Source organism: Anser cygnoides, chromosome 2 (genome assembly GCF_040182565.1).
Source record: "Anser cygnoides isolate HZ-2024a breed goose chromosome 2, Taihu_goose_T2T_genome, whole genome shotgun sequence".
NCBI lineage: Eukaryota > Metazoa > Chordata > Aves > Anseriformes > Anatidae > Anser > Anser cygnoides.
The window spans coordinates 103440306-103512394 of NC_089874.1; the positions used below are offsets into that span (position 1 = coordinate 103440306).

Below are 72089 nucleotides of genomic sequence, written 5' to 3' on the forward strand. Positions count from 1 at the left end.
AGTCTTCAAATTTCTTCTATTTGAAGAGTACTCACCTCCCCATTTGTCTGTTCTCCTCACACTTTAGGGATCACCCTATCATTTTGATAGATATGATTCTTCAAGAACAGAACTAACGTCTTTTTAAAAATTCCCAGTTTCAAAACCCTGAAGAAACACTGGACTACTTGGCCACCAGTATCTAGCCCTATGCACCTGTTTGAAAGGATTTACAGGATCTTAAAAGAATGCCTATGACCTTAATGTCTCGGTCTTTTCCTCTGGTCTTATAGTTCAGTATAGTTACTTTCCTTAATTATAACAGTTTATGAATGTAACAGAACTCATAGTCTGTTCCTACTTTCAGAGGACCTGCTGTTAAGCACAGACTCTGATGCTGTGCACCTTTCCTTTTTTTTTCTCTGAGAGGAAGGGTGGACCATGCCTGGCATGGGTGCTCCACCTTCTTCATAGACCAGGTTCCCTGCAAACCAGGAAAAAAACTGTCCAGAATAAATAAATAAATAAATAAAGTTAAACAAAGTAAAAAGTAAAGTAAAATTAAACTAAAGTAAAATCTGGGAAGAAAAATGAAATTTCTTGTTTAAAATCATAGAATGTTGATGGAATGTTGATGGTATTTGGCTGTACATATTAAGAATACTAATATGTATGTACATATTAATATGCTGTACATGTTAATAATATTAAGAAATATTATTACCAAACTAAACATTTTCTCAAGCCCTTCTGGTTTCTTCCAGTTACACAGACTATCAAAGACATACTGTCATATACCATTTTCTTGATGAAAGAGTGGAATATACCAATTGCCTGAAGAAACTTTCAGTTAGCTAACTCTTTATTAGTTGAAAAGTGCCACTGTTTCACAACAGATAGATGTTTCCTAAAGACTCTCAGCAAGTACCGTCTCCTGAGTATTTATTGACACCATTGTTTCACTTTTGTAGAAATATATATATACTTCAAAGGTGAAAATAGGCGAAATATCTGTTATTATTTCATTAAAGAAACAACCTAGTGTAAGCAGAAGTTTTTTATTTATGTGAATGTTTTCCTAGGGAAAAATCTTTTGTATTATATCCCTACTGGGCCAAGCTTGGAGTGATCTCACATCTAAAATATGTTCATTAGCATAGTTAGCTCTGTGATATGGGTGGTATGGGTTAATTAGGTAGTGTGTACATGTGGTATGAGTCAGTATAAGCTTTTTATTTTTATTTTTTGGGGGGGTGCTGTATGAAGCAAAGAAGTAGGAATTTTTGGTACAAGCAGAAGCAACTGCATATTTCTCATACTAACTAAACAAGGCAGTAGTAGTAGTAAATAGACATACTGTGAATATGGAAAAACTAAAGGGAGCTGTAAAGTAAGAAGAGGAGTAATAAAAGTTTATTCTTACAGGTGATTCACTAAATACATGAATCTGCAATGAACCTGCAATCTTTCCAGCAGGATGTCGTTACAACAAGACACTACTTAGACTGACATGACACAGTCCCATGACCGTGGTCTTGACTGCCAACCCTGCCAGTGTGACAGCCAATACAAGCAGTGTCACTTGCACTTCACACATTCTTGCAAACTGTCATCTATAGATATATATATATTTATGTATTAAAAATAATAATAATAAAAAAAACATTTTCGCTGCATAACATAGAATTTGATGACACGGGACATTTTACAGCTTACCTGCAGACGCTCCTCTCAGTCTACTGACTAAAATAAAGCAGTTCATATATGCAGTAAGCACTTAAGCTCTTGAAAAATGTTGTGGGAGATGTTTCTTTTGCAGGGGAAAAAAAAAAAAAAAAAAAGGACAGTGATTTGCAGCTTTTTGCCATGACTTTGCCTTTACAGCTCAGAGTTGTTGTCAGCTGACAAACCGATTTGTGACCTAACAATTGTAAAGAAAAGAATAATTCTAAAATTAATGCCAACTGAGGATAATTTAACACTTTATAGGACTTCTGAGTTTGTTAGAAACAATGAAGGAAATTGCAAAATTACCTCTTCTAGTTAGAGTTCATAGAGTGATATGATAACATTGGTGCAGTAAACAGAAATAATGTTAAGATAAATAAAAGCCCATATTTGCAAGGGGACAAAAATATAAAAGACATGTTATAAACCCACATTTCCTTAGATGTGGAGATACCAGTCATTCAAATGATTTTCTTGGATGCCCTGCAAGATATGCAAATTGAAAACAACATCAAATGGAAAAGCAACATCAAGGTAGCTGTTGAAGACAGATGGAAACAACATCTCCAACTTTCAACTAATAAAGTCTAAGCAGCTTATGTCTAAAAATAATGAGCAGATTGTTCGACTAGTGTTAATTATTGATAGAATATAAATTTTCCTTATATTGACTTTTAAGTTGATACTTCAAAGTATTTAAAGTACTTAAGCCAAAGTGCTTGAAGATGGAAAAAATGAAACGTAGATGAAGGTAGGTAATAAATTGTGTACACTTTAAAATATACGGGTCATATGAGTCTGCTTACTTTACTCGCTTTAACCTTTCCTTTTGCTTTCTAAAGGGGAGTGGCTGAGGGAACTGGGGTTGTTTAGTGTGGGGAAGAGGAGGCTCAGGGGAGACCTTATCGCTCTCTACAACTACCTGAAAGGAAGGTGTGGGGAGCTGGGGGTCATCCTCTTCTCATATATAGCTTGTGAAAGGACTAGAGGGAATGGCCTCAAGTTGCACCAGGGGAGGTTTAAGTTGGAAATTAGGAGACATTTCTTCTCGGAAAGAGTAGTCAAGCATTGGAATGGGTTGCCCAGGGAAGTAGTGGCATCACTGTCCCTGGGAGTGTTCAAGGAAAGGTTGGACTTGGTGCTTAAGGACATGATCTAGTGGGTGAAATCAGCAGGAGGGTGATGGTTGGACCAGATGCTCTTGGAGGTCTTTTCCAACCTTAATGATTCTACATATCACACCACCTGACAAAATTGATGGAACAATGTTTTACTATCAATTTCTCTGGCCTTTGAAGTGTTTCCATTCATGCTGCTACAGTTTCATGGTACTTCTGTCAAAGACACAGGAACCAGTTCATACAATTCTGATTTTTTTGAAAACATTTTCCTCAGCCAGGTGCCTGCCATCTCTAACACACAAGGTTGTTTATTTACTTACTTTATTCTCTTAAAATTAATTTAGCAACTTTTTCCCATGGGGGAGATTTGGGGAAAAAAAAAAAAAAAAAAGATCCTTTGGAAATATCAGCAACAGTTCAAGTTATGATTGTCATACAGTGAGACTAAGTGACTAAGTAATTGATGGATTTTTCTTGTGGGTGATGAGTGAAACCCTAGGTTTATCGTAACGTAGAAAAAATATTATATTAAAAATATATTGTATACATTTTTACACATTTCATTTCTGGAGGGAATCAACAACAAGCATGCCAAGCATGATTAAATGACAAGTTATATAACACAGAGTATTTTTGTATTTAAAAATACATATTTGTCAAATTTGCTTTGGAATCCATTGGATTTAGGGGCTTAGATATATTTTAGATTCTCGAACACCTTAAGAAACTGACTTCTTCTCTATGTCTTCTTTAAGATAAGCTTGTGTTTATGAATAAAGACTACTCTGATATTAAGACTGTTTTATTATGTCAGCAAAGTCACAAATAAAAAGTGTCCCATCCAATTTATACCAGGAGGCCTGACTGAGATCTGCCTACAGAAACTACCTGTAGCAAGAGAATTGCAGGGGAAAAAAAATCACAAAGTCACTGATTCTGAAGTAACATTTTGTAAGGTGTACAGCCTGGATTACATTGAAAGGACGATGAAAGAATCAAGGTTAACTGAGAGAAAGGTAGGCTTCCTAGCTCCTACTGATGTTACTGTTGCCTGGAAGATCTATTTCTGCCATTTCAGCCAGGGACTAGAAGCTGACAGAGCTGGAATAAGACAACTGTTTGCTAAGGGATGCTTACCAGAAATGAATAAAATCTTGACCACAGATTAATTTTTTTACAGGAACTAACATGCCTATAACCTGTTGTGGAGGAACTGTAGATATGATGGCTACCTAGAGTTTGTTGAAGACTAACACAATTAAAAATCCTCTGTAGTGGTTTTGACATTCCTGTTTAAGTTTAACAGAAATAATGAACAGATGGGCCACTCTCACCATGCAGGTGAGGGTATCTGTGGACCTGTACGAATAACATGGGTGCTCCACAGTCATTAACAGTGAAAGGCAAAGAAAAGTTAATGGGGGGGGGGGGGGGGGGGGGGGGGGGAGAGGGAGGAGGGGGCAGATGCAACCTTGCTCAGCAGGAGTAGAAAAGATGCTAATACAAGAAACAGTCTGAAACAGCAGATAGAGTAAGGAAAGGCTAGCTGACTGCTAGAGAGAGCTCTAAAGAGGTCCTCAGGTTCTCATGCCCTAAGGCAGCCAGCTTACACAGTGAGGGCTACTCCAGACAGTAGGATCCATGGGACTGTCTGGAGCAACTGTAGTAGAATCCAGTTCAGGTACTTAGCAAAACTTTCAGTGTTAACTGCCCATACATCTTGAAAACTGACATCTAAGAAGTTTTACTCCTTACGTTTCTATTTAATATTTGTTCAAACTGAACTACAACCACATTATCAATATCTGAATAATGGAAATGCATTGTAAATGAGGATTGTGAAGATGAGACAGCTGATAAGCTTTAAAAGAGATTTACAAGTGCATCACTACAATACACAGTAGATTGAAGCTTTAATATTATTTCTAAAATAAGATATTATTACTTATTATAACTAAAAACAATGATGATGTATCACTACATTACCAACATATACCTAATAATAGCAATATTGCTTCAGTCTAGTTTTTTACTGCTTAACCACAGGGGTGGATATCAATTTTAATGGATATTCTCTCATTTTTGCGAATGCAGGAGAATATTAATATTGCTCTCATTGGCAAGTATGTCCAATCTTCCTTGTTGCCTGCCTGAGTCTTTTCTGATTCCTGAAACAGAAACTCAGTCATTGCAGCATAGCCAATATATGTTTTCTTGTTCATTTTGGTCATCTAAGTCACAAATTTATCTTTTCAATTATATCAAGTCATTTTTCAGAATATGAAGGCTTTCCATATACAAAATAAAATTTAGTCTTTGAGTTCCTCATATACAATTCTTTCTAGTAGTCATTCTTTTTTCTTTTTTTCTCTTTTTTTTTTTAAGTATATCACCTTAGACATCAGTGTAATTCACGATTTAACATTGAGATGAAGCATTTGTCTAGAGCAAATGTTCAGAAGTAAAAGTAAAAAACATATCACTTAATCTATTCTTGAATGAAAAATACCACCAAATTTGACCACAGTGCTGCTTTACATTAAAATATTTACCTAATGTGCCTTATTTTCATAACGATAAGGGTGTGGATTTTTTTCCCTTCTTTTCTTGTGTTAAGAATACATTCTAATTTGCTGAGAATTACTACACTAAGGCAGACTCAACTTGAATCACAAAACAAAAAGCCTGGGGCCTGGTGGACACTGACAGTGATACAATAAAATTCTGTTCTGTTGCAGTATTTTGCTTGAAGTCAGAAAACAGCTTCAAGTTCAGCAATTTCAGACTTAAAAATAACAAGCAAACACAGAATGGTAAAGTGTTTAGTAATGATTCGCTTTTCCTTTCCTTAGGAGCTATAGCAAATAAAAGGGTGGCTCAAGTGAAAAATTATTACCCATAAAATGACAGACAAATTATGATTAAAAGCATAAATCCTTTATAGCTAAATGTCTGAAAGCTTTTTTCTGAAGTGTTTTTGTTTCTTTCATGCCCTGACATGGTAAATTACACATTCATTAATATAATCTACTCTACAGCCCGTCACATGCTCTGGGTTCCTCATACATTTTTCTTACTTTTCTACATGACTATAGATGGAAGCTGGACTTTGATTCATTTTTGCACTAATATGACAACTATTCAACATACTGGGTAGTAGAAACTCAAGTATTAGTGGAGTTTTGTCCTTTGTAACGAGTTATAGCAAGATAGATCAGACATTTTCTCAATGATTCATTTTGTTCTAGGTGATGTATTAGCACGTTTATTTGGGTGAGGATCATCCAGTGTCTTAAAGACACAGCTATGTGTACTTGTTTTGCACTGATACATCTTAGTCTCATTAAAATCTATATAATGAAGAATGTAAAACTCTATAAAAGGTTTTGTTTGTTTCTTCAAACCCCAATAAACACACTAAGAGGATTTTAGAAGTTCTGGGAATAAATTTTCATTAAAATCTGATTCATTCTGAATGAATGGTAAAGCAAGAGGAGACCTTTAGCAAAAGTTTTATTTTTCCTTCTTCTTTCTATCTTGCTCTGATGTGGCTAATTCTTTGAAAATAAGAAAAATCCCTGCAAAGGGTTAGGGAAACTAAGATCATTGACATCTATAACAAACGGATACATGCTGAAGAACACACTGAAAAAGTTTAAACAAAAGTTCCCCAGAAGTTATGCAGTACTGAGACATGAAAAGACATATAATGGGAAGATAAATACTAACACTACAGTTCTGACTGTTACTACTTTATGGTATCTTTCTCACTTCCATTTAAAAATAGCAGATTGTGTGAAGGGTGGTTCTTTTTAAATAAACAATTTTCTGAAATTTCTTCATAGAGTAATACTTCTCTGCTGATATTCATGACGGTGCTGGCAGATGTGTCTTTCTGATCTACTCACACAAATTTTGCCTTGAATTATGGAGACAACACATGGTATGGTGGTATGGTCTGAAATTCTTTTATTCATACTCATTATAGCTTGTGAAATTCTAGTGTTTGGTTTTTTTTGTTTGTTTGCTGATTCTTTTTTTTCCCAACTAATTTAAACATTACTTAATTCACCTGACTTATGCATTCTTGTTTTGACTTCTTGCCCCATTTTACACCTCAACTTTTTGGAATAACTTCATTACAAAGTAGACGAATAATACAGGTGCACAGGCTGGAATGAGTAGCCAAAATCACCAAGAACTAACCTACAGCGAGAACACTCAGCCTAAACCTTTCACTTCAAGGTGTCTGAACATGAGTCATAGCTCAAAGCTGTGCAGCTGTACCAGCCAACAAGCCTAACTGAGAAAGAATCTAGTTGGATAGGATAGGTGATATTATAAAGGAAAATTTCAGATATTATGAAGCAAAACTGAGAAAGAATATTAGTCCCATGGAAAATCATAATGAGATTTCTATCCCAGTGTCTTTGTTTGAGAAATCTGGACACTTTGGACTACATTTAGGCTCCTTCTGAACGAGTGCCTAAATTTTGTGAATATAAGTACATTAAATCTTTTTCTATATATAGTATGTATGTATCCAGTAAAAAAAAAAAAAAAATCTCATTAAGTATTTTTCCATGTTATTAAAATGAAAAACAAAGGCTGACGTGACTAGAAACGTTAGTCTTATCTATATTTTCCTAAAGCTGCAGTTGTTAAAATGAATTTAAGGTTAATTCAGAAATACATAAAGTAACGCAGCTGAAGTAGCCATTTTTATCATTACTAAAAAGATTATTCTGAAGTGTTAGTTTTATCTCACATATTGTACCCAAATTCTGCCAAGTGAACAAATATATATATATATCTTTTAATTTATACTGGCTTTGTTTCACATAGTTTATAGTGTGTTGTTTTTACACAGTGTTCATGCAAATAAATTGTGAACTCCTGACTGCTCCTCAGGATGAAAAAACTCTTAAGGCACTCTTATGATTTTAAAAATTATTACTTAAAATAGACACTTTGTTCCTCAATATAGTGTGATTTTCTTACTTCAAAGTTCAGAAGAATTTTTCTGGCTAGCAAATAAATAATACAGAGTGCATGTTATTCATTGACAGCATTAATGACTAGTTTGTCACCTAAAGAGAGAAGAGAAACCCCAGCTCTATTTCCAAATTTTACCCAAATTTGCAAGGCTGCCATTAATAATTTGTTCTTATTTGTAAATTAAAGACATGATGTTGGAGTCACTGAAGACTACACAAACTGGTTATCTTGTATTCTTATGTGCATGAACAGGAACATGAAACCAACAAATCAAATTGACTGTATACTCTTAGGAAGCACAGACATGTTTATACCTATTAAATTGGAGCTATTTATATTGCTATATTGGAAAGAGAGACAGCAGAAGTCATTACCATCTCCAGAAGGCAGAGTAGATTGTGGACTTACCTTGGCCAGTCTCAGGAAGAACGAATAGTGTGTTAACACAAACCTCAGTTCTTCTTTCCTTCCCTACACTAGATGTAAATGTGATAATTTGCTCATAAACTGAACCGCGGTTTTCTGTAAAACCCGCCTAAGACAAAAAATTCTTTCTTGGTATGGACTTGCTGCTCTACACCATTTGTAACTCCAAAGTGGTCTGTTTGTGGAGCTGTACATCTTTAAATTAAAGGCACAAGTGAGTGAGGGATTTAAAAAAAAAAAAAAAAAGGACCACATTCTTCTAGGAGAAAAGTTAGAGGGCAGAGCTTGTAGTGTTTTAAATAAGTGATTATATGTAACAAAATTATATTTCATTTAACAGCAAGAATGCTCAGGTCCTTTCTTCCTGCATCTTCACCACTAGGCAGTGGAAGCCCAGGTTTGTCTGAATCTGTTAATTCAGATATGTCATTGGACTGCAGTGGGAGCAAATCATTGTGTTATAGACACTATGAAAAATAAATGCAGCAAGAAAAGCAGCAAGCCAGCAGCTTCTATGTTACTTTATCAGCTGATCAGCAGGAGGTACTCATACCTTCAGCAGCTGTCACTTCCCCTGGTCCTCTACTCACATCCCTCATCATTAGTCATCCTCTGCAGAGGACACAAGGTCAGGCCACGTAACTGCATCACCTTCACAATACCAGCATGGCTGAGCTTTCCCAGCCAAGTGAATTGCTGAGAAAGAGAGAAAGATAGATGAGGTTGCTTTCAAACCAAGCTTCCCATTCCACAATACTCTGAACAGCTGCTAAGCCACCTGGTCTGCAACAGGACTGTAGCTTATTTAATTGTAATCCACCAGAACTCAAACACTGTATGGCACTGCTATTTCTCACTGCAGGAAAAAAATGTCTTTTTTTCACACTGTTAAAATTTGGATAAAACCTGTTTTTACTAAATTATGAAGCTTCACTAAAGAAAGCTACAAGAAATAATACACTGCTGACTTATCAGCAGTTATTAGGACAAACATTCAACATACAAGTACATGACAAAGTTTGAACAGAAGATAGGGACCAAGAGGATTCTGCTGTGAAGAATTTGTAATGGGTTCACAAAACAGCCATGGGTAGTGACTCATCTTTACTATGTTTATTCATTTATCAGAGAGATAGCAAAGACTAAGGAAACTGAAGAGAAAACAAAGAATCATACACAGTCATGGAAGGACTGCTGGTATCAGACAAAGAAAAACAAAAACTAAAATAAGAGCTTATGATCAGCTGAAAGAGATGATTTGGTAAGCAAAGTTGTCTCCTAATGATTCTCCTCCCAAGATCGAGAGGGGGAAAAAAAAAAATGTTTTGCAACAAGAATCGGGATTTCAGCAAATACCTAGTAGACTTGGAGGAACAATTTGAAGGTTTTCAACTGATGCATCCGTCTCCAACTGCATCAGGAGTGGGAAGGCTGTGATAGGCTCAATGATATAAAAGTAGCACTCAAGGTCAATAAGACAGTAGCAGCAACACTGAATGCTTTGTTTAAACTCACATTCACTAAGGGCAACCCTCAGGAGATTCTAGCCACCAAAAGTTGTTTTCTGGAAGATTTATCATAGGGTCTGCACCATACTAAAGGGTCACTAGAAAGTTTACAGGATAACATGATGTATTCAGACAAGAAGAATGATGAAAAGTGATGATGTAGGCAAACTATTAACTGTAGCATACAAATCTCTCTCTCTCATTTTTTTTTATTATTATTTTAAAAATCAGACAGATGTGTGGCAACATATTTATAAAAAGGATTTGGGGAAGATCCACAAAACTAAGAACCTGAAAGTTTACACACTGCATTGGCATTCTGTAGAAAGTATAGGAAAAAAAATAGATTGATGGACATGTGAATAAATGTGCTCTACTGGGGAACAGTTGGTATGTTTGTTCTTATGAAAATTATTTCTCACAAAACTAATGGAGTGTTTTTTTTTTTAAATCCATTTTTTAAAAATTAAAAATTCCATTTTTTTTTTATTTTTTTTAAAGCGGAATTAAGTCCCTGGAGAAGAGAAACATAATTAATATAGTTTACTTAGATTTCCAAAAAGGTCCTTAAACTAGGTGGCACTGGAAACAGAAACTCACTGTAATTGGTTAAAAGATAGAAAACAGGCAACAGAAATCAATTGTCAGTTTTAACATTCAGAAATAGATCACAGGTACAGTTATAGACGATTTTTTCCGGTATCCTCTACTGTTCAGCATTTTCATAATGAATCTAAGAAAAGGGTGGGGGTGAGTAATACAGTAATAAAATTTGTTATTAAGTTATTTAGGATAACAAAGAAAAATCTAATAATAACAGCAAGTAAAATTTAATATAGATACATGATGCATGAGAGAAAAATTGCCTTAATCTGTATGAATAGTACTGATCTTCGATTTGTCTTCTAACACTGAAGACTAAGCAGATATATGAAAACAACAGGACAGGGCTCAAAGGTGGTCAAGAAAAAAGGAAATGTTAGGAAAGCAACAGGAAAAAAATATTAAAACATTACATGACCAAACATTTAGAATATTGTGTGAAGATGGCACCCTTATCTTGAAAAAATGCAACGCAGCTTAGAAAAGCCAGAGAAGGGCAACACAGATGACAAAACAGTTTGCATCACACATGCAAAGGATCCACAGACGGTGTGGACAAACTTCTTTTAACTAAATGGACTAAAACTTCTCAATCTGTAGAAGGGACATGAGACGATAGCATATAAAACCAGCAGACAAAAACATGGCTAATGTGAAAAGAGTAAGTAGGAAACAAATGTTCATAAATGTTCATAAATTTTAATATTTTAAAATATTTTAAAATATTTTTAATTATTATTATTATTTTTATTTAAAATGGACACAGCCGGCTCCAATGGCACCACCACCATTAAATTAAAATTTAATTTAAAATGAATGTTCATAATTTTTCCAACACTAGAACTAAACTAACACTAGAAACAAAACTGTCAGGACAAAACTAAATTTTTTATCTGGTGCATAACTAAACCATTGAAATTCTTGAAAGCATTTGTTTTAGAAAAAAAAAAGTACATATGGTGATCAGGAGCTTTCTGTGAAGCATCACTGAAGTTTGCTGTGTTCTTATGCTCCTCTCTAAGCATCTACTGGTACTCAGCAGTGGACTTATAACTGGGCAGGATGAACCTACACCATGGCCATGTATTCACGTACCATTGATGACTTCTCTTCCTGCAGAAGGAGGAAAACAACTTTGATTAATCTTGAAAGACAAAAATAAGTAGCACAGTAAATAGAAAAAAAAAAAAAAAAGATTACAATTGCATCTCCGCATTGAGCTACTAATTTTAAGATTTGTAACTAAATTGGTCATTAGCTTTCAGGTCAATAATGAAGCATATAACAATGCAAGGAAATGGAAAACTATAGTTTTAAAGAATGAGTAGTTAGTGTCTTGGTCATAAGATCACTGCTGATCTAACTGTGCTTTTCCAGAATGTCTTGCAAAAAAAGATCAAGCAGAAATCTTCATTACAAATAAAAGACTTCATAGCTTCCATTATCAACCTTTTTTTCACCTTTTTGTATGTTTCTGTCTCTCTCATTGTATACAAATAGTTACAATATGGAATTCTAATGACAGAAAAAATTACTGAAGGAATCATACTTTTAAATTTAATTTCTTATAGATACTAGATTGCAATGACTTCATTACATTGAAACACTTCATACCTATACAAGAATATTGTATATTTGAGTTATGGAGATACTCTAAAAGTAAATAAGAAAATAGCTAAAACATTACCATATTTAGGAAAACACATCAGAAAAGAACTAGTGGGATGTAGTATAATTAATGCAACTGGTTATTATTAGATTTTGGAAGTGTGTATTACTACTCATAGCTCGAATACATTCAGCTTTCTAGTTAATGAGCATAAAAAAACAACAAAATTCTAACATAGAGAGGAAATTATATTTTGAAATTGAAAAGGACAACAGAAATACTCTAAAAAGTATTAAAGTTGCATGATAATATATAAAATAGTGGCTATAATTTACTCAGTTTGTGTAGATATTGATAAGTAGAAAGCAAGCTCTTACATCTTAGAAAAGATTATGAAATCTTTAATTTCCTTTGATCAATTGCTGACTACTTCCCTACCTCATTTAATTGAATCTATTAATTATTTTGTGTTTTATAGTAAGCCAGGTCCCAGTGAATCAAGACAGACTTTGTACTGTAGTATTTCTCAAGAAAATGTGTCAAAACTGTGGAGAATGATCCTTTTGTTGTTGTTCCTGTATTACCCTGCAGAAACCTAAGCTTAGTAGTTAACGAAGTTTAACAAGTTAGCAAAGATTAACAAGTTTAACAAATTATTAAATTAACAAGCTTATTATTGGAACCCTTGAAAATATACTTTTATTTGTTTGTTTGTTTTTAAACACAAAAACAGTATTCACACAATAGTCCCTTTATTAATCAGAGGCCCTAAAACCTGACCCTGCCACTTAGGTGGTTTCTCGCTTTACCTCCTCGGTAGGCCAGAGGGAGAAAATACAATGGAAAATGCTCGTAGATCTTTATGAAGACATGGAGATCACTTAGCAGTTATCATCATGGGCAATACAAACTCTGCTTGGGAAAAATTGCCAGTTGGATAGAGTTGGATGGTGAGAACAATGACAAAAAAAAGATACCCTCACTGCCCACCTCCCCCTTCCTCACAGCCTTGACTCTTCACTTTACCAGCATCTCTATCTATCTCCTCTATTTTGTGCCCTCTCTCTCTCCTCACCCTGACCCCAAGCAGTGCACAGAGATGAGGAATGGGGGGTTGCAGTCAGTCCTTTGCTGTTCCTCCCTGCTTCTCCTTCCTCAAACTTTTCCCCTGCTCCAAGATGGGCTACAGTGCTTCAGGAAACATCCACCTGCTCCAGCACACAGCCCTCTCTGTGCACTGCAGGGGAACAACCTGCTTCAGCATGGTCCTCTCCATGGGCTGGCTGCAAGGGAATCTCTGCTCCACTGCCTGGAGCACCTCCTCCTCCTCCTCCTCCTCCTTCTCTCAATTTAGTGTCTGAAGGGCTGTTTCTCTCATTTTATATATATATATATATATATATATATATATATATATATATATATATATATATATATTATTTTTTGTCCCCTCATGCCTCTGTTTCACAGGTGCTGTGAACTGTTTTTTAAACTTTCTTAAATAGATAATCACACAGGCACCACCACAGAGTACGGCTGGGCCTAGCAGCCATGGTGGTGGTGCCATTGAAGCTGGCTGTGTCCTACATGGGACAGCCCAGGCCTTCCCTTGTGGAGTAGCTCTGCGGCCCTCTGCCACCAACACCCGCGCACCTGCACCCGATACAATGGCAATTTGCTATTGGTCCAAATAACTTGGAGTAAAAAAAAATAAAACAATCTTATAATTCCACAGAAAGGAATTTGCAGTCTAAAACCTGATTTAATTTATGCATTTATGCTATAGTCAGCAATAAATATAGAGAGGAAATCTGCTTTACTAGTTCAGTTTGAAACAGAAGTGATTCTTTATATACATGTATACATACCTGTACACACAAAGTTATATGTATAGTTAGAGATATACATGTACACATAAACTTTCTTGCCAGGGTTGGGATTTCTCTGTTTTCCTTACCATGAAATATTAAAGATGTATTTACCTGAGTATAGGAATTCTGATGAGAGAATGTTTTAGTTGAAACACGTGAACTGTTAATTCTGTGTGTATCAGTCTCATGTAATTATGAAGAAGATGCATCATGATAATTACTTTAAGATTTAAGAAAGGTTCCTCTTGAGTAACGATTACAATAAAGTTTTGTCAATACAATTTGCTTTTAACTTGCAGTTTGCACATGATAAAAAGCAGTATCTTCTGGTGCACAAGAATACTGACTAGCATACAAAGTACTATACCTTCTCTTTCCTTTTTTTATTCAAAAACTTACAGTGGTTAGTGAAACAGAAAACCAGTTATCTTTTCACAATTTATGAGACAGACATAGAAGTAGAGCTCTGAAAGTTGCTCCGCAAATTCACTAGCAACCTTGCTAATTTCATCAGCTTGGTTTTTTTTTTTTTTTTTGGGGGGTGGGGGGTGGACACACAGACCTCCTCAGAGCACAGAGCACACTGCAGAATGGGGGTTCTGTCCCTTTGTGGTATTTCAGAGTGACTGAACAGGCGTCTTCCCCCCATGGTACTGCTGAAGTAATTACAAAACCTACTATCTACTGTGGGAAGCTGAGGCAGTTCTGGAAACATGAAGCAGAATGAAACTTTGTGCTTCAGATTAAATCAGTACTCTGCTCTTTTTAATGCTAGGAAAGAGGAAAGATTTCGCATGCTCAGACTGTTATAAATATGTACTTCATGTTTTTCTAGGCACAGACCTACAGGCAATGCATGTCAGACCTCAAATTCTTATTTTATTTTTATTTTCTTCTCAAAGATGACCCCATATTTACCTGCTTGCTTTTAAGTATTGTACTTTACAGTAAAGATAGGTTTCTTTAAGTTTGCAAAGCAAGTGTTTCTGATTGTCAGATTTTGCTAGGTTTTGTACATTCATATTCAGTTTTGCAAGAAAGAGAAATTGCTTCATTGAATTTTCTGTTTTAATATTCAGCCTTTCCTTTCGCTTCCTTGCATTAGAAAAAAAAAAATGGTTTCCAAGAATAATCCAGTTCTTTCTTTGGCTAACTGTCAGAGAAACCTGAATATGAACTGCATTTCAGCACTCAAACAGAAAAATTAAATACATTCATGTAGCATTTTTGAAGATTCTTTGTTTTGTTTTGCACACACACACTGGAGTGTTTAGGATACACCAAATAGATTAACTGTTATGGCACCACTGAGCAATGACTAGAACACTCCACCTAACAATAAAGGGAGCATTTATCCATTTATTTTCAGTGGTTTTACAGAATCCACTCTGTCTAAGACTGAATGTTCTCATTTGCATCTTAAATGACAAAAAGAGAGTATTCTTCCTAACATTGCAGTTGAAAAAGTTGGTAGACTTTATAAGTACATTAGAGGATGGAATAAGAGTTTACATTACCTTGATATTTTGGAGAGGGAGACTTTTAGATGAATGAAACTCAGTAATAAAAAAGCTAGGCTACATCAAGTCATAGCTGAATAGGAAAATTTCAGTTAAAATCATTAACTGAACAAATCTGAGATTCTTTTCTACCTTGTGATTGAATCCACCTAAGTACGTAGTTAATTCTATATCTTGCAACACATGAGATTACTTCATAAAGTGATGTATGTTATAACTCATACTCCTCTATGAAGGTAAGGTGCAAAATATGGAAAAACAAACAAGTATACAGTGTTTGTTCACTATTCCTGAGTCTTTCTCCTTTGAGCTGATGGACAGAATAATTCTATGTCTGTGCAATGAATCCAGCAACCCCAGAGTCAGTGTCTGGGCCTTGGAGAGTCCAAATGCTTTACAATTATGAGAAACATCTTCTGTACAAATAGAAAATAGAGATTACTCAGTTAGAACAAGAAAAAGAAGGGTGTGAACGTTGAAATGAATCACAAGCTGAACACAAGTCACCTGTATATTGAATTTAGGATATGGCAAACCTCGTAGGAGCAAAGAACCATGCACAATGCACTGAGTTCTGCTATAAGAACAAAGGCCTAGAAAATGAGACCTATGAAAAAAAAATATTAAGTGTGGCTGCTCCATTTGAAGAAGAAATAATAATGTAAGACGTGTTAACAGTTGTCAGACATAGATGTTCATGAGTTTATGATTTCCTGTGTGCATAAGACATTACAGATTTTGTTTGTTTGATTGTTTGTTTTGTTTTTTTTTTTGGTTTTAATAGTGGAATAAAATACTTGATTTGATCCTGAATATCAGAAATTTCCCAAGGAAACATCACTTTAACAAATGTATAGTTCCAGACTTAGGCATTCCAAAATACTTCTAGCCTAAATTTTAATGGATCTTTTGCTAGGAAATACGGGAAAGATCAAGACAGTAATTATACTGCAAAATGTTAGATGCTACATTTTAGGGTATTCCAGTCATCAACTACTTCTGAGTTTTAGTTTTAAAATACAGGAGGAATATTGATTTTGTATTTCAACCTTAGAGCCACATAAACATTAAGGATAAATAATTAAAGTGTGGGGACAAATCCTTCTGGGAGATTAAGCAGTTCAGTTTTGAAAAAGGTCAGCTTCCAATAGATAATAAAGTTCTGATTACTTTTCTAAAAACTATATGTACAGTTTCACAAAAATAAATTCACTTCTTGAAAAAAAAAAAAAAACAAACACTTTGTGTCTCTGGAAAAATATTGTATTATATGAATCTCAAATCCCTCACCACCAACCTTTTTCCTTGTGGTTGCTTATATAAGTACTGAAAACTTGAAGTAAGGTTTTTTCTTGTAGGCTTCTGTATGTGCACAAAAAATGTCTGTATATTTGTAATGTTTTTATGTCCAAATTCCTAGCAATCAGAGTCTCTTTTAATGTCTGCTGAAATTATTTTGAGTTATTAAAAGCATAAACAATTAAGCACACAGTGTAATTAAATAAGAAGACAGCATCCAACAGCAAACATTGCAAAAATTGGCTTTTTCCAATGTAGAGACTAATGGCAGTTTCCACAGCTGGTTGTGAGGCAGAATCAACTTGAAGAAACACAAAAGACTGAGAGAAATATGTTAGCATCCATTTATATAGACTCATAAACTCTGTAATAACAGAAATAACACTCCTTTTATTTAGCCTCCTTCTCCTTTCTCCCAGTGTGAGCTACTAAAGATGATGTCTTGGCAAATCTTTCCAATCAAAGAGTGATAAGATTTTTAGTGCTGTGTTGTAGTTTGCGTGGAACACGTACAGGTGCTACCAAAGACCAGATAACCATGTAACTTCCAGAAGTGTGAAAAATTCCTTATGCCACATTTAGGAAATAGGTATCTTTTCTGCTTTGAAATGTTGTACCATGCAAATATGGCTTCCTCAAAGGGAAACAAAGTCTCAAGAGAGCAAAGAAAAAAGTGCCTATATCGATATGGTGTTTTGCTTTTTTTTTTTTTTTTTTTTCACATACACAAAGTAGCACACTGTTTTCCCCTTGAAGTCTGGAATTTGAAAAATTCAAACTACCCAAAAACTTAGTTAGTCCAACATCTGTAGATATTCATACAGCCTTTTCCTTCATTAAACATTGAAATATTTCATTTGTGAATTTTCAAAGACTGCAAAAAATCTTCATGTGCTTGATTAGAAAACATTCTCACAACAGGAGTACAAATGAGGATTCAAGAAGTACAGAAAATCAGATTACCTTCCTTTCACCAAAAGACTCTTTTCAGAAAAGGCTCCAGGGTAGCTATGATTTATCTTTACTCTTGTTTAATTTAAATGTTCATGTTTTACATTGCCATTAATTTGTAAATTAGAAGCTGAAGAAATTAGTACCCTTGTGATTTACATGTCCCTATTTTCTCATCACATGCATCAAGACTAAATAAATCCCTGCAGATTTCTCTGTAGTTATCATCACTATTAGCAAAACATTTTATCATATTCATGAAAGATACAGAATTCATTGAATTTCCTAGTTTGAGAATTTGCAGAAAAGTATGACGAGCATTTTTTGAGGAAAATATACTTTTTTAGATATGTACCACAGGTAAATTACCAGCATGAATATGACATATTCAGCGTATGACCTCAGCAAGCTAATTCTGTTATAATAATATCGTCATATTTGATGTCAGAGAGAAAAACAAAAGAGAAGGGGAAAAAATCCATATAATGGTAACTAGCTATATATTAAATAAATCATTCACATATTTTAAATACCAGAATAATAGATGGATTAAAATTATGTCCATAAACTATTGAGATATTGGAAAGGCTTTATTTGTACAGCAGGAAAAAGTCCAGTGCTTCCAACTTGAGTAAACTGCATCTGTTTAGCTCTGTTGACAATGAACGTTAATGAATGTGCACCAGTTCTAGCTTTGTCCTCCAAAATCCCTGATTGATAAATAATGTGATTGTCTCTGGTGCCAAGGGCTAACCATCCCACTGCCTGTTATGTGAAGAGTAGACAGCTTATGTTGGTGTTTAAGGAATAGGTTTTTTGCACCATTGGGACATGATGAGTTGGTAAATGTGTGCTTCATTCTCTTTTCTTAGTTAGTATTCCCTTTTACTTTCACAACACAAGAGCTACAAGCTTAGGAGGAGACAGAAGCACTAGGGAGACTATGTGAGAGGCTTAAAATAATATAAAAACTTAAAAATATAAAAATAATATAAAAATACTGGAAATTTCTGTAGCTCATCAAAAGTTAGCTGGGCAGGTTGTTTTTATTCTTGGTATGGTTTTGGTGGTGATGGTAGTGGTTTTTGTTTTGTTTCACTTGGGTTTTTTATTGTTGTTTTTCTGCTGGAAAGGTAGGATTCCTCTATTTCTTTATCACTCCATAAAATTCTTGGTAAAAGTCCTCCAAATCATGCTTAATACACTATCTTCTTTCCTTCCTCCTACAAAAGAAAAAATCCTATGTAGTTCATTTTCTCAAAAGCTGTTGTCTCCATTCTCTCTCTTATTATATTGTATGGAATAAATACTCAAAAAAATCAGATAGATTTTTTGTTAGAATTCAGTGAGGATTTTTCACAGTAATAATTTACTTTATTAATTGTAACTGCAGATGTTCATAATGTTATAAGCAATGCATTAGTTTAAAAATAAATCTTAAATTTCCTTTAACTGCATAGAAGATTGAGTAGAAGAAAGGTTCAAATATTCATAGCACTTTTGTTTTTGTTTTCTTTGTTTTTTGTTTTTTGGGTTTTTTTTTGTGTGTTTTTTTTGTTGTTGTTTAAAAAAGGGGGGGGGGCTCCTTTTGGGTTTTAAAATATTATATATTTTACCCCATAAAAACTTTCAGTCTTTTCAAGATATCCACACTGTGAGATATCACACAACTTTAGGTGTTTACCTCAAAAGTATCTATACCTGAACTAGTAGCCTAGACTTTCTTTTAAAATCAGTGGAAAGAAATAAACACTTCAAGAGTTAATCATACATAAAACTCAAGATGAGATGAATCATGTCTTACAAGCAACGCCTGTGATTTTAAGGAGAGGCTAAGTGACTAGCTCAGGTGCTAGTCACTGCAATTTGATGAAGTAAATCACACCCCACAATCTAGTACTCAGTGTGAACACCACAAAATAAATTCTTAAGAATACTGTATTGGCCTACTTGTTCATACAAGGTTGGAACTCTACAGATAGAATGCTGAGATTAATTTATATATGGTTATTTAAGTACTGGCATACTCCTTTGACAGCTAGTACTTACCCAAAGTATTTGAAAAAATTTCCTAGACATTTTCTCTACAGTGGCACATACAAATTTCCTCCCTCCAGTTCTAGAGCAGAATAGAAGTGATAAATACCTTCCCTTTCACATCAAAATCATTACACTCATTATATCTACATGTTTATAAGGGCAAATGAACATGCAATGAGAAACAAACTTACAAAATTAAGTCCGTGCTATTAACTCACATGATTCAAATATATACATTACACCAGGCAGTGCTTATAAGGATGATTACTTCATAATAAATCTGCCCTCTGTTTGCACTTTATGGCAATACCTGAGCTAGCTGTGGATAATGTTGGCTGGACACTAGGAGCTCCTTAGTACCCAACAACATTTGAGTTCTATCTGGGGTAAAAAAGCTGTCCAGAAGAGCAAATTTAGCATGTTAGCAGAATGACAGGCTGATGTAGCTACACCATTTTTGGACCTAAACTCATTCTTTCAGAAATAGTACTACACACATGTGCAGAAGCCTGCTAAACAACTAGGCTGTTGTGGGTTTTGTTGAAATCAAAAGGAATACTGTCATAAATTCCTGCAGGAAGACTTCTGGGATTCTCCTTAAGTATACAATCCACACACAAGTTAACAAAATATATAGCTTTGCATAGTATCTTACCCACAACAAATATATCATATTATGATTAATATTGAAAGCATATAGAAAGGGGAGCAAGATATACGTGTGTAGAAGACAGTCACTAGAGATTGTGTGTTATAGTGGTTATTTTTGAAAGTTAGAACCAGCAGCTCCTGTCAACAATACACATTTATCTAATTATTTAAAAGGTCTGAGTCCTGCATTACTGTAGACATTGCTGATACAAGATAAGCTTATGACAGGCATATTGCAGCCATTATGTAGGGTATTGTTGAAAATATGACAGGCCATAACTCTTATGGAACTCCCCTTGCATATTAATACAGAATTCAGCACAAAGTTTTGATGAAGTTAAATGCTTTGACAGAATAAATTTGGCCTTTGAGACAAAAACAAAACATGGTTTTCAAAGCTCCCTGCTCTGTCTGGTAGCATAAACATTAAATTACAGCACAACAATATTTGTTTCCTCTGACAGAGGATGCAACTTAGATGATGCACTGCAAAAGTGTAGGCTAGATAGCATGCTAGATATTTCTCTTCATTTAAAATATTAACTTTTTTTTTTTTTAGTTTGGTATTTTTAGATAGAACTTAATCAATTATGGGTAGATGGGTAGAAAAGCTCTCCAAATTTTTTTTGTAGATCAGTCAGGAAACAGTCGCTTTACTGAGCCACAATGTATATGATCACAATCAAATTGCATTTCCTAGTGATTAAATCAGCATCAGTCATAGAATGTGTCAGTATCAGTCACAGAATCCAGTAGGTGTCAGTCAGTATTCTACCTGTATGTAAATCTAATGCCATTCACAAAGAAACTGTGAATTCATACAGAACTCATCATCAAAATGAAGGAATGTTTTCTATTTTGATGGTGTTCACTAAAATGAACCATTAAACATTTACTCTGAATTTAAGATTTGAATGAGCAAAGAGCTCAAAAGTAGTATGTCACCCAGATCCAGATAAAAGTAAAAATTTCTGATTCATTTGACATAACAGAACTTCACACTGAAGCCTCCAAGTCTACAAAATGTAGCCTTTTTTTTTTTTTTTTTTTTAATGCAGAACCAACACCTTGGTTCTTCACAGTACCACAACATGGTACTTCAAGCAGAAAAGCAATAGGGTTCTGATTGCTGATTGATTAGCAACATCTGAAAAAAAAAATGTGTCAAAAAGAAGGTTTTCTTAAGTACATGCATCAGTACATGTCTCCAGACACTGGCTTGAAATTACTAAACATTTTTACCAGCAACAGAATTAAAGACCTACTAACTATAAGGTCTTTCAAGTGCTTCTCAAGTCAGCAGTGATGGACTGTCTCAGTTGTTATTCAGCTATCCTAAATTATGTCAAGCAGAGTTTGTTTTTAATAATAATAATAATAATAATAATAATAATAATAATAATAATCCTATTTTAACTCAGGATTATTTAGCAAAAAATACTTATTTTGACATTACTATATGTGCTTTGATTTGAAATAGTCTAAAGATCTATATTTTTTGTGCCAGACATTAGACACAAATACTAGCTAGCAGCCTGATTTATTTGGTAAGAACTGACTTTAAAAAATAATGCAATTTAATTCTAAATGTTACTTTTTTATTTATACCTAAGACTCTATCTATAGAAATTATTAGTAGGAATGTGAGCAAATGCTCTCTCTTCAATTAACGCAAAGTTGTGTGACTTAACAGAAACAGAGCAGAAGTTCAGACCAAAGATAGCAGTGTAGGGGGGGCACAGGAACCAGACACATTAAGCATCATAACGCCCCTTTCTTCCTGTATTTTTGGTGTTTTTTTTGTTGTGATTGTTGTTGGTGGTGGTTTTATTGGGTTCTGGTTTTATGTTTGGTTTTTTTTTTTTTGTTTTTTTTTTTTGTTTCTCACAAAATGTTTCAATTGTGAGAATGTGGCAAATCATTTTTTAGTATCTATCACAGTGTTGAGATGATTCCCTTAGCTTTTCTGCCTAATGGAAGCTGTGGGCCTCTACATATCCTACAAGATTTCTCCACCTTGTGAAGTGGTATGAAAACTGCCTGCATCATGAAAGTAAGTAAAGGAAGCATTAGGAAGAACTGACAAAATTTTGCAATATTCAGCTTGTCTGTACATCGCTTTCATGTTCACTGGGCTGGAAAATGCCCATGACCAATAAGATTTCTTCTGCTTTGGAAGGAACATCCAGGGAATGATTTGCTAGTCTTTGCTTTCTGGAGTTTTTGAATTTCTTTTTGTAGTTTAGGAAACAAATTTCTGTGATGAAGACTGCCAAACTACCCTTGGTCTGTAGACTCCAGTGATTTTTCTTCATCGCTTACATTAATCTGATCTAGGTGGCCCTGCTTGAGTATCTGTTTTGGACCAGATGACCTCCAGAGATCCCTTCCAACTTCAACCATTCTGTGATTCTGTGATTGTTTCCACTAAACTTTTTCATGTATCTCATATTTCTTTGATGTGAGTTTTAAACAGACAGATTTCAAAGAAGTTCCCATCCCAATCTTACCATTTACTTTGGTAAAATAAATTATTGACTAAACTCTAATATAACTAAAACATCTATACAAAGCAAAGAACTGAAAAAAGCACTACTCTAGTACACAAAGATGGAGCTGCTCTATTGTCAGTTCAGATCTCTCTTTCAAATCAAGTCCACACTGGAGAGTTATCTAAATTATCTATGTTGATGCCTTTAAAAATGCTCCTTTGTGTCTTCCACTTGTCTTTCCATTATTAACTTTCTTGGATATTTTGTTTTTGTAAAAGGAATTCATATCTGAAAAACAGTCTTCTCATCAAATACAGCTGTAGCAATTTGGCTTTCTTTTCTCCTCTTTTCTGGATTTTTTTCTTCTACTTTTCCATTTCTCTATCCCAAACCAATTCTCTGAGTGTATACTTTAATTAGTGCATCAATTATAGCTCACTATATGGTCCTGAAATAAAATCTGGAGACCATGACTACTTATTTTCAATAATGTTTCTCAGAAATACTCACTGCACATATTTTAAATCCATTTGTAGCTCACCTTTATCTTTTCATAGAGATCACTCAAATTATATTACTAATAGAGCTGACATATACATAATGATTTAGCATGTTCTGACTCCCTTTTTTTTTTTTTTTTTTTTTTGCTAAAGCTTTTTCTGCTCTGGGGTCCTGTCAACACAGAAGGTGTAAAATCTTTAGTATATAATTACATTACGCATTAGAAATGTGTACTGGGTTTACATGGCAAGGTTTTGATAGTGGGGGCCTACAGGGGTGGCTTCTTTCAGAAGAGTGCAGAAGCTGCCCCATGTCAGATCAGAGCCAGCTTCAGCCAGCTCCAAAGGGACCCACTGCTGGCCAGAGCCAAGGCAACAAGCAATGTTGTTTTAGCTTCTGTGAGAGCAGATTTAAGAAATGGGAAAAAAAATGCTGGGCAACAGCAGCTGGGAGAGTGAGGAGTGAGAACCACCACTTCAGACCCCAAGGTCAGTGCAGAAGGAGGGCAGGAGGTGCTCCAGGCACAGAGCAGTTCCCCAGCTGCCTGTGGAGAGGCCCCTGGTGGAGCAGGCTGTCCCCGGTAGAGCAGGTGGATGTGGCCTGAAGGAGGCTGCAGCCCATGGAGAGCTGCCTCAGGAGCAGGCCCTGGGACAGCGCTGCAGCCCATGGAGAGGAGCCCACGCAGGAGCAGGGGGTCTGGAGGGAGCTGCTGCCTGTGGGGGACCTGTGCTAGAGCAGTTTGCTCCTGATGGATGGACCCCGTGGTACAGACCCATGTTGGAGCAGTTCTGGAATGCTGATGCCTGTGAAGCCCATGTAGGATCAGTTTGGGAAGGACGGCATCCCATGGGAGGGACTCCATGTGGAACAGGGGCAGAGTGACCATGAAGGAAGCAGTGGAGATGAAGCGTTAAGAACTGACCGCAGCCCCCATTCCCTATTTCCCTGCACCACTCAGGGTGGGGGAGGACGTAGAAGAGGGTGCATGGGGGGAAGGTGTTTTTACTTTGTTTTTAGTTTCTCACTGCTCTAGCTTATTATTAATATTCCATTAATCACAGAATCACAGAATCGTCTAGGTTGGAAGGGACCTCCAAGATCATCTAGTCCAACCTCTGCCCTAACACTAACAAGTCCTCCACTAAACCATATCACTAAGGGCTACATCTAAACGTCTTTTAAAGACCTCCAGGGATGGCGACTCAACCACCTCCCTGGGCAGCCTATTCCAGTGCCTAACAACCCTTTCAGTAAAGAAGTTCTTCCTAATATCCAACCTAAACCTCCCCTGGCGCAACTTTAGCCCATTCCCCCTCGTCCTGTCACCAGGCACGTGGGAGAATAGACCAACCCCCACCTCTCTACAGCCTCCTTTAAGGTACCTATAGAGAGCGATGAGGTCTCCCCTGAGCCTCCTCTTCTCCAGGCTAAACAACCCCAGCTCCCTCAGCCGCTCCTCGTAAGACTTGTTAGTCTCCTTGTAAGACTTGTTCTCCAGACCCCTCAGCATAATCACCCTATGCTGACTCTATTTTGCCCATAACGATAATTGTTGAGTGATTTCCCAGTCCTTACCTCAACCTTTGATCCCTTTTCATTGTATTTTCTCCTCCTTTCCCTTTGAGAAGGGTGAGAGAGGGAACAGCTGTGGTGGAGTTCAGCTGCCCATCTTAATAAAACCACCACAAAATGGAAGACTATCTCCAGATTTCAATGTTTAAGTTAAAAAAATGCCAATTCAAGTTAAATATGTCAATTCACTGAAAGTACTTAAATACTTCAAGCATTGCTTTCAGTTTGCATCAGTAGATCTCAGCAGATTACTCATAAATTGCACTTCGGTTTGTTTCAATGATTTTCTTCTTCCTAGTTGTGATGAAGACAAACAGCTCAAGGAGCTAAGTACATTGGCCACTGTATGAATAGGGCTGGAGCTGTCTTCAGAATAGATGACCTAAATGACATCCAGTGACAAGCATGGGCACAATAACAACCATGTTTTGCTTGTGAGGACATCATTATTTTATAATTTGGAATGTCCTGAAAAAGGGTTAAGAATTAAATTGTCCATGTATTTGGAACTGTGGTGCAACATTTGAAAGTATTAGAAATGCTCTGACAGTAAAATTGAAATTACACACAACCACACAGACACACTTCTTAATAAAGCATACTATTTTATAGTATATAAAATTATAATAATAATTATATAAAATCAATTATTAATTAATTGTATAAAATTAAAATAATAATTTATATGCTTCTTAATAAAGAATACTATTTTACATCAGTAAGTGTTTTGGATAGAGAAAAGGACATTTTCCTGAGATTACAATGCCTATCTTGCCTTAGGGTTAGACATAAATGAATAGTAGTATATAATAGTACTAAATGAATACTAGCAAGATAACTTAAGTTTTGTCCTCCGCCTAGAAAAACAGATGGATGGACTTTCCATGCTGTGGTGAATTGTATTGCAAGAGAAAGTTTACTCCACGTGTAACACCAGTGGATTTCTCATGCAGGCTAAGGGTTTTTGAACCTCTTGAAATCAAGAGTTTCTCCAGATATCTATCTTACATTACTTCTGTTAGACATTATTCTAAATCATTGGTAAGGAAGAAAGGCTTCCCTTTGGGTACAACCACATGAGCAAGTGTGTGGATTCAAAGTGACTGTATAAAAGAGTTTCTAAGTGAAACACAGCTTTGTTGTCTGGCTCTTCTGTCACTGAGCTCATGACAAGAGCTGCTTTGGGACAGAATACAATAGATCTGGGTATTCTCCTTGAGTGAGCAGCAACTTCATAACTATAGCACGAAGCAATGCTGACACAATAGACTCATGCTGAGTCCCAGAACTCAGAAAACTGCAACTCACTTTCTTTTTCTTCCTTTCGAAGTTATGCCTGGGGATAAGGAAGTATAGAATTTGTATGCTATTTTTGCCTCAATAAGGTAAGAAATTTTATGTTGTACTTCCTTAATTAGCATTATTACCCTAATCATCGAATATATTTAGACCTCTGATTTCTATGTATGTGCTGAATGTCACATCAGAAGACAGATTAGAGAATACTATAGGAGAGTTTTTATATTAATTGCAGATATTAACTATTCACATTAGCAAGCACATTGATAAAAGTATACAATAATGAAATAAATCAATACATACAGAAGGATTAGAGGTAGCATGGCATCAGAAGCTAGAAAGAACATAAAAATAACAGTGTGAGGTGACAGTTCTGTGTAGTTTTTGGTTAAAAGTCAATGCTTTTTAATCAGTAAATACCTGTTCTTAAAAATACTAGGTTAAACCCAGTTAATTATCTCTACTTTTCATGGTGAACACAAACAAAATCCCTGAAATGAAACTTCTAAAATCTTGCTGAAGCCTAGTCACTTCAGGTGTAAGCAGACAATTAAATATATATATATATATCAAAAAATAATAAAAATATGTACACTTAAACATCAGATGGCATCTGAGAGCCTTTAATTACTGTAGATGCATCTGTAGATGCACACCACAAAGGAATTGTGTGACTTCCATAAAGCCACAGAGAATATCTTTACACCTAGAAAACCTGCCTACTTTTGCTTTCTCTCTGACCTACTCTCTAAGTCAGATAAATAAAGTCTTACACATCATTTTCCTAATCTTCCAGCAACTACAGATCTAGCTGTTTGCATTTTGCTGTGCCTCCTGACTATAGAAAACAGTGGTTAAAGATGCTGCTGTTATCCTGTGCAAGACTGTATACTTTCCCAAGCACACTTTCTAAACAGTTATCCTTCCAGTACTCCTGTATATGTACTCAATCCTAAACTGCATAGTGCATTCATTGTAAAATGCAGCCATGTCCTTAACTGAAAACGTAATTAGCAAAAACAGTCCAGGTTTACCACAGTATCTTAACCTACTACTAAGTTTATTTATGAGTATATTCAAATCATGCATTAGCCATTGATTTTTTTTTACCTTGCTGAGTCATGCATACAAAATAGATTTGAAGAGCTGTGTATTTTATACAATCCAATCTTTCACAGAATGTATTTAGAGGTAACTTTACAGTAAAGGCAATGATGTTCTTTGGTAATGAAACTGCCCCCCTCTAAGTATAATAGCAGCACTGCCATACTTTCTTTTTTTTGAGTAATATGGTCAATAACCACTTCAATAATAACATTTTAGAATTTCCTATCACTGTATAGGAATTGTCCTTGTTATTGACAAAAACAAACAATAACTCCACACACACACATGGACCTGTATTCCTCAAGCTTGTATGACTTTTTGCAATAAAACTCTGTTGTATGCAAGACACTGGAGAGATACATTCTGTTTAATGAAAGTCATTAATTCATTTTTACTAATTGATAGAAAAGCAAATATTATATTATTTTGCTGAAAAGGTGCACTTCTGCCCCACTGGAATCAATAGGAGTTTAAAATGTGATTTAATTTAACTCACATGGAATAAATATTTGGTCTAGATTGAGGATGATGTATGCAATTCCATAAGTCATTTCTGTACAGGTTCATGCATGAAGGGATGGTACAAATTTAGGTGAAAAAAAAAATACTCACATAAGTTCTATTGATTGTTTTATTAAGCCTCCTATATTTTATTGGTGTGAGGAGAGGAAAGAGACCAAAAAATGTCTGAGCCAAGGAATATGCATATACTGAAGATATCAGTACACACTGCAGTGGAGCAGAGATGCAAGGTTACCTCCATGCACAATTGTACCTGTCACCTCCTTGTATAACCCAAACAGAATAAAGAGGTTTGTCATGGAGTCATGCCTAAAGTATCTGAAAACAGTTATTTTTACTTGCATCATAATTTCAAAGCTCTCCTACACACGGTCATACATAAATGCAGGTTTGTAAATATTCAACATTATCTTTGAGTAAGCACCCATGGTATAGCATTTTCTTCATTTCTGCTTCATGGTGTGGTTTATTTTTCTCTTTAGTCCCTAATTGGCTATCCACATAGCAGAGCTGCCATTAGAGTTGGAAGCAGATTCCTCTTGGTGCTTCCTCACTTCTTTTATTTCTGATTTTTTTCTCCAGACTGTGGAGCTGCAAAAGGCATCTTTTTCCATGGGCCCGTTCACTCTCTAGGGCATCACAATCAACAGCAAATACATTTGTTCAGTGTTTGTATAGGATTTTGTCAAAACATTGCTCTCATTCATGCACTTATTGTGCATATATATGTATACATGCATACAATACTTACTTTGTATACAAAGTGAGTCTGACAGAAGTGTCTTGGCACAAAATTTATACAACTTACTCTGCTGAAGCTAAAAAGTATTAATTACCCTTATCTTCTTTGGAGAACTAAATATACTCTGTTCTTCTTAAGAATAAACTGAACTAGCATTTGTATTTGTTGCTCTATTTTGTTTACTTGTAGTATATTAATGCCAGTAGTATATTAATGCCAGTATTAATTATATATATTAATTATATTATGTATTATATTATATATATTAATTATATATTTTAAAATTATATAGTGTATATATACTATATATACTATATACTATAGTATATATATACTATTATATAGTATATTAATGCCAGTAGTATATTAGTGCCAGTAGTATATTAATGCCAAGTTTTTGTTTGTTTGTTTGTTTTTGTTTTTGTTTTATGTAAGATGTATATATTGAGACAGTTTTACAGAGCTTTATACAGGAGTGTAGTCTTATGTCAGAGAGACTGAGCATAGCTGACAGCCTTATCATTTTTTGAGTATAGTAATAATTTATCAACTCTAATACCTAGAATTCTTGGCCATGATATGCTAATGTGGACTGTAGGATTATCTGTACCTATTTTTTAGGAGAAATAATTAAAAAAATAATAATAATACTTCTCTTACTAGGCCTATCACACAGTTTTTTTGACTGAAGCCACCTTAATTCCACTCATCTGTCTCTTCTTCTTTCCCCTCCAAGAAAATACCTCTGAATGTCCGGAATATGTGCACACTATAGATATATTCATAGATGTGAAGGACATAGTGCATACATTCTAATGTGCATACATTAGAATACATTAGAATACAACCTTTTTCATTTCTTCTTCTCTGGGTACTTTTATATTAGGTAAGTTTTAACATAAAGGAAGAGACTCTAAAAGCAGGATATGTTCAAGTTACCAGTGTAAATCTGTTGGCAGATAAAGGGATAGGATGCATAAAAGGGCTAGGACCAGCAAGCTATGAGGTCAGTGTTAATAAGTTTAACATTATCTTGCTACACCCAGTGATCTTTTCTGTACAGACAGTTGCAAATTTGGGGTGGGAAAGGGTCAGCCTCCTGTGCTCAACAGTGCAAGCAGATCCTGGATGTTGTCATCTACTGATTCTCCTCCATTTGTTTTAATAAGGGTTTCATGCTTTTTCATTTCAGCATTTTTCTTCATGAATCCCTGAGCTAGTTGACATGCATCTATCTGCATCTCAACTATTAAACTTATGTGTGTTTAAACTTGCATATAAAGATAACTCTTTCTCTTATCTTGCATGGATTTAGATCATACACTTCAATATAAATTTTCTCCTTAAAAGTAAGTCAAGGTGATAAAAAGCTTTGTTTTGTGACACTATTCCTAGGCTCTCAGAGAGAGGAACCTCTGGAAGACAGGTTAGGCTTTAGTATTAAAAAGCAGGCACACTGTCCATTCCACCATTTTGGCTGTATTTGGCTTTCATCACAGATGAAAGTAGTGATTTTCCAGCTGCAGCAGCTAAATGTAGTATCATTCATCATCCAAAGGTTTTTATTTCAGTTACTTTAAGTCTTTATGTTCCCTTGGGAAAGCATTAATATTACCTATTGTAAAAATAAATAAACAAATAAATAAATAAATGAATGAATAATAAAAAATAAATCATCTTGCTACTGTTGACTTTATCAATAACATAAATAAAACCAACATTTCTGTTTCTTAACAATTATGAACATTTTAATGTAGATTATCTATGTTATCTAAGTTTTTCTACTGCTCTTTAAATCCAGGATTACATTAAACAGCACTTTCCAAAGTAAAGTGTAATCAGTGATGATCCATGTATTGCATTATACTTGCACAACAACAACAACAGCAAAACTGTGCAACAGAAACGCATGACTAGTTGAAGATATCTACCTCAAACAACTAACAATAAATTTACCTGTAACAAACTTTGTTTTCCATGATCGACTCACACTTAGAGGCTTTGATTTTTGGGATCAGATAAGAAACAAAATTCTGAATTTACTTACAGTCCTCAGTGTAGATTGTAGGGAATAGGAAAAAGAGAGCAACTAGTTTGAAGCTTTACATTTGTAATCCTAGAAAACCAAACTCAGAAACCTTTAGAATTATGTGGCTGATTTCTACCATATGAATCACAGATCAAAGCTCTTGATGTGAATGTTTAAACCTGGGCTCATTTGAAATGTGAGACTGATGGGAAGCTAGGTGCATATTAACAGCAAATTAATAATCAAAAACAGTATGGACAATGAGAACATAGTTTCTCATACTTCAGAACTTCCATTTCCCACTCCAGTAGGATTCAGAGCATGTGAAGGAGCACAAAAATTAGCCTGACCCATGGCCTTCAAGAAAGTACATGGAAGAAAAGAGCAAGGTTTCTGCTAGATTTTCCTTCTCCTTGAATTATAATGGATACCTTCCCATTAATCTATAATTGCTAAGAGCATGAAAACCAAGCAGTATCAAAAGATATCTCATACAAGAATGCATAGGGTTATGTTCTGTTTTATTTTTGCATTATGCAAAAATAAAAGCTAAACAAGCAACCCATATCAGCCCAGGCCTTGCAGTCTATCTAATTTTATCTTATTTATTTATTTATTTATTTATTTATTTATTTATTAAGAGAATTTTCAATAGAATAAAACATAAGACTTACACATCCTCATTTAATTCAGTTTATTTATCTTTAGTAACAGCATTAAAGAGTAAGGCATGAATCCCGTATCTTCCAGAAAACTATTTTATTGTCACAGGAAATGCCACAAAATGTTGTGAAGATCTTCATCATGGAAAGAGTTTAATGTATGTGTTTAAAATATTGCACATTTTTGTAGCTCCTTCTTTATGAATGTAGTGTGTTTAATGTCTTCTTTAAAACAAAACCAAGCAAACAAACCAAAAGAAACGTAGTGACTATCCATGTGAAAGTAGCCATATTCATCACTTAAATTCTTTAGCCACAATTATAACACAGAAATGCCTTAAGTATCGGTTTAGGAATTTCACCTCACATTTCTGTTGCTAGGCTCAGCTTCCCATATCTGGATATTAAAATGTAAAGGGATCTATACATTTCATTTTGTCTCCAAAAACTTTTATTCACTAAGGAGTACTAAATTCTTTTTTTTTTGTGCCTCTCTCTCATTGAAAAAGCGTTACTAAAATAAGCAAACAAACACACAAACTTGACTCCAATACCTTTGCTAATTAGCTCAAAATTTAAGAGGAAAATGCCCTATCTATATTTCCAGCTTTCATTCACAACTTGACAAAGTGAAAAGATTTATAAAAGCTGCCCTGCTGTTTTGTCTCCAAACAGCTAACAATGTAAATATTTGAGAGAAATCACGCTCATAATCTTTCAGTTTTTCTCAATGTCCAGGATTCTTCAAATTCTCATTTGTTTTATCCAAATGAATCTCAGATTTTATCCCCATACAAATAATACCCAGTGGCACAATCTTTATCTTGTCATCCATCCTTACCTTTAATTGATTTCTGTGGGAATTACAGGTAGTAAGGGCTATAGTCTTGCATCATAGCATGCCTATAGGATCTAGTATGGGAATGTCATGCGAAAATATGAAATGCAGATTGCGCATCCCAAAGCATGTACACAGTGTCCCTTTCCCCATTGCCAAGTAGCAATATCAAATATCAAAATAGTTACAATCCCATTCGAACCATCTCTCTGCTTTTCTCTTCACCCTCATGGCTCTTCAGTGAAGTCTCAGAGCTGAAGTTATATCCCTGACTTTCATCAGAGGAGTTTGTCTCATGTGCAGCCTGGCAGGAAGCAAGTCCTAATAACACAGTGTGAAGGGAAGATCAACCTGGAAATAAATTTGGAGATATTATTTATCTAAGAGATATCAAATAATCTTTCCTTTTATTGTATGGATGAGTGATTTGACACTCTGCAGATGAATCTTGATGGACTGTGACAGAGACAAAACAATTTTTTTTTTTTCCAGACTGGACTGATTACAGGCAGCAAAGAGAGAAAAACTGAACAGTCTTCAAGCCGTTACTTGTCCTTTTTTTGCCCCAAACCAAATCTGTTGATTTTTATGAAGGACTTTGCGTCTTCTGTCCCCAAATTACTTATGTCCACAAACTAAATTTTTTTTTTTCCCCCCTCCAGGAACATTACAGTAGACTAACACACAGACAGAATCGTGATACTACCCAGGCTCATCCTTTATGTTACTTTTTCTGTCTGCTTCAAGCAGCTGGGGAAAAAACATTTCAAAGTTGTTGCTAAGTCTCACAAAATTTGAAATCTCTGTATTAGGCCAAAGGATATATGGCAAAACCTATAGACAGAGCAAAAATTAAAGTCTCAAACAGTGGTGGAGTCCATGTAGTGCCCCCCATAAATCAATATTTTCAGTTATGGTCAGCCAAGGAAAGCCTGCTCACAACATCTCAGTGAACAAGTCAGAACACCAGGCACCATTTTCTGTAGGTCTATAACTGCGTAGGGCTAAAGCCTTACTTTTTTTTTTTTTCCCACTGTATTTCATTTCTGTCCATATCTGCAGCTTTTCAATAAGATAGCAAAGAAGCACAGCTGCTCAAGCAACAAATTTAAGTCTTTCAAATTTAATACAGAAAAAATAAGATGTACACACAAAATATGGAAGGCCGTTGGGTCTAGTGAGAACATTTCTGTGTGCATTAGAGATCAAGAGAAAGCAGAAGCTCTGCCTGTTTCCTGCCTTATACACATTTGTGGCACTGATAAGGTCTATGTACTGTTGAACTCTTCTTTAGGTTCAGGTAATGAAAATAATAAATGAAAATAATAAAATATCAGAGGATCAGGGAAACAGGAACATTACAGTCAAATGTTAATAAATGAAATCTGAAGGAAGAACAACAAGAAAAGGAGTAATGGCAAAGAAAAATAAACATTTTTTAAAAGAACAGTGAAACTGTATATTAAAAATGGGAGGAAAAAGTTAGGTCACCAGCAAAAGTTTTACTGGAGAACTGTGAAAAATGAAAAGATTACTAGTTTCCTTAACAGAGTCAAAGCAAACATTTTGTAGAAAGCTTTTTGTTCATGTTTTTTTGTTTGGTTGGTTTTTGGGGTTTGTTTTTTTTTCCTCAAAGTGAGTGAACAATGTGCAAAATTGAAATGATTTATTTAACTGAAAACCATAATGGATGCTTGGGGTATACTGTCCCTACAGTTTTCTGAAGATTGCTGCTTCTGATATTCAAGACTTGATCATCCTTTCCCGATGTTTTCTTCCAGTTGCTACTAATTCCGTTCTTCAATGATAGAAATGGAGGAGACAAGTGCTTTTAAATGAGGCTTTTAAGGATTTCCCTTATAATAAAAATTGAACAGTGTCAAGCAATTGTTTTTTGTCTTTTGCTCCTTTCTTCTGTATTCATGTTCTCTTTCTCTCTTCTTTTTTTTTTTTTTGTGTGTGTGTGTGTGTGTGTTTGGTTGGTTTTGCTTTTGTTTATTTTATTTTGCATGTTGCTTTTTTCTTTTTTGTTTGTTTGTTTGTTTTTGTACCCTCTAATTTTAATTTCTGGTCATCTCCCTTCCCATCTTCAGGACTGAAGTGTAGCCTCTTCTTTTGGACTTCTGGTCATAATTCCTGTCCATTTTTATAGAATCATAGAATGGCTTAGGTTTGAAGGGACCTCAAAGATCGTTTAGTTCCAACCCCACATTTTAAACCCATTTATACTGTATATTTAAAGCATATTTGAAGCATCGGGTTTAATATGTGTACTTTTTGATGTTACCATATAGTGCTGTCTGCAATTCTAGCATAATGATTGAAGCATGCAACTCCTTATCTACCCTCCTTTCAACTAAGATTTGATTATGAAAATGCTCGTAGCTGAATTTACTCAGATGAGTAACATCATCACATTCAGTAATACTCTACATAAAAATCAGATGATCACAGGCTTTTTACAGAAACAGGTTGTACATGAATAAACATTCTTTATATCTTTAAGGAACCAAATTCTCATGTCCTTAATTGAACCAATGTAAATTCTAAAATACATCCTATAAAGTATCCTAGTATCCTCACCTCTAGCACAAATGTTTTCTATTCGAAGAAATAGCCCTTTGAAGCTTACTTCTAGGTAGTCCTGAGGTCTGATCTAACAATTATCACACTTTTTTTTTTTCCCACTGGTTTGTTCCTTTGAATGTTGGAGAATTTACAAAAAAATCTATTGTGTTTGGACACTTAAGTGCATGACTTATTCTTCAGAAAATAACAGTACAGTTCTCATAAACCAGAAGTTTATTAGTTTCACAGGTGACAATAGAAATTGCAGGTCCTTTGTGAGGAGTTCACTTTCTATTGAAGCTGAAAACACTGTGTTAATGGTGATCAAAGTGCAATATGTCCAGCCGTGGGCTATATAGTATAGGAGAACATTAATTTTCTGAGATCATCCCTTCCTTCCCCTTCCCCCCCATTTCTGTTCTGTTCTCTCCCTTTCTGTTCCTCTCCTCTCTGCTCCTTTCCTCTTCCCTCCTTTTCTCTCCTTTCCTCTCTTTTCCCTCTCCCCCCCTCTCCCCTTTCCTTTTACCTTTCCTTAACTTCTATCAGGGAGCATTCCAATAGTATTTGTGACAGCCTACTTAAAAAGAGAGAAGACATTTAGTTATTCAGCCTCTTCCTTTCCAGGAGCTGCTGACTCCTTTGTGGCCGTAAGAGACACCTTCAATTCTGCCTGCATCACCCCTCCTGTGCCAGGGACAAGAGCACAGGGTAGACAAAATGTCATGTAGCTGCCCAAGTCATCCTTTCAGTCCTTCCATCATTCAGCCATATCAAAACTATTATCTTTGTCTTGTGAAGCTATCAATGGCCCATAAATGTATATGTTCTCAGCATGACTTAAATTTCTTAGCACTTTTTTTTTCCCAAATAACAACATAGAGTTTATCAAAAAATACAACGGAGCTGTGATATTACTAATTCAGACTAAGTTGCTTATCTCTAATGAGCCAAAAAAAAATCTCACTTTTATTTCATGAATGCAACAGTGTATAAAAGTTTCTAGTGTGCATACCTTAGCACTCATTTAAAACTCCAAATGAAAATTGGATCTGTATTTCTATTAACACAGTTATGTAACTGTAACAAAGTCTGTGAGACTGTATGAATGACATTCTTTATAAAATAAATGGATATTTGCTTTCATAAGCTTTATATTAGATTTAGAGTTTATTCCAATGAAGTCTCTCAACCCCATTAGCATATATATATATTTGTTATGTTTTTATTATTATTCTTAAAGTCCAAGCTATTTGGAATCTCCATTAACACCTGGATTTGTGTGCTACAGATAGTCACATTTATAGCTGCTACTATATGCTGTTACTGGCATCAGTCCTGCAATTAAGTAGTCTAAACTGGAGCAATGGGAAAAAAATATGTTATAGTTAAAGACTCCTAAACAAGGCAAGATAGAGTAGTAGACCTTTTAGTATATTTTTACTCTGATATTCCTTCATCTCTTCAGTAATACAAATGGCTTCCTTTGTCACTGGAGTCAAGAGACATTTTCCATTATAAGAATCAATTTTTATTTATTTCAACTCCACACAATTCAAACTGTTTAGCTGTCCTTCTGATTCAGCATCTGTCTGAGAAATCATTAAAAATAAAATATAAAACAACTAAAATGGTTCATTATTTGCCAGGCGTATGGTAGCAAAAATGCAATTTTTTTCCCATAACAAAATTCTGGCAAGTTTATTTATGATAAACTTTGGTGCTTTGCCTTGTTTAAGGCAGGAACTAGACTTCAACATGAAGAGTGTCCTTTGTGTCAGTAATATTTCTTGTACAAAACCAATAAAAATACAAAGTCTTTAAATACGAAATTTTAAAAATTAATGTATTGAGACAGTAAGTTTTTGTTTGTTTGTTTGTTTGTTTAACTTGGAACACTTCAGAGATTTTAGGGAACTGTTCTGATAGTTTTATTTATCCTCACAGTTCCTTTAGATGAGTAGTATGCAAATACATACACACAAAATAATCCATACCTCTTAGACCATTTGCCATTTCCTTAAGGCTCCAGTTTGCTTTACCTAACTGCAATGGGCTTCCTTTAGCACCACTGAGTATGACAGTAACTTATACTTTTGAAAGATAGGATAAACTGCTTCATTTTGACTGTTCACTAGCAATTGTTCACAAAGGATATTAATACAAGATAGCTTGTGTGTTCTGAATCCCTGCCAAGATTACTTAAGAATGGTTTCCTCCTGCAGTCATGTCCCAGAGCTACAGGATGCTTAACTGTTTGAGGTAGGTATATCCTAAAGTTAACTAAATGATTGCCTGTTATTTTCCATGGAGCTCTACTTTTAATCAGCATATGGGTAAGAAGGGAGATTCTGCATTATGCTGTAAAAACAAACAAACAAAAAACCCACAAACATAATCAAAGAGATGTTTGTCAGACCTTTAACTTGTATATTTTCAGAATCTGATAGCCAAGTAGTGAATAAAACAATAAAACCCACAATAGGGAAGGCATGACAATCTGTTACAAATGGAAAACTGAATGAATATTACCCTTACCAAGAAATAAAATTTATTTATTAACCTCTAATTCATGACCTTGTAGCCTTGATGGTGTTCTTTCAGCATAAGATACCATGTAAGATTTACAAGTAACCTAGGTTTTCAAGTTTCAGAGATGGGTGTAATCCTCATAGAACAGAAAGGGGGGTTATTTCCTGGCTATGGTGAAACCTCTTCAGTTTACCAATGAATCCTTTATTAAGATATTATAGCAGTTGTATTTCCTAAGAAAACTTTCAAAAAACACCTAAAAATAAATCTTCTGGAGAACAGCTGTTCAAAGTCCTGTGTTTTTCTAAGTCCCTTGATTTTACCCTTTCTCTAAATGACACATTAGCTAAATTAAAGTATGAAGAAGCATGTGCTGCTGCTTTTTCTGCAAAGAACACTTTTGAAACCTGACATATGATTCATCCTTCTCCCCCATTTAGAACTTTGTATAGTTCCTAATAAATTTCCTACAGAACCAAGCAATGCCTTTTTGTTTAGAAGTGTAATGAAGCTCCCTATGATATGGACAGTTGAGAAAAGCTGTTATTCAATTGCCATTGTTGAAGAACCTGCTCTGCAAATTTTGTTTGGACAAAGTTGTCTCATGTTTTACAAGCTCTCTAAGGAGTACATTATGACATGGTATGCAGGCTGTTTCTCCACAGCACGGATTAAGGCGAAATGCAATTTCACCATCATATGTCCAGGACACTATTTAAGTTGTAGGAAGCTCCCTTGTCCAAGACGACAATCTAGCCTGCCTATAGTCAACAGAGAGATAGTCATCCCTGAGAGCCATCATATCATTCTAAGACACATGCCTAAGGTAAATCATACACCTTTCTGTACAAGAACATCTCAAATTACTCTGTAGAAACCACAGGTGATTAAATATTTAAACAGTTTATCTTCAGATTATTAAACTGGAGTGTGGTGGTGTGGGGGTGGGAGTGGTGTATGGAGTATATTTCTGTTCTCAACATTCAGCCCTTTTTCTCCATAAAGGAAAGCTTCAATGAAATGCCATATCTTACAGTACCACATACTAAATATCCCTTTGTGAAAGTTATGTTTGTGGGGTTTTTTTTGTTTGTTTGTTTTTTAAATAAAGCATTTTAACTAAATCATTGCAAGTATTTCTTTAAAAGTCACCAAGGAAAACAAGAGAATTTATAACATATTTAAAATGTCACAGCATTGAAAATTAATAGTCTGCAGATAGAGCCTGTATTGATGTCATATAGATATTGTTCGTTATGTTACACACAAATGCAACTGCCTTCTCTTACTTGCAAAATTGTATATCAAAATTAAGTTATGTCCTGTTAACAACTAAACTGTTGAAAAAGACAGGGACAAAAATTGACAAGTGATTTAATGTCAATTACTTTTGAGAGAGAAAAGCACAAAGATTTTCCTCTTCTGCTTGTATTTCTCCCATTATTTTTGAAACTGTATTCTATTTGAAAGCATCAAGAATACTGCAGGGAGAGCCATTTGCTATGGGGAATTCCAAATCTATATAATCAATATTCAGGAGTATAAGTGCCTTCTCTAAACACTAGAGGGGATATAGAAATTAAAATGAGTACCAACACTGCTTCCTTCTTTTTCTTTTTTCTTTTTTTTTCTTTTGTTGTTGTTGTTTGTCTTGTTTGTCTTTTGTTTATTTGTTTGCTTTTTGCTCTGTGCAGGATCTTATGTGGCATTCATCATCTCTCCATTCAGTTCTGTACTAAACAAGGGGGAAACATAGTCCCCAGCATATACTTTGGGAAGAAAGACAGAGAGGAACTACTTGCCCAAAGTCCTGCAACAGATCTGTAGGAAAGTCACACTTCCCAAGTAATACTCCTAGTGGAGTGTGTTAACAACAAACCACTAAACATCTCTGTTTCAATGATTCGGAGGTCCCAGCCACAAACACCCAAAAAAGCACCGTAGGAGCAGAAACAACAGAGTTCTTTAATGTTTATTTGCACTTTTGTGTTCAGTTTCTGTAATATGTATTGTATTCATAATAGTAGATGTGGTGACACTTCCTGTGAGAGAGAAGATTGCAGCAAGCAGTGCATCTCTGAGTTTGTGCTTTTTGTTATCACTCTTCCAATACCCTTGATTTAGGGTTCATACTTGGCTCTAGCAAATCTCTACAGAACACATACCAGAAATACAGGCTATGCTTGGGGAGAGACTGTGACCCCACATAAATTGTTTTTTATATGGGAACACTTTATATTCAAGCCTTGCTCCAGGATGAAAATCCTTCCTAGCAGTTAGAAATTTAAACGGAGAAAGAAAACACAAGATCTGACATCAGTCTGAGTTATGCCAACAGACCTGCAAGGAAATATAATTTGGAATGTGCTATTTTACAAGACCACTTATTTGCTATAAATAAAGCTCATTTGCTTTACTGGCATAATTGGGGTAGAAATGCAAACATTCCCCATCATTTTTTTTTCTCCCCCTAATAAATATAGCATAGTGCAATGGCTGTCTGATAGCCCACAATAGAAACTAGAAACTCTTTACCAATTACAGTCTAGGATATAAATATTGTCAGTTCTGAGACATGACTGCTGTATCTGTTTTAGCAAAAATAATAGCATAGTAGATAACCTCAATGAAAGGTAATGATAAACTAGCGCTGGTAGGTTTCTTGCAGAGGTCTGCATTACAGCTACTGTCATTCACTGAAAGACTCCATGAGAATCTTTTATTTCATGTTTTTTACAAGTGATTTGTTAAAAACACATCTCCCTGTAAAGAGAAAGGTGCAAAAAACACCAAAAATAAGGCTGCATAAGCAAAGGTACAAACAGAATATGACAAAAATCTTCCAAAATTGTCATCTTATAAACCATAATTACACTGGATTATTCTACAAAATACCCACAGAGCCAGGGTACCCGATGGCAAATTTTCCAGGAACATCAGTGGCTGAAATCTTCCATTTCTTATATAATCACTTGTGTATTCTTCTACTCCCCCCACTCCCCCCACTCCCCCCCCCCCGAAACTTTTTCTGTATTAGCAATCATAACAAATTTACACCTACATTCTCAAATTTCTTAGATTTAAACATACCTCACTATGCTACAGTGCAGGATTTTTGGTTGGAAATATGAATCCTTCAAATTCAGATTTATTGTCTCTGATATATTTTGAAATACCTGTGGAATAAAAGAATAACTAGAGATCTGTATTGGCTTTGTAACATGGCAAGGTTTTGGTAGCAGGGGTGCTGCATGGGTGGCCTTGGTGAGCAGAGCCCAGCAGCTGCCCCATGTCAGATCAGAGCTAGCTCCAGCTGACTCCAAAAGGGACCCGCTACTGGCCAGAGTTGAGCCAGTGAGTGATGCTGGTCGGGCCTCTGGGAGAACTGATTGAAGAAAGGGAAAAAAACCTGCAGCAAAACTGCAGCTGGGAGAGTGAGGAGTGAGAACCAGCCCTGCAGACACCAAGGTCAGTGCAGAAGAAGGGCAGGAGGTGCTCCAGGCACGCAGCAGCAGTTCCCCTGCAGCCTGTGCAGAGGCCCCTGGTGGAGCAGGCTGTCCCCCTGCAGCCCATGGGTCCCACATGGAGCAGATCTCCATGCTGCAGCCCGTGGAGGAGCCCCCGGTGGAGCAGGCCCCGGGCCGGAGCTGCAGCCCGTGGAGAGGAGCCCACACAGGAGCAGGGGGTCTGGGGGGAGCTGCTGCCCGTGGGGGACCCGTGCTGGAGCAGTTTGCACCTGATGGATGGACATAGATGGGGGTGGATGGGGGGTGAAGGTGGTTTTAGTTTCCTTTTAGTTTCTCCCTGTTCTAGTCTTCTAGTGGTAGGCAGTAAATTATATCAGTCTGCCTAGGTTGAGTCTGTCTTGCCTGTGATGGTAATTGGTGAATGATCTCTCTGTCCTTATCTCAACCCTTGTGCCTTTTCTCCATCATATTTTCTCCTCCTCTTCCTTTGAGGAGTGGAAGTGAGAGAGCATTCTTGTGGAGTTTAGCTCTCCATCTGGGTGAAACCATCACAAAAGCACCTGCTTAACCATCTCACAGCAGCTCAGGTGATGTGTTACATGTATGCTCTATATTTGTTTGTTTGAATACTACACTGAATGTTTGCAGTAGTCCAGCATATTTTTCCTTGCTTCTATTCACTCTTAGTTACACTTCCAGATAATTAAAAACAAACAAACAAACAAACAAACAAACAACAACAACAAAAAAAACAGAGGGAAATAGAGCAGAGAGCATATTTTGCTAGTGAACCAAGGGTGTTAGTTTCAAATTTGCTCCAAACAATAAATCAATCAGTGAGTGTCCAAATGCCTTTTTTTGGCTGTTGAAGGTGGGTGAATGTGATGCCAATTCTTCTCTAGCTACAAAGCCTGTCTTAACCACCAGCATGTCTTAACCACTTACCAAATTTGCCAATAAGTCTTTTTGAGATAGATTTTAGAGCATTATGTTACAGAATGCTTATGCACAGAATTGTTCTCAGCAGTGCTTAATAAAATAAATTTATTAATTTAAAATCAATAAACTATTTTTTGCAATAACAGCATCCTGATTTTCTTTTCTAAACCCTTAGCTAAGTGGCATTATGAAACATCAAAACATCATAAAACGTCCTAAAAATACAGACTTGTAAGTCACCATTTAAAGGCCTAAGCTCATTTTACAATTCAAATTTCACTCCTTTATTTATTTATTTTTTTTTCTGTAGTAAGTATTTGTTTTCATTGGTAACGAGTCCCAGCTTCCTTAGGCAAGATGATGATTTGGTGCTTTGTCTGTATGGTAAGATATACACCATTTTCTCTAAGACTGCTATGGACATGAGGGTGACACAGCTGTAGTCCCAGGCGTCTGCTACACATGACAAGGGGAAAATTGAAAACAAGCCTGGTACTCCTAGCCCAATGGCTCATGAGATTCTCCACCATTTATTTGTCAGGAGAACAGGAATGATATGCAGATCACAGACCAAATGAACAGCAATGAATTTCAGGAGAATACAAAGGATATCAAAGAGCATCTGGGGGCTTCCTATTAATAATTTTAAAATAATAATAAATTTTTTAAACTTATGTAAAATAAAGGTTCATAAATTAAGAATGATATGGTTTATGACTGGTAGAACTACAACAGACATGAAAGCTGAAGAAGAATTAGGAAGTTAAGTATTGGTTTCATTACAATGATTTGTACTCAAGGATTTGACAGTATGTTAAGAGCAGTGTCAGCTCCATAAAAGCCATCTAAGCAAAACACAGACTTTTCTTTGTAAGTCATTGCCACACAGATGTGTTCCTCAGAATGACAACACCATGCATACTGTCCAGTGTTTCTTCACTTGGCTAAGTGTTTATTGTCATCTCAGTATGTTCACAATCATTCTGTCTGTCCTGGTTTTGGCAGAGATAATTTTCTTCATAGTGGCTGTTTTGTTGCCATGTTTTGAATTTAGGAGAAAAAAAAATTGATAGCACACTGATGTTTTAGTTGTTGTTGAGCAAAGCATACACTTCTTACAGCTTACAGCTTCTCATACTTCCCTGCCAGCACAGGGCTGGGGGTGCACAAGAAGGTGGGAGGAGACACAGCCAGGACAGCTGACCCAAACTGGCCAAAGGGATATTCCACACTATATGGCATCATACAGAACAATAAAAACAGAGCAGGGTGGCCACTTCTTGGGATCTGGCTGGGCATTGGTCAGCTGGTGGTGAGCAATTGCATTATGCATCACTTGTTTACTATCACTATGATCACTATGTATCACATATATAATAATAAAACATTATTATTATTAACATTATTATTATCCCTTCCTTTTCTGTTGTATTAAACTGTCAAACTTGTCTCAACCCTCAAGTTTTACCTTTCTCCGGATTCTCTCCCTCCATCCCAACTGGGGGGAGTGAACGAACAACTGTGTGAGGCTTAGTTGTCTGCTAGGGTTAAATTACAACACTGTCTCAGTGTTTGTTTTTTTTTTTTAATTATAGTGGATGCATTGAAAGGATATAGCACTGGGTGAGAAGTTGAATGAAGAAAAATAGCATGAGGATGGCTGCATGCACCTTAAAGACAGAAACACAACTTCCACAAAAATTTCAACTCTGTATATGTATACATTTATAAGTAGTTAACTGATCTACACATTTCTTTGTGTGCTCTGAACAGAAATAGGTGTAATATAAGAATACCTCAGGTCTGCCTGAAAGCATTGGATCTCAATGCTAGTTGTCTTTATGGGATTTTGTAGACATGGGACACCTGGAAAACAGCAATAAGATAAAGACAAGAAAACGAACACTGTAAAGCACTAGGTACATTGCTAAATGGAACTTAACTCTTGTAGAGATGGAGATACGATAAAACCTTGTATAACAAACACCTTCATTAATTTTTTAGTTCTACTGAAGAACTGTTTTAACTAGAATATGAAAGCTAAATCTGTCAGGTCCACTCTCACAGTCAATATTAGTTGAGCAACAAGAACAAATGTCGAAGAGAGAGGTTGGAATATCACCATACACTTCTGGTTGCATGGGTCTCAGCCTGGTTGAAAAGTACATCATAATATATTATAACAATAACATTTTTTTCCTGTTTGGAACTCTTTTAAACAACATACTTGCATCTGCAGAGGTTTCTTACTCCTTTTTTTAAATGACTGTAAAACATTCTCAAATCTAGCTAGACATCAAATGAAAAAAATTGGTTTTGGCTTTTTTCCAGTGTGAGAAAATTCGCACAGCACAACTAGGGCAACAAAGAATCATTTTGTCTTAATGAAAAATACATCTTTCTCTCACTTCCCTCTTCAAGTTCTTGGCACTGCTAAAATGGTTTTGCTGTTTGTGATATACTACAGAGGCTCAAATTTGCTGACTACAAATATCTTTTCAGGACTATTTGTCATATTAGTTAAGAAAAAAAAATCAACCTTTAAATCAACCTTTCAGAAAACGATCTCCCCCCCCCCCCCCCCAGTGATACATTTAGTCATTGAGAGTTCTTAAAAGTCAGTAGCATTATTCACATGAGTAAGTAAGTACTGTAAAATTCTTGCAGTATGAAATTATTTATCTATGTGACAAGAACAGACATTTTATATTTTGGAATTTCACAGTCACTAATAAAATGTTTTCAAATATTACAATTGATTATTTTTTCTTCCATAAGAAAAGGAAAACAGGAGAAAAATTAATATGTGGAATAACTAAAAGAATAAATATTGTCTCTTTCCATTAGGGGGAAAACAAACAAACAGACAAACAAAAAGTGGTGAAATATTTTGTTCAGAAGCCTGAAAAAATACATACCTGATTTCAAGATACTTCCTCCCTTTTGCTCCATTGGTGTACTTTAGCCAAAGAAAGAAACAGAAGCTCTACATGAAAACAATATGGCTTGCCAACAGGGTAGGAGAAATAGACTGCAATACCTGTGTTGGAACACAGTGTCCGAAGGCATTTTTCTCAGCATAGAGTTTCAACAGTCAGGTCTTTTTTCAAAGCTTAAGACAAGGAAAACATTGAAACTTATTTCTTAGAGGAGAAATTTCTTATTTTTTAGAGGAGAAAAGCTGAAGTACCAAAGTATAGATTAAAATGATACAAGTAAATAAAAAAGGAAGAAAGAAAATATATAAATTTGGTACAAAAAGAAAGATTGGAGTAAATTTCAAGCACAAGCTCTTGAAATTGAAAGATTTCTAAAAGGGACCTTCTTTAAATAGAAATAATTAGCCAAGTGCCCTTAATTAAATAAACGACAAAAAGAAAAAGTATCGGCACAGTTTGTTTTGAAAAACAATGCTCTGCCACTTTGTTTGCAACTCTCTATTTAACTTATACTCTTCATCTCAAAACATCTCTGCTGAGGTTCCATAAATTATTCTTCAACGTGGTAGAAAACTATCATTTCTAATTATACTTTCCTAATGCTATTTAATATAAAGGAAATTCCAATCATGACATTAGCTGTCACTCTAAAAATCCATGTTTATTGTTAGAAAAATATTTAATATTTATTATAACTTGTGCTTATCACTATTTCATTAGGAGGCTTTTATTTATTTATTTATTTATTTTTATTTCATATTCACATTAAACACTAAAAAGAGTATTTATGCAATTTTAGCGCACTGAATATTACACAGAGGCATTCTTACAATGCTACCTAGGACAGATAAATTGTCAGGTGGCTTTATGGATTTTGCAGTTTGAATAAATAAGACAAAGAAAGAAAGAAAGAGAGAGAGAGAAGGAAGGAAAGGGGAAGGAAGGAAAGGGGAAGGAAGGAAAGGGGAAGGAAGGAAAGGGGAAGGAAGGAAAGGGGAAGGAAGGAAAGGGGAAGGAAGGAAAGGGGAAGGAAGGAAAGGGGAAGGAAGGAAAGGGGAAGGAAGGAAAGGGGAAGGAAGGAAAGGGGAAGGAAGGAAAGGGAGCTTTGTGATATTTATTATGTGTCATCCAAAATAATGCAGTATGATAGATACTGATTTTACTTCAGTGTTGTGGTTTAACCCGGCTGGCAGCTAAACACCACACAGCCGTTCGCTCACCCTCCCCCCTCCCTCTCTGGGATGGGGGAGAGAAACGGGAAAGTGAAGCCGGTGAGTTGAGATAAAGACAGTTTATTAAGACAGGAATATAATAATATAAGGAATATAAGGAATATAATAATAACAATAATAATAATAATAGTGATAATGATAATAGTATTAACAATAATAATGTGTAAGAAAACAAGTGATGCACAATGCAATTGCTCACCACCCGCTGACCGATGCCCAGCCTATCCCCGAGCAGCTGGCCCCCCACCCCGGCCAGCCACCCCTATATATTGTTTAGCATGACGTCAGATGGTATGGAATACCCCTTTGGCCAGTTTGGGTCAGCTGTCCTGGGTCTGTCCCCTCCCAGCTCCTGCTGCACCCCCAGCCTGCTCGCTGGCAGGACAGAGCAAGAAGCCGAAAAGTCCTTGGCCTGGTGTAAACACTGCTCTGCAACAATTAAAACATCAGCATGTTATCAGCGCTCTTCTCATCCTAATCCAAAACATAGCACCCTACCAGCTACTATGAGCTACTTAACTCTGTCCTAACTGGAACCAGGACATTCAGATACCAGGTATATATTGATGTAAATTCAATATCTTCTGAAGAGTTGCTTCTGTTTTAGTAATCTGACGCAGTGAATATATATGGATTCACAAAAGGTCTTTCTTAACACTAAGTTTCATAGAAAATATAAGCTTTAGGTAGGCTCTAACTAGAGAAATTAAATTCAATTGAACATCATTTTTAGTGGGACTAAAGGATCCATTTACTAACATAAATTACATTTTAGATAATGCAAAGAACTTCTAAAAATTATTTTCCACCCTGACGTTAAATATTTCCAAAAAATTCGACATACCAACTCCAGAGTTTATTTTCTTTAGCATTACTAATGTTTTTTTCACACCTGGCTGGAATTTAACTGCTTTCAAAACGTACATAAGCAGTGATGTGTTTTCTAGCTACAGGTCTATCTTTCATTTCATGCAACAGGTAGAGTGATGATGTTGGTGTTTTTTGTATTGGTTGCATGCACTTTCTAGGTTCTATACACAGAGGTCTTCACTAGTGATCATGCCATTGTAAAAGGAGAGTATAAATCAGCTAAGTATAAACGTTGTAAGACTAATCCATGTATTTTAGATAGACACATATCCCACGGAGAAAGGGAAATCCTGATTGTCTTAATTAAGTTTTAAATTGTAACTGACCATTCAGACCTATATATAATTCAGAGGCACTTGAGGAACACAGGAAAACAACTATGGCAGCTTTATGAATTCTAATTGGGTTATTAATGATGTACAAACTTATAAAAATCCCTTTAGCCATTCAAAACTATAATATTTGAGGTATTCACCTCTGGGACTAGAATTTCAAACATAGCTCTCCCCCAGATTTTGTTGCTATTACTTGACAAAGCAAACTGCTTCAGAAATGAGTGCTCAGAGAAAATTTTTGTCTGTTATTCCCAGTGTGACCAAAACTAACCTTGCCAAGGGGTAGTTCAGTGTACTTTCACAAGCTTTGGGTTAGCAGTCATCTACATGCTGCACTGAAAGGAATTATCAGCTGCAAGCTAGAAAAAAAAAAAAATCATGCTTTCTACCTGAAACATTTCCCTGGTTATGATCTAGTAATGCTGTCAGTAACAGAAAAATAATAAAATACTGTAGTGTGATGATGTGAGTAAATGACCCAGCGGTCTAAATCCAGACCAGAAAAACACATATTTGGTTTATTTGGTTTGCACTGTTCTTTCTTTCTCTCTCTCTCACACACACACACGCAGCTCTGAATATAACAACATTGTTTCAACTTTTTTTTATTTTTTTGATGGATAGGTAGGGTTCTCTTAGAAGAAGTTGTAATTTGTGGTCTTGCAAAAGAGGAAAGCCAAAGTGATGCAGATGTTTGGAGTAGAGATAGGTCCCTGAGTTGTTAAGGACTCCCATCCAAGAATTAAACAGCTATGATTATTTCTTAAGCAATGATTGTATATTTTCTTCGCAAGGTGAAAAATTCATGTCGGCTACTTTATGAAAAATAAAAGTTTGCAGATAGCAATAATGTCTCATTAGATCAGCTAATACATATGGAAAAAAAATCAAAAAGTCTTTTATGTAGTCAAATCTGTTTTCATGTCTGAATAAATAAAAAGTATAAGAATCAAAATCAAACACAAAGTATTTAATCAGTAATTTTTGTGTAATCATTATTGCTCTGGCAGAATGAACCATTGTGTATTCTGATAGTCCTCATAGTCTTCTGAATGAGAGCTTTGGATCATTTAGTTCCCTCTCCTAAAATCCTGTTATTTTTCCTAAAATTACAAGTTCTGAGCTAAATGAGACAGATGAAGGGATAGAAAACAGGACCAAAACTGGTTAGAGAGCTCTTGATGAGTAGGGAATTTGTCTCCATGTATTTAAAACACCTAGAACTCCCTAAAATCTGAACTGACATTTGATGTTATTTCTGAGCAAGCCAAGAGCATGAGTAACAAAGACTAGAGGCTCACAGCTACGACAAGAACGTTTCCATCCTGAAGATTGCTAAATGCCACCAAGACATTTCCAAGAGATGTAATTAAAAATATATTACTTTCATTATGTACTACTCACAATCCCTTCCTTCATCCACTAAATGCCAGAACAAACTAAAACAGTCTAGTATCAATTATTGTCTAAGCTGTAACAAGCAAGCTTTTTTCATCTCTATTATGTAAGATAATTTCATTCTGCAACTTTGAGCATTGTATTTACTTTGTCCTATTCCCTTGCCTTCTTCTGTAAAGGAGTAAAAAATAATGAAAAAAAATACTGTACAAGGAAAAACTGTTAATGTTTGAGTTCTTTTGAACAAATTGTGTAAAAGGTTTTGGATGGCTGCAAAAAAAAAGGAACAGCAAAATTACCCTTGGTGAATGGTATTTCAGAATCGCTCAGGTCCCACTATTGAAGGAGACTTCATGTTACTGGTACCCACTTCAGTGGAGTGATTTCTGGTTTGGAAAACTAGTTGCAGTGTATGATCCTGCTCTTTCACCAGAGAGTTGTGTGTAAATTGAACTGTGCTATGAATTGACACTATATGTAGCACTAAAGTCTAAGCATACCTTATGGTGCTCAGTGTATGATTATAAGATCATGTATAGACCAAACATTTTTATTTTACTCAGGTAAATTGCATTTTATTACATGCTTAAGTGTCTAGAAAAATGAGGGATGTCTAAGAGGCAATACAGAATAAGTTATGGAAATATTTAGGCAAAAGCACAATTAAAAAGGTGTTATGTAATTAATGATATATAAAGGGTATAAAATACAGTTTTGATTGTTTTCCTGTTTGTGTTAGAATGCATTCTTCATTAACAGCTGAAAGATAATGATATATGCCATGTGGTAACAACACTCTTTAGAAAGAGTCTGCATTAACTTCTGACAATTGAAATTTTGCTTCTGCTCCTCTTCTTAAAAATGATAGTGGGTCTGAATATTCTTTTGCACAAAAGGTCAATGGAGTCAGAAGGTACTGTCCCTCATTGCAAGAAACAAATCGGGGTCATCTACAATAATACCTCTCCAGGTTATTCTTGAACAGTCATACTCAAATATGGCCAGGCAACAGACATAAATCATACTGAAAGAATAATCATAAAATCATTAAGGTTGGAAGAGAGCTTCAAGATCATCAGGTGCAACCATCATCCTACTACTAATGTCACCCACCAAAACATGTCCTCAAGCGCCAGGTCTAACCTTTCCTTCAACACCCCCAGGGAAGGTGATACCACAACTTCCCTGGGCAACCCGTTCCAATGCCTGACATTCTTAAATTATACAGTTTGGTTAAACTTCCTTCATCATCTATCTAATTTGATGCCACAGTTGAATCATCACACCAAAACAGACAAAAAAACAGTAATTTTTCTTTCATAATCTTGTTAGTCCTCCGTTCATACTTCAGTCCTCCCCTCAGCCTGTGGCTCCTATGACACAAGGTTTAAGGAGATGAGAAAACCAGATAAACATGGTGTTGGGAGGAATGGGTTAAAAACAGAAGATTGGCAAGAAGGATGGTGAAAGAATGGAAGACTGGTGAGGAGGATTGTAAATACACTCATGTAACCTTGCAGCTGGCAATGCATAAAGTCTGGAGAGCAGCAATGTAGAAAAACATACAAATTATGCAAGCTGCTCTTTGTGCTCTGTGTATTTGGCAAGTAGCACATCTGTGCATAGATAACATATGCAAAGATATAGGTAACATAGATTTGGTGGACTCAGAGGCACCCTGTCGGATGTGCTTGATCTCCTGTCCTTGGTACAGAGATCAAAGAAGCAAAGTGAGAATCATAGGATGGTAGTAAAAACTGTGCCTGCTTGAACCCTGTATAAAAACAGGTGAAACCAGCAGGCCGGTGATCTCCTAGCATGGACCCTGATTAGTGGTTCCTGCATCCCCATTTGTGTGCCTCTGCTTGGGTGCCTCCACTCCTCTGCTTGGGTGCCTCCACTTGGGTGCTGTGCTTCTGGGATCCCCCAGCTGGCCAGGTAACAAGAATAAATCTACTCTTTGAATTCTATCTGCAAGTCTGTGACTGCTCCTGCTGCCTGCCTGTGCTGACTCACACACACGGGGATGCAATACCACATGGCCTCTTCTGCCATGCACCTGTACTCATGTCAGGTTTGCCTACGCTGTGGAATATAACATGTGCAGTCATGCACCAAACACATTTAGTGACAGAATACAGATAAATCCCCTTAATGCTACCTGGAAGATGGGTCTCATGCACCATGAGTGGAAAAATTGAAGAAGAACTGACATGAGCTTTCCTGCCACTACAGTCCTCTCTCCTGCAATGATGAAAATACATTTTGGCCTTGCAGGCTTACTCTTTGTAAAAGCAAGTACATTTCCACGTGTGCAGAGAGTTATTAAAACAAGCACATTGAATGCTTTCAAGTCTTGCACAGGTATATAACTACCAATATTCATTACTTAATGCACACTATTTTCCTTTCTACATCAAAATAAAGGAAAAGTAATTTTTCATCCCTACCATTTCTAGTAACTCTTAAGTGTTTGAAAACTGGTAAATACCCTTGCAGTGGTAATAGATTTTCAATCCAGCCAATGAAATTGAGAATGGCATAGAACTGTAGTGGGCTTTCAGATGCTTCAATTACAGAGAGTGTGGACCAGGACTGCAGCCGCAGGAGAGGCACTGAGCAATAACAGTTCTGCTTTGCAAATTACAGTAAGTGCAATTAGACCTCATAAATATACTGGTCAAGCAGTGCTGGGTCGATCATAAAAAATGAATTTTTAAATGAAGTCTATTATGAATACTCAAGATGAGAGTGGATATTACCAGTGCTTTATTTATTTGTTTATACAAGGCCTTGCTTCATAAAATGCAAACACTGCAGTGGAGGATGGTTGTCTTTTCCTAGTGCTGCATTCTGAGATCAGTAGGAAGCATCCAAGAATCTTCAGTGAATATTAGGCTGATCTCATAGTGCTTTCTCCTTTGGCTCTCACTCTGCAATGACACTCCCACTGGAGTCACTGAGAATGATACATGAGCTCAGATAGAATACAGATTGAAGTATGAGACCATAAAGTGAATGCTGACAGCAGTTTCTGGATTTTTCCAAGATGCAAGGTTTATTGTAGAGATTCCTAGATATCAGAAATATCTGATCCCCTTTGGAACTAAAACATGTCATGCAAGATACTTACTTAGATTGAAGAAATCACAAGCCTCCCATTCTCTAAAATTATGAAGTGCCTACATTTCTCGGAATGAGATGTACTGATCAGAGCATGTATTCTGCCATCACCACTAATAAATTTCTGTAGGAATAATTAATGGAAGAAAGGAAATAAATGAGAGACATGTATGAAATACCGTGGAAAATGGCATAAAGAAGAATGACAAAATATCTGAAACCTCTTAACATCAAAGTAGCTAAAACAATTTTTGGCAAAACATTGTTCACTTAGAAAATGTTTTAAAATTCTGCTATTAGTATTTTTTCTTTCTTTTAGACAGCTTTGGCTTTTTAATCACTAAAGAAAGCAAGTTATAATAAAAGCTAGCTTAAAATGACATTGATTGTCATTTTGTCAATGACAATTGATTGTCAATGTCAAACAATCTATACACTAATACTTCTCTGACATCCTGATTTAAAGGAACATCCAAAACTGTAGTTTCAAGTGGATTTTTAAAGAATGATTCAGGTTTAAAGGGAAGTTTAGGGAGGTACCAGAACTCCTTGTTTAGGTTTCCATTCATTGACTGGCATAACTGGTGACACTGACACTTATAGTGTTTCTGGTATTTTTATGAGTTTTTGTTGTTGTTGTTTGTTTATTATTATTATTTACTTTATTTTGAAAGACTTGGGGCGGAAACCATATCATACCATAGAGTTGCACATCTATGCAACTCTACCTTTAACAATCTAAGGTGCATTTTACATTTAAATAAATGTCAGAAATCAATGTCTCCCGAGCAGAAATTACAGTCAGGCTTGAACTAAGTGTAAAGATTTTACTGAGTTTCTCCAATGGGTCTAACAGATAGTAGGACAAAAGAATGTTGATTCCTTCTAAATATACATATATATAAAGCAAAATTTACCACTCCTTTTTACCCCAGGCTTCTATCAAGCATTGTATTTTCTACTGTCAATGCAGAAGCAATGCTAGTTTCTGTAGTTCCAGACAAATCAAAGACATACATAAAGTCAAGACGAAATAGTCAAGCTAAATTACAGATTTCCAGAAATAACTATGGCCTGTTTACATTCTGAATCAAGACCCTGAGTCAAGACAACTGACAGGTAAGTATCACCAAGAAGTGAACTCACAATATGTACTGAAGGAATTTACAGAAAAGCTTCATAGGTGCAATTGGAAGTATTAGGCACATTGAAGGAGTTATGTTTTGACAGCTAAAATTCTGCACAGATGTTATACTATCAAAAGAGCATTAGCTTAAATCCCACCTATTTCCTATTTTGAAATCATGAATTTCAGAATCCTTATTTAACTGTGACTGAACCTCAGAAATGTGAGACAGGTCTTTTCCACCTCCTCTGAAAGAGCAGAGGGAATAAATATGTTTAATCAATCCTCAGGGAAATAAATAAATAGAAACACTACTGACTCTCCTCCTAATCACCAAGAAAAAAAAAATCATCTTTCTACTCAGTGAGAACATAATCTCTGTCTATCTGTCTCTGGTCTAACAAATATTTAAATATTCTACTGAAAGTGGCAATTCCTTAAGGAAAAAATGAGAATCATAGAATCACTGAGGTTAGAAAAGACCTCCAAGATCATCTGGTCCAACCATAACCCTACTACCAATATCACCCACCAGACCATGTCCCTAAGCACCAGGTTCAAACTTTCCTTGAATGCCCCCAGGGACAGTGACTCCACCACTTCTCTGAGCAACCCGTTCCAATGCCTGACTACTCTTTCCAAGAAGAAATGTCTCCTAATTTCCAACCTAAACCTCCCCTGGCACAACTTGAGGCCATTCCCTCTAGTCCTATCACTAGTTATCTGTGCGAAGAGGCTGACCCCCATCTCCCCACACCTTCATTTCAGGTAGTTGTAGAGAGCAATTATGTCTCCCTTGAGCCTTCTCTTCTCCGGACTAAATGGCTCTACCACATGACAGAAGTTATGAATCTGAATCCACACTGGAGAGACAGCCCTCCTGCACCCTTGGTGTGTGTCACAGAATCATTGGTTAAGAGCATGAACCTCCTGCTATTGTCACGATATAAAATTATTTACAAACGTTCAGGACAGGGTTCATATCACATAATACAAAACTCAATAATGCAGAATAGTTCACCAAACAGGGCTTACCTTAGACAACCAAATGGTCATAAAAATAGTTTTAATTTTACAGCTATATACATAGGGGTTTTAATCCTTTCCAATCAGAGGAAAACATGGGTTCTTCTTATAATATCCTGCTGGGGGGCATAATATAAACACCTGAATGCACTGAAGTTACCACTGAACCAGCATAAAGAGGAGCAGAATCTGTCCCTTAAATTTATTAGTTTAACTGCCTAGTTTACTGTAATGAAATGTCTTTATGACATTTAATTGAATTAGGGAGGAGAACAATTAACAAGTGTTTAGTTTATCCTTGCACAATGAACAAAGTTCTTTTCAAAAGTAAACACAATTTCAAATTAAAGAAATTCACTAGGTATCATTACAAGTCTCCCAGGTGAACCTTTAAAGGAATAGACACTATGAGAATTGAGTTTTTATGACCTGACATACGACTGGTAGAAAATATTTTCTCTCTTTAATGTCCTCCCTCCTTCTTCTTCCCTCTTCCTACAATATTTAATAAAATCTTCCATGTATGCCCCCTATTTCCTGACATTCCCAAACCATTTAGTAATGGAAGAGCACAATATAAGCAGAAAATAAGAAGAATATGGCCTGGCAAAATTATACGCCATGTGAAAGAAAAAGTGCATTATTGATCTGAGAAAATGTCACTGCTGTACACAAATAAATGAGATTTAGACACAAAGGATAAGCAAGTCAGATTTTTTCTTCTATTTTGTACTTTATCTATCAGTATAGCATCCAAATAAGAATTGTGAGCTCACTGAGAATGCACTCTACCAAAAATATATTTCATAAAAATCATGGCATTAGCATCTCATTGATCCAACTTAACGAATTAGATGGCAAATCAAGAAATTGTTTTCTTATTCATCTCCTGCTCTTGCGGCACTAACTGTTGGAATTGCATTGCTTGTTTGCTCATTTGTACACAAGTAAGCCAGTATGAATGATGTACCATAAAAATGTGACTACATTCTCCACTTCAACCTGCACCATCCCCTCTCAAGAAAACTTCAGTGCAATTCTATCATGGTGTTCTGATCTTTCCCTTAACTCGGCACATAGTAACCTTAGACCATTTACTTTCTTGGCTTCTGTTTTAGAAAACAGACTTAAGAATTACCTTGTTCCTGCAGTCTTCTCTGCAAGCTACTACATGAATCTCCTCTCAGTCTCCCTGCAGACATCCTTCCTGCCTTTGTGAACCATCACAAAGAATTTTCAAGACCCCATCTATAAATGACCTAGAAAAGGAGCTTGCCAACCTTTGTTTAAACTTGGTGACAATAATGTTTTCAGATACACTTTCCCTGCCTCTGCTAAAAAAGAACAGAATTTCTCATCTCAGTGGGTGGAGGAGGGCTGTAGGTGGCTGAGCCACAGCTTTGCACTATCAGCAGCATCATTCAGGGGCAGGCAGGCACTCCTCAGGGCTGAGTCGAGGACCCATGCAGACAAACTATCTTTGCTGCCAATCTGAAATAGCACTGACACACTTCAAATAGGACCAATGAAGGACTTGATCAGAACTATGATGGTAAAAATACTTGCAGGTCTTTGCTACTCTACATTTCACTACAGCACTCAGAGTCTGGACATGGGAGAAAGAGAAAAACATCTTACAAGATTATTGAAGTCTGTGGTGTCACAACTTCCCTGGTGACCAAGTATTAAAATATAGATTGCTTTCTAGTTACTTTAATGATGAAGTTTTAACTTGGCTTGAAGAGAGTCGTTACTGGATAAATGGGTGCAGCTGTTAGGATCAGCCCCTCACCAGAGCTTGTATACAACACTCTCCAGCAGCTCAGCTTACCACAATAAGTCCACTTGCACTTTGTGCAAGATTTTCTTAATAAAATCCATTTGTTAGGGTTTTGGCAAGGGCTTTTACTCCGCCTTCCTTGTTTCTATTTTAGCAGCCTGAACTAATCATGTATATATCTCTTATTGTGTCTTAGGGGATCTTTAACTTGTGATGAATACTTTGAGAAAGAGTTATTTCTTTTTCTTTCTTTGGCAAGCTTTCTCTTTGTAATGTATGACCAAGTGGGGCAGACACTGATTTTTTATTTTTTTTCCTGAGCTACAAAAAATGGAAAATAATAATAACCTGTTAAACTATTGCATAGATAAGACCAGCCTGTCTTTAGGAAATTAAAAAGAACCTTTACATTTTCTAACTTTTTTTCTGAATACTTTTATTAGCTTTTTTTTTTTTCTAATAAATATTCTATTGGATGATTTAGATTTCTGAGATGTAGAGTTAATATTTACAAGCCAAATAAAACAGCACCTTTCTTTTTCCAGTAACAAAGACATCACAGAATAAAAAAGAAAAGAAAAAAAGAGAGCAGAAAAAGTACAACACATATTTTCACCCACAGAAGGCTGCTGTTCTGAAGACAAGAAACTTCAGTTCATCCTCTTTTTGTGAGACAGCTAAATTTAACAGAAGTGAACACTCATGTAATTGTATGAGTCCACATGTGCATTCAGATTTTGAGAAAATTATATATGAATGAAATAATCTGAGACTATTACCATAACAATTCTAAGATTTTCTTCATTCAGTTTTTACAGTCATTCCAATTTGTTAAAATCCTAGCAATGTATAAGAAGCTGGAGATTGTAAAGAAAAGATACACATTTTCAGAAAGAATGTACAGTCTATGCCTTCTCATTATAGACTAATTTGAAGAGAATCAATTCTGCATTAAAGATATAATTAAGGACAGATTATTTCAGAGGGTTTGTTAACAATAAAATTATCCTATTGTTATAAGGAGTACAGTAAACTGATTTGTACAGAGCATCTATCTTTCATCCAAATTTTCTATGCCCTCCTGTTAAAACCAGAATTGCAGATAAAATGACTGAAGGATAAAGACATAGAATCATAGAATGGCCTGGGTTGAAAAGGACCTTAAAGATCATCTAGTCTCAACACCCCTGCTCTGGGCAGGGTTGCCAACCACTACGATAGGCTGCCCAGAGCCGCGTCTAGCCTGGCCTTGAATGCCTCCAGGGATGGGGCATCCACAACCTCTCTGGGCAACCTGTTCTAGTGCCTCACCACCTTCTGAGTGAAAAACTTTCTCTTAATTTCTAACCTAAATCTCCCCTGTCTTAGTTTAAAACCATTCCCCTTGTCCTATTACTATCAACACACGTAAACAGGCCTTCCCCCTCCTGTTTATATACTCCCTTCAAGAACTGGAAGGCCGCAATGAGGTCTCCCCAGAGCCTTCTCTTCTCCAAGCTAAACAAGCGCCATTCCCGCAACCTTTCTGCATAGGAGAGGTGCTCCAGCCCTCTGATCATCTTAGTGGCCCTCCTCTGGACCCATTCCAAGAGCTCCACATTCTTCTTGTGCTGAGGACCCCAGGCCTGCATGTGGTATTCCAAATGGAGTCACACAAGAGCAGAGTAGAGGGGAACAATCACCTCCCTCTCCCTGCTGGCCACCCCTTTTTTAATGCAGTCCAGGACATAGTTGGCCTTCTGGACTGCAAGTGCACACTGCCGGCTCAAAAAAAAAAAAAAAAAAAAAAAAAAAAAAAAAACAGACATGAAAGAAATAGGGCAGAAACTCTTTCTATGTGCTCCTGCATGCACAGGGTAAAATCCTTAAGTCCTGGTAACATTTCTTCCATTTTCCTTTCTCCCTCTGGCAGAGCACTTTGCTGATTGCAGTGTACAGACCAGTTGCCATACTGTAAGCTCTACCCATTATAGCTATCTGTAAAAAATTAAATTCTTATGCTCATGTTGTTTTCTGGAAGATCTTTCACCTGTCTTCCCTAGCAAACAGTCCACAGTTTTTAGGTCCCTTTCTCAAAAGCAGAAATAAACACTGGGAGAATTACATATGCAATTTGGAAGCAAGTTTCTTTCTAAAAGTGAACAAGTTTCCAAACTCACAAAATTCTGCTTCTCTTCCAGATTCTGGGAAGGAGGCTAGTTAGTATAAAAGTCCATAACTGCAGCTTTTCTGGAACGCTGTTTTATTAGTGCATAGTTCTGAGATCATGTACTCTCTGAGCTGCAGATCACTGTTTAAATCATAAGGGTGTATGGGAGACCAAGGTCTAAAATTCAGGCAAAACAAAACAAAACAAACAAACAAACAAACAAACAAAAAACGTTTTCAGTCTTTCCAATCTAGTGTATAATTTCTGCCCAGCTCAGTCTGCTTCTCTGTTATGCTTCTATGCCTTATATTGCTTTGCTAGGGATTTCTTTTTCCTATATTCTAAATACTGGAAGTCTCTTATCCTGAAATGCTGAACTATTTCCATCTGTCTCCCTTTGCTGACTTCATATCAGAAGAAATTAACAGTGTGAGAGAAAAGAAGACTTTACCATCAGTTCCAAAGTCTGAATCAAAACAGCCTCAGCAGCTGAGAAAATCATACCTATCAAAAGTAATTTCTGCCTTTGGGGTTGAGCATGCTTAGCACAAAGACAACATGGAGAAATTGACTTCCAGGTTCTAAAACTAATTTCTGAACATTTTAGCAATTAAAGACTTATATGTTTTCATAACAGAATTGCCTGGACTCCTGTCACTCTCAAGGATGATGTTGGAAATATTGATTATCAGAGCATTCATTTTTCTTAATGAAAAGTAATATCACCACTGCAATACTGAGAAAGCAGAATCACCTTCATCAAAGAATCATTTTGTTGGGAAGACAATAAAATGAAAGCAAACCAAGCAGAATCAAGATTTGGAACTGTTCACCTTTTATTTTATACCTGGATGCAACCAGAAATATTACATCAGGCAAACTTTCCTAAATGAGAACTGGCTTTGACTGTGTAAGGGTTCAAATGCTGCTGAAGGACAAATACGGCATCTACATGTTTACAGTCAGCATGTATAACTGGTCATGTAAGAGGCAGCCTAGTGCAAGTACACAAGTACTGAACACATTCAAGATGCTTCTTTTTTTTTTTTTTTACTCATTTATATATGCAGATTTACTTCTTGGATTCACTGTTACCTGATCACAGACTCAGGTATAACAGCAGCTATACATCCATGTTTGTGCTGGATTCATACACCATTAAGTTTCTCTCCTACAGAAAACACGTTTGTCTTGTTTCTTTTCTCAGTGAGCAAACCCATATTCTCTGCAGTTTTAAAACAGCACTTATGGAACTCTTGTTAGTCAGAGCACTTTGGAAGCCAAGAAATGCGTGGGAAACAGTCATGCTTTATTCTAACAATCTATATTTGCAAGTAGCTCTTTGAACAGTGTTATATCCAGTAGCTCAAAACAAAGAAAAACATCATCCCAAGCTACTTTTCTAACCTCTTTGTGGTCATTTATAACCACATCAGTGAGGTGCCAATAATGAACTGCTGACACTTAGCAGTTTATTTTGTTTATTATAATTATTTTTTAACAAAACATGGCGTCATTGCACAGGCTGATGTAGAGTAAAAGTTCAATACAGAGGACTTTTTCTCACTGAAATGTACCAAAGGAGAGGTGCTCTCCTTTATGAGAACTGTTACTAGTTAGTCAGAAAGACAGCATGTGGTTTAACAAAAAAAAAAAAAATCAAAGGGAAATAGTTATTATTTTAATTATTCTATCAATTTCTGATATGTCCTAGAGAAGAAAAAAAAAAGAGAGAGAATTAATTCTTCAAAAAGGGAGGATTTCAAAAAGAAATTATCTATTAGAACTAACACTTCCACTGCAAAACCTTTCATCTGATGGATGTATCCTGAGGCAGACGGTTTTCAAAACTGCAGTTTCTGTGTGATGGGGGTCAAGATATGAGGTAGATAATAGAAATGATACTTTTAGGATTTAAACTTAATGGAAGTAGATTAATAACTGCTTTCTCTTTTATTGTTGTTGTTGTTATTTTAATCTCTACTTTTCATAAACATTTTACCGTGTTTTGAATTTAGAGTAACTTCAAGGCAATAAGATGAAAGCCTTCTGTCTTCTAAACTGGGACTTTAGTGGTTCTCCCCAAGATGCCTAATGCATTCAAGAAGAACAAAGTATGCCTTCAGAGGACTTTGCTTAGGAGAACTGGAAAGCAGTAGCCCAGTGGTAACCAGAATAACATCAGGTGATTGAGAAACGTATTTAAATGTGATAGCTAATATATTTGTCACATTCTTAGAAGTAAAAGAAAAAATATTAAACCACTGTTTCACCCTCTAGATAAGGAGACACATAGCTGAGCAGTTAAATGCAGTTCTTTTCAAAACGCATTAGGAAGGAAGGAAGGAAGGAAGGAAGGAAGGAAGGAAGGAAGGAAGGAAGGAGGGAGGGAGGGAGGGACGGAAGGAAGGAAGGAAGGAAGGAAGGAAGGAAGGAAGGAAGGAAGGAAGGAAGGAAGGAAGGAAGGAAGGAAGGAAGGAAGGAAGGAAGGAAGGAAGGAAGGAAGAGAGCCTGCCTGTGCATTTTTATGACTTTCTCAGGAAGAAAGGCTAAAAATAAAAACTAAAAATATTACAAAATTTTCCTAAGCAAAACATAAATTGTTGTACTAGTAAGTCAAATTCTGCTTCTCTTAAAGTCTGAAGGAGTTTTAGAATTTAACCACAATGGCTTAAATTTAAAATTCAGTAATGTGATTCAGATTTCTTGTTAGATATTACTCTGTGAGGAAAAATGGCAGCTGATGGGAAATCAAGTGTGCCTTGTCTTGTAGACTTCCATGAACAATTATTTTCAAAACGACCATTTGGCAGTTGACAACCTGGGCAAAGCCATATTTTATGCAAAGTCTCTCTGCTGGATGTTCAGCAATGGAGATAATTTATTTAACTTCTATCTGCAGTTCTGCTCAAATTCAGAGCTGATTTAAGCAGTCTGTTCATATCAAAATATCAGCTCACATGAAAAAACAGGTGTTGTGCAGGTTTGTGTTTGAACAGAAAATAAATACAATGCCCAAGCAAGTTTACCATTTATCATGTCTGAATGGAATAATTCTGTTGAATCTGAACCTCTAGGAAGCTGACATAAACCATCAATTTCAATGAAATTCCATGGAAACTGAGGAAACTTAGTAGAAAGTGAGTTTTAATAGCCACAAGAACATTCTAAATGTACTCTAGCTTTATCTATTACCCTAATAAGATTTAGTAGACGTCATTTTGCAAATGAGTAGGCACATTGATAAGTGTCCACATTAATCTTCAAAATCTTGATTTCATGTTTTCTGAGGTTTTATATTCAACATGTATTGATTTGTGGAATTGATGGCCATATTATTATTTTCATTACTTGCTTTACATATCCTTTACTAAAAGCAAAAATAAACCAATGAAGTGTTCTGTTGAGATCAGTCCAGAAACCATATTTAATATTTTTGACCTATACTTGTACCTTATTTAATTAAAACCTTCTTTAAAAACAAAACAAAACACAGACAACTGCTGACAAGATATTATGCTATTGAAACAAAGAACTCCAGGAAGTGTCTATAACATTTTCAATGTCACCTATATTTTAAATAAGTGTTTTATCAAACTAAGAATCAGTAAATTGAACAGTAAATATTTTAAAAGCCAGGCTGAGGTACATTCAATGAAGTAGAACTATCCCCGAGGAAAAGAACTTTAAAATAACCTTCCCAGAAAAAAAAAAAAAATCTTGCTAATCACTTTTTTTTTTCTTTTTTTTCTCCTTAAAGACAGCAAGCGAAGTAGCATCATAAAAGTGAGTTGACCATATGACCCCTTTTCTAGGTAAATTCTATATAAAAATGATACAGCTATAAATCCACTGTTTTCCTTTAAATGTAAATTTATTTATGTATCTATGAATTAATTTAAGTGACTTGATATTATGCCCTGATTTATGTTCCTACCAACAGAAAAGGAATAGCAACATCCCTAAAAGAAAACACATTCTAAGCCAAGTGCCTCACTGAGGCACAAGTTGCTATACTCCAGGAGAACAGTTGCACTTTATTGTACCATAAGTGATTGATAGTTTTGCCCTATGCAGTGACTTTGTGGTTACAAGAGCATATGATCATCATAAGTCATTGTATCAAATGCTTCCTATAATGTCAAACAGAAATCTGGTTCTCCTCTGAATACATTGTAAAGGAGCACATGGAGCTTTGAAAGTTCTAAGCATTCATCAGGAAAATTAAAAATTAACAAAGGCTCAAGTTTGGTTACCAAAATGTAAATCATTCACTAGTTACTAATTCATATTATAGTAATGTAAATCTTCACATTTAATGTACAAATATATCTACATGCAGGTATGTGTACAGATGTGTGAAAGAAACTTGCAATCATGTTATACATCTGATTTAGTATTTGACATGTATTTAATTTTAGATATAAAAATGGCCTCTAGTCAGCAAATCATTTTTACTACTTCCTGTGGGAAGATAAGAATATTGCTTTCTTCTCTATTTGACAGCATTTACAGTTTGCTCAAAGCTATCAGATAGAATTTGCACTTTGCACGATATAGTTTTTATTTTACAACCCCAACATGTAAAATCTAAATGAAAGAATGATCCCTTTCTTTCTTTTTTTTTTCTTTTTTCTTTTTTCTTTTTCTTCCAGAATGAGAAACATTGTGAGTTTAACATGATATTAATAAGGAACTGTGGATTTCTCATAGTGATCTCTTTCCCCTTTGGCTGCATCCTGTAAAAAAAGCTGTATGTTTTTACTGAATATTTAGAACAGATGAACCGTTTAATGGCAATACAATCAAGGAGAATAATAACTCTGGACAGTAGCACTACATGTGTTTGGAATGGGAGTGTGATTGTTTTAAGACATCTGCAGTTTTCTTGTAGCTTATCAATCTAATGTCACCAAAGGCAATGTCTCCTATAAAATGGGAAACACTATCACTCAGTTTTAGTATATTTCATAGAATTTACTGTGCAATTGTAAATACATTTAATAAGAGTTTGACAAAAAAGCAAATCTTACATGACATTTTTACCATCTATTTAAACTCATGAATCCATTCAATAGGATACATTATATTGCATTGATTTTAACAGAAATAAGACATTTACTATTTCAAGATACATAGCTTACTGAAATTAATAAACAAACATGCTGTTTAATAGTAGACTATAGCAATATACTTTTTTTTTTTCAGATCCAAATCATAAATCCCATCGCTTTCAAGGTACTGTTTTTCTTATACTGAGTACTGAGTGTGTAGTATTTAACATATACATCTAAACCAGCAGTATAGCAGTGTTGCTGTCTGGAATGTACTAGATAGTACTGCTATCTACAGAAAACAAATACTCAACTTCAACAAATCTAAGGTGAAAAATTTTGGATTTAAAACCTGAAAACCATAGCTCCTCCACCTGCAGTATAGAGATCGCTGTGCCTCTATGAACACTAGCACTCCAATACGATATGACTGAAATATATTTTCTCCCTTGTTTATTAAAACAGTTGTTTCTGTCACGTCTGCTTTCTTAGACTGATTTGGCAACCCCTTTTTCCATTGTTCTTTAAAGCTTCATGTACATCTCCTTGTGATACACTTGTTAGAAAAGCAAATACATTTCTATAAAACAGACAAAAATCTGTCAGCTTTCTAGAAAGCTTTATCAGAGCTGCTGTTCTCCACTAATTTGGAGAAAAAATACATATAAATAAACGTAAGCCATCCATCCAGTAACTCTCCAGGATACCATAAAAACAAACAAACAAAATACCACCAAAGCAAAAGAAAACAACAACAACTAGTGTCTGATGTTAAGCTCTAACAGTTTGTGCTTTGCTTTCTTTTTTAGTTTTAAGGAACTAGAATTACATGCCTAATGAAGACAATAAATCTATTGAGAATTAAGGAAGCTGTTCATTTCTGAAAAAAAGCAGCAGGAGGGGAAAATAAGATTTTAATTTTAAAAGAGCAATTACATGTCTTAAATTCAGTGATAACAAAACTGTTCTTAGAGATGTTGTTTCTGTAGGTGTCTTTAATTTAGAATTTCATGGAAACTGATAGGAAAAATTCTTAGATGTTCTTAAAAACAAGATTCTTAAAATAGGTGTGGACTAGAAGACTATTAAACTGCTTTCAATTAAATGATTTTTCAAGCATCCTGGGGAGGTGCAACCCTGGCTACAGACTGGGGAATGAGTGGTTGGACAGCGGCCCCACAGAAAGGGCTATGGAGGTTTTGCTCAATGGCAAGCTGAATATGAGCCAACACATTCAATGCCCTGACAGCCAAAAGGGCCAGCCAAACTCTGGGGTGCATCAAGCAAGCCATTGCTAGCTGGTCAGAGGAAGGGATTTTCCTGCTCTGCTCCACACTGTTGCAGCCTCACCTCAAGTACTGTATGCAGTTTTGGGTGCCACAGTATAAAAGGGACATAAAATCATTAGAGATTGTGCAAAGAAGGGCTATGAAGATGGCAAAGGGTCTAGAAAGCAAGACGTGAGGAGTGGCTGAGGTCCCTTGGTTTGCTCAGCCCAGAGCAGAGGAGGCTGAGGGGAGGCCTCATGGCAGCCTGCAGCTCCCTGACAAGGGGAGCGGAGGGGCAGGTGCTGAGCTCTGCTCTCTGGGGACAGCGACAGGACCCGAGGGAACAGCATGGGGCTGGGACAGGGGAGGGTCAGGCTGGGTGTTAGGAAGAGGTTCTGCACTGAGAGGGTGGTGGGGCACGGGAACAGGCACCTCAGGGAAGTGGTCACAGCACTGAGCCTGCCGGAGTTCAAGATGCGTTTGGACAGATCAAGATGCTCTCAGATATAGGGTCTCATTTCTGGTTATGCGGTCCTGTGTGGAGCCAGGATTTGGACTCAGTGATCTTAGTGGCTTCCTTCCAACTCAGGATATTCTGTGAATCTAAGCATGGAGGTTACTTCCTTCTCAGATAAGCAGTTGTAACTGCAGAAATTCTCTGATTTCAATGTCAAAGTCAGACGCTCCATTTAAATGATAATGGTTTTGTCCTCTGCATTTCTAATAGAGATATTGTATTTTAGCCACATGTCTGTCCCTAAGAAAGTCGTAACTCACAACACTGGGCAGAATATTTCTGACATAAAAACTAAGGTCTAACATATTAATGTACTTCGATAGCCCATTCATATCAATGCTAATTATGATTTTATCAACAATGAGGTCTTTAAAAGACATTTAGATGTAGAGCATAGTGATATGGTTTAGAGGAGGACTTGTTAGTATCAGGTCAGACGTTGGACTAAGTGATCTTGGAGGTCTCTTCCAACCTAGATGATTCTGTGATTCTGTGAATAGCCAGTATGAATCTTCCAACAGCAAGAGACAGTGACGCTGACAAAATAAAGCAAGCTCTTACAATATATTGAATTCCTCCAAGAAACCTTTAGGTGCCAAAATGTTTGTTCAATATGGGCTCAGTGTGTAAATCAAAGGAGGTCATTAAGAAAACATGATTTTTCACCAGAGGTGTAAGAAAAATAAAACTGGTTCTAGGTGGGAAAAAAATAACCAGTCCTTTTTAGTTAGCATGAGCTTCATCTACTTTATTTTAAAATAAACTTCAATATTGACACTTAATGCAGTGATTTCTGTGGTTTTATCTAGAAGGTCAAATTATATACAAAGAAAGTGAGGAAGAAAAAGATGAGCAACTGACACTATGTTTTACCTGTCAGACTTGAAGTAGGAAAAAGAAATAAGAATTAATATGTTTGATAAGATGCCCCAGGTCTTGGACTCAGCTGAAAAAAAGGACAAGGAAAGAAGTTGGGGGGGAGGGGCGGGGAGAGGGGTGGAGGGATGTATGAAAAAAAGATTTTGAAATGAGAAGTACTTATTCTAGATATACAGGGTAGACAATTAAAATAAGCAGTGTGTCTTAGTAGTCTGGTCTTGCTTGACAGTACTGAGAATGATGTTACTATAAACAGGTTCTTTTATGGTTGGATCAGGCCAGAACCTGTAAAGAGCACCATGAGATCCACCTCCTACTGTGGAAATTCTCCTGCTGCAGCTCATTTTCTCACAGTTGGAAAAAGAATGGAGAAGTCCAAAGTTTTTACTTTCAGATCTGATCATGATCTAGAAATAAAGTGGTAAACAAAGATCTTTCTTCACTTCTTCCAGATAGTATACATAAATATGAAACTAGAGTCATACTTCCTACAGCGCGATAAAGATCAAATATTATTATTATTTTACTTGTTATGGATCAGATTCTGAGGAATTATACAGTTTCATGACAACAGCTCTGATAATAAGCAAAGCCATAGATGAAACATTTTTAGAGTTTCCTAGTGTAATTTGGGAGTCATATATTCTCCAATACGATTTTCAGAACACGACAATATATGTTCCAAAGTGATAATCCTCTTTAACTCTGAAACAGAATCCAACTATCTTCAGAGTTTAAATAACCACTTGGAAATGTTTTAATATAGTAACAAAGTCAGCACCTTTTGTCAAAATTCGTAAAAGAGCCTTACAGGTACCTATATCATTCTGAATATCCTAAACATTTTAAGTTCTGTTTTCATCTTGCCTCTAAGTGTTTCACTTTTTGTTTTCAACATATTTATGCAGAGGACAGCAACAGTCTTAACCTTTAATTTTACTTGTAAGATTCAAAAATCCTAAAGTAGAATTACATGAAGCAAATACGTATGAAAAAATTAAAGATGTCACTTTTACAGGAACCCAATTCTGTGTTTAGAACTGAGAAGTCACCATATTTCATCAGACAACAGCCTCAGCAAATCCCATAACCTGCGTAATGTGGAGTCCATCATTACATTTTCTCTAAGTGGCATATTTCCTCTGCTGCATCCCAGAAACAAACACATTCAAGTACAATAATAACAGAGTGCAACATATGGGAGAGAAAATCCTTCTCAATTTTTAAAGAATGAGACTTGCTTTTTCATTACATGCATAACAACAAATATGTCTTGAAATCTAATTACAGTATCTGACAGTATGACCTCTTCTCTCAGTAAGTTTCACAGAGGCAACTAGTTACTGCTGGGGTGGGGGGTGGGGTGGGGAGTGTTTAATTGTATTTTTTCTAATAATACTAATTCTTAATGTCTATCTGTCTTTTGTAATAATATAGTATAATGTGATGGAATGCCAACCAGGTGAGTTTATAAAATAGAAATTTTATCTGCTGAGTTTAGTTTTCTCCTACCATCACTTTCTGTCTTTCTTTGCTGTTCTCTAACTAGCTTAGAAACAGAATGTGCTAGACCTGAGTCTGAACTAACCCCATTAGTTTTGATTTCCTTTACAGAAATAAAACCAAAAGTGTTATTTCTGACCCTGGACTGCAAAAAGGAAACAGACAAACAAGAGCTCCCTCCCAAATGTCTTCTTTCTGTAATCTCTTCAGTTACTGTACAATAAGCTTTTGTGGAAATAGTCCCATGTTTTCTCTGACTAGGAAAACCTGGAAAGCTGTGCTTTCTTTTCATATCTCAATACTATCATTCTCTGCAAGAGTTCATAAAATGTGTTTAGGTCAAATATTCACAGTTAATATATATGAACATATTTCAAGTGCCTTAGAAGGATGTGACTTGTTAAAACAAGCCTATTTTCCTTGCCCAACTTTCTGCATTGCAGGTAAGGTGAATATTTTGAGGAGAGAAAAATTCACATTCCACAACAGTTAGTGAGCATGCCTTGTAGAGGAGAAGGGCTAGAAGGAGCAGTGAGAATCACAGTTGACCCACAGAGTTTTTGCAGGGTTTTCTGAAACCCAGAAGGCAAAGACATAGCAGGAAAGGGGGAGGTTTGTTAAGCTAATATGTTTCTATTATTTCTCATCCTAAGTTATACTGTCAAAGTCCTCTTACATAAAAACTTGAAGGACATAATTGAAAAAGACCTATCTCAAGGGTTTAGGGACCACATCATTATCCTTGAAGAGGGAGATGAGTTTTTGTGCATAATAATAATAATAATAATAAAAAAATACAAAATAAAATAAGCTAAGAAAAAGAAATCCTACTTTGCACGGTGGGAGAGTTGTTCTGTCAGGGAACATCTCTCTATCTCACTGCTTCTTTTGGAGCCCATCCAACTAATTCCAATTCACTTTGTCCTTCTGCTTCTATCTGTGACCATGATCTTCTAGAGACATACTTCTTTCTCCTGCTAAAACACACAAGGGAAATGTTCTCTTCTGTGATAGGTTGACCTCTGCCACAGCTATGTCCCATACAGCAGCTTGCAACAGGATGGGGGAAAAGAATGAGAAGGGCAGAAAGGAGAAAAACTGTGGATCTAGATGACAATTTGATTTGCACACACAAGCTGCACATACAAGCAAAGCAAGACAAGGGATTCATTCACTGCTTCCCGTTGGCAGGCAGTTGTTCAGCCATTTCTAAGAAAGCACGGACCATCATCACATGTGATGGTTACTTGGGAAGACAAATGCCATAACCCCAAATGTCACTCTTCTTTGTTCTTTCCCTCGTCTTTTATTGCTGAGCACAGTGTCATGTGGTATGGGATATCCCTTTGGTCAGCTGTCCTGACTGTGTCCCCTCCCAACTTCTTGTACACCCCCAGCCTTCCCATTGGCATGGCAGCATGAGAAAAAAGGACAGTGTCGACACTGTGCAAGCACTGCTCAGTGACAATTAAAACATTAGTGTGTTATCAACACTGCTTTGGTCACAAATACAAAGCACAACAGTTTGCTATGAGAAAATTAACTCCACCCCAAGCAGATGAGTGCATCATCTAGAACAAAATGAAAGAGAAAAATCACTATTCTTATCTTCGTAGTGTATAAATCTTATCTCTGCATTCTGTTTCTATATATGCTCTTATTTTCAGGTATTTAGAAAAAGTCCAAAGGAAGACTGCTTGATAGTGCTTTATAAAACATACTAGAAATGCATTTATGTATATACATGCATATGTTATGTATATACATGTGTGTGTATGCATAAACATATAAAATCCTGTTTAACATATGAAAACTTTTTAATTTTAACTCCAGTTACTGCATTCTGCTTAGATCTCTAGAAATTATTAATAATAATAATACATATGTATATACATATGTATATATATTTAGCTCCTTACATGAATTTGACAGAATCCACTAATGTCCAGATAAATGTTACCCCTTTGGAACTCAATCTCAAGGTTTTCTAGAGAAGCTCTTTCTCTAAGGAAAGGCTTTCTCTATTCTTCTCTGAAGAAATAATTTTGAATAGCTGCAGCTCAGGTTTTGCTCAGAGCACTCACTGTCAATTTTCTTCTGAGATGAAATGGGGAATTGAATGAGTATAATTCAAGAATAAACTAAACAGCTGACATGTTCAAAAATAATGCTGAGATCACACACTGCTGACTTGTCCAGGCTGTCTTTTTACACACAGTAAATACAGAATTGCACTAATAACTCAATATTTTGGTGACATCTTTACTTGCAGGAACTAACCAGAGTTAGTAAGTTTGCCTCGTGATGTCATAAGGCATAGTTTAATCTTACTTTGCTGAAACCCCAAGTTCATTGCAAGCACATACCACATACATTTCTGGAGTTGAGAGCCAATATTATTTATAATTCATTTTTTCAGAGGTAGAGGAATCATTTTTCCTGGGATAACTGGTAGTTAAGAATCTGATGACTGCAAAAGCAACCACTCAGCTTTACCACTAAATACAAGACCTCACAATTCATGAGGCTTTTTTTCCCACTTTCCATCCAGGATTTGAGACAGTAAGTGTTCCTGTAATTATATCTGTAAACCAAGAGTACCAGAAGACCCCAGAAAGCATTGAGGAAGTATATTAGTTTATATAATAGCAGATCTTCTGTGAACTTATGTAATTACAACAATCAGTAGGCTTTAAATACTATGAACATTTCCTCTTTACTAATAAGAAAGGAAAGAAAGGAAAAAAAAAAAAAGAAAAGAAAAAAAAAAGAGAAGGAAGAGAAGAGAGAGAAGAAAGAAAGTTTCTTAGCACCAAGTCCTAACTAAGATGCTTTGGAAAATCAGGAAATTAAAATGTGCACAAAATCTTTATTTTTTTTTTCCTTTCCTAGAAGGGTTACCACAGTATCTGTGCCCAAAGACATCACTTTTGGAAGCTGGAACCTCTTAGCAGATTTTCAGGATGTAGAACAGTAGATGAATATGGGTTTTCCTACTCTTTTGGGTTTTGTTCCTAAAACCAGCAATAATAAATAAGTTTTTGCTTTGTTCCTTTTTGACTCATCACGTAAAGGTTTATTTTCGCTTCCAACATGAAAACACGTTTTACTTTTCATATGTTCTTAACCAGTTTCAGGATCACATGAATCAGGATTATGGTTCTTCTTGACAGCTCTTCAGGTTCACTAAGGTGCATCTCTTTACCTCCAGCAGTGCCTGCAACTAGACCCAGCTGGAAAAGTGGCTGACTTTCATTATTAACCTTTGAGATCCTGAAATAGCAGAGCTCAAAGCTCTATTTCTGTCTAGATCCTTAATGTTGCTTTCAATAACTTCTAGAGCTTCTCTCCCATGTGTAAATCTTTCATCTCACACATAACCACTGTGTCAGCATTAAATCCACAACACATGGTCCCCTCCCAGTTGTCAGCTGAACACACATGGGGGAGAAGATAATTTTCTTTTTTTTTTTTTTTCTATAAACACTTTAGAAGATTCAGTTGGCAAATTTCTGGCTATTCAGTCACCTAAGAAAACTGCTCATGCCTTTGATTTCTACTATCGTTTCATTATGTCTCTTTATACATTCTTTGAATTGTTTTTTGTTCGTTTGTTTCTTTCTTTGTTTGTCTGTTTCAATCTTGCAGAATGTTAAGGGTGATTTTGAGTTGCAACATACTTTTCTAGAAGAGTGTAAAGAGGAAGATTGTTCTTTGGAAATTTCTAGAGTGTCATTAACTATCAATATAACTTTGTTTGCAGGTCACTTATCTCAGTGCTGTCTGGTTGCTGCAGATACCTACTGACAGATCCCCTTCCTGCATAGCACAGCGTTGAAGAATGACACAGTCTCTAATAAACATCTCCATTTTGTAACCATGTAGACCTAAAAAAAGACACTTCACATATAGCAAACTACTCCAAGCAAACGCTACTCCACACAAATGAGCGGTAAAAATGAATGCAATCCAAGGATTTAGAGACATTTTTGGTAATTACTGCAAGATCAACAGTACAAGCAATAAGACTGCATAGACATAACTTTTTATATCATTTCTGTTATTAGGCAGTTCAGCTTTGCTGAACTCTTCTTAGTGATTTTTGTTGTTACTGTTTGTTTCTTTCCTTTGTGTGGTCCTATGCAGTCTTATGCTACCCAGACATTCAGCAATATATATAACTAGCTCTTTTCCTGGGTATCAGTCCTACTGATAGGAGATAATTGGGTGACAGAAGCAGAGAATAATGTGCACTATAGTTAGTTGCTTAGGAAATAAAATATTTTTGTTCTGAAATTTTGCTGTCACCCTGAACTTTGTCACTTGTATTGGTTAATGCTCACTTCTGGTGTTCTAAAAATGAAGAAAACCTTGACCTGCAGAAAAATGAAAGTTTCCCCTTAAAAAGTGAAAGTATACAAGTTTTGTTTTGACGGAAAATTTTTACCCAATTCTAATGATGGTCTTTTATATTAACTAAAATAAACATTAAAAAAGCATATCTGTAAGATGTAGGTTGGTAAATAGTCTAACTTTGTCATTATTTAGTATCTGGTGCTTTAGTTTCATTTGTATAGAACAACAGAGACAATCAGGGATAAATCAGGGATAAATCTTGTGTTTATTTTTTGTTGTGATCATTTTCTCTTTTTTTGTTGTGGTTTATGTTATTTAGCTTTCAAATAGCAAGTCATCAGATATAGACACGTGTTGGGAAACTGGTCTTTAACCATATAAACCTTTACTTAGATTTATTTTATTATTTTTTATATATATTATATTAATATATTATATATATATTATATAATTAAGTTTATTTTAGTTATTTTAAGAGTAACCTCTGAGAACTCTTATGTGTCAATACAAAGCATAGGAAATTCTATATTTTTTTAGAGAAAAATGTGCTTATGGTTACCTTGAGCAAAGAATAAAGCTATATTACTACCACTTTCCTTAGCTACTTTGCAGCACCACATCCAGATTAAGGAATAATCAAAAACTAATTAAAAAAAAAAAAAAACTTCTTGGTACAGCCAGAGCCAAATTAGGCTAAAATATTGATGTTTCATACAGTTTTTCTAATAACATCATGCAATGTTCAAATAGTCTTTCTGGTAATATTCAAGTACTTTAATGTTATCTGAAGTTTGAAATTTTAACTGATTTAGTAAAAGGCACAATTATATCTTCTCATTGCTTTGTGCATTTATAGGCAGAGAATAGTTAGAGAGAAAATGATCGCATAAATAACCACTTTGAATTCTCAGTCATTATTAGAAAGTTTTTTGAAAATACCTAACTGAAGCATTTGAAAGGGCA

At 35.8% G+C, this 72089-nt stretch overlaps 1 long non-coding RNA gene across 3 annotated transcripts; it reads right to left on the reverse strand.

Moving 5' to 3' along the window:
* Positions 1-30975: 30975 nt before the first annotated feature.
* Positions 30976-45979, reverse strand: LOC106042210 (uncharacterized). Of its 3 annotated transcripts, none has more exons than XR_010829587.1 (4): positions 45942-45979; positions 44612-44683; positions 43368-43437; positions 30976-32419 (listed from the first exon to the last, which is right to left on the reverse strand). It is a non-coding gene; the product is annotated as an uncharacterized lncRNA (long non-coding RNA). The 3 variants fall into 3 exon arrangements; XR_010829589.1 differs by having other exon boundaries at positions 44490-44683; XR_010829588.1 differs by lacking the exon at positions 44612-44683 and adding an exon at positions 44490-44611 and having other exon boundaries at positions 45942-45974.
* Positions 45980-72089: the final 26110 nt, after the last annotated feature.